This window comes from Protomyctophum parallelum (genome assembly GCF_964188405.1).
Source record: "Protomyctophum parallelum genome assembly, chromosome: 3".
NCBI lineage: Eukaryota > Metazoa > Chordata > Actinopteri > Myctophiformes > Myctophidae > Protomyctophum > Protomyctophum parallelum.
Genome location: NC_139698.1, coordinates 7,311,666 through 7,383,754, shown reverse-complemented (window position 1 = coordinate 7,383,754; position 72,089 = coordinate 7,311,666). Strand labels below are relative to the sequence as shown.

The window sequence follows — 72,089 nt, the reverse complement described above, 5'->3', positions numbered from 1 at the left end:
CGTCATCACGTCTAAAGTCCCAGCCTAAAAGTCTGTGAGTTTATTTGTAGTGCTTCTGTGTTTACGCCAGGGGGCGTCAACTCCCATAGTGAGCAGCCTTGCTCGCCATTATAGAACCTAGGTTACATACGTAACCCCTAGTTTTCATGGGCAGGAAAGAGCTCACTTGAGCACTGCAGTCAACTGTCTTTCCTCTATGGTGGCTGCTTCTGACCTGAAATGAATCAACACAGTCAATATGTGTTTCATCCAGTAGAGGGAGCCACACACATGACCAAGATTAGTCTCCCAACACTACTGGACAAGTAAATCAATGTCTGCCTGCTTCTCTGAACCCAACCGACCACCTGCATGTATTGAACTATTTATTGATTGATTGATTGAAGTATTTATTAGCAGTTTGCATAATAGGTACATTTCAAGCACAACTCAATACAAGAACTGTTAAATGTGGACGACACCATAAAGCATTATATACTTCCACCATTTTCAATTCATCAGAACATTTGTGATTGATTGATTGAAATATTTATTAACAGTTTGTAGAATTTACAGTACATTTTAAGCACAAACTCAATACAAAGACTGTTAACTGTGAGTGGACGACCCAATTAAGCATTACACTTGTTTACAACAGGGTCCACATTGTTCAATTCATCAAAACATTTAGAGACATACAAACATTTAGAGACATACAAATAGACATTTCTATGTAGCTAAAGAACAGAACAGGAATTCATCATAAAATTTAAAATTTAGATATGTACAAATAAGATGTACGTATATGAGATGAGATTTATTTGCTCAGTGGTGTTAATAATGTCTTGCTATTCACTCTGTGATCGCCCAGGATTATTTAATCCGTTAAATCATAGCACCCAGCGATTTATAGCAGCGGAGCACTTTTACCGAAGGACCGGAAGCTATCCCGGATGTAGCTGAAGTAGCTTGATGTAGCCAAAACACTCCCGAGGCGATCGACAACAACGGAAGGTACAGTATGATAGATGTAAGTTTTCTCCATTAATCACCATGCATTGCATTATGGGTGTTTCACAGTTTCTCTAGTATGATGGTGTAATTATTATCTCTGCTCTGAGAGCTTGATGTGTAAAGACAACACACGCCAATGCAGACTTGCTTACTTCCTCTTCAACAGTGAGGTGGACCAGATGGCTGCTCAAAGTGAACTTTACTCAGGTATATAGTTTGTCGGCATCCGACCTTCCTGGCCCGTTATTAAATAGCTCTACATTCTGGTATAGTGTTTGCTCAGTAACAGGAGTCTCCCTGTCTCTCCAGCTCTTTATCAAACAGCAAATGTATTTTCAGTTCAGGATACCAATTTTATCTAATCAGGATAGAGAACTCAGTCAAGTCAAATAAAATAAGTGAAATTGGAAGTGATGACACAAAGAAATGAGCAAACAAAATCAGAAGTGGAACACTATAAAATCTAAGCTGATCAATTGGTATACTCTCTCCTGATTGGTTGCATTTTCACCCGCCTGAAAATGTATTTAGGCCTACTGTTTATTGAAGAGCTGGAGAGACAGGGAGACCCCCGTTACTGAACAAACACATATCAATGATTACTGTCAGAATATGGTAGTTTAACCTTTAACAAAAAACATTTTGTTTTAACCAAAATATATCACTTACCCTACCTTTAAGTACAAGGTCACCGCTAAACCCCTTAGCCCTAAACATCTTTGACATTTTTTTTTACTATTTTGCAAAACAAAAAACAATAGTTAAAATGGCCAGTCTACAAGCTCACAACGTGTCAATGTAGATTGACTAGTTGAACTAGGTTTCTAGGCTGTAAAGGCTAGGCTCCAATAATGTACACTGTAGTAATAGTTTAATTACAAGGTTTATAGTCTCTAAAATGAAGCTGTGATTGTTGTATTATTCACAGTAGTCATTATGGGGCAGGTCTAAGTACACAATTTACACAATTAGAGGTGAACCTCGCACCGTTTGATAACATTTCTGTAATGATATGACACAAATAGAATACCTGTAGCAGATAAACCTTTTTTTTTTATAAAAGAAAAAAAAAAATTAACAAAGCTTTGTCTTTACAAACAACACTTAACTTAAACAAGAAAATTAAGTGATGTCAACCAAATAAGAACTTGAAGGAAAGTATTAATACCGTTTTCATATACCGATAATGATCAAGAAACGCTTTATTTTATTTAGTCATGTTGATTGTCAGATTATGTGATTCCTGCTTTAGTATTATTGTTACCCTGGATTAAATTGAATGGTCTTACATTTTTTTAGCGTGTGATATCACGTCAGCTCAGAATGCTTATTTGAAACATGCATATATTAATTGTTAATGTAACAGCTTCTCCCCAGTATGAAACCTCATTATCTTCACATGTGCATTTTCACCAAAGCATTTGCCACAAACTGCAGCAATTTTTTTTATTTTTTTTAAACAAACTGTACAAGCAGCAGGCTTTTCCCCTGTATGAATACTCATGTTTTTAGATCATCATTTTAGCAAAGCCTATGCCACAATCTGATCGACTAAAGGGCTTTCCCCCGTATGAGTCCGCATGTGTATTTTTACATCATCACTTTGTCTAAAGCCTTTACCACAAACTGTGCAAGCAAAGGGCTTTTCTCCTGTATGAGTCCTCATGTGTGATTTTAGATCACCACTGTGACTCCAGCCTTTACCACAAACTGTGCAAGCAAATGGCCTTTTCCCTGTATGAGTCCTCATGTGTATTTTTAGAGTACAATTACGACTAAAGCCTTTACCACAAACTGTGCAAGCAAAGGGCTTTTCTCCTGTATGAGTCCTCATGTGTATTTTTACACCACCACTATGACTAAAGCCTTTACCACAAACTTTGCAACTAAAGGGCTTTTCCCCTGTATGAGTCTTCATGTGTGACTTCAGTTGAGTCATTGTACGACAGCCTTTACCACAAACTGTGCAAGCAAAGGGCTTTTCTCCCGTATGAGTCCTCATGTGTATTTTTACAGCACCACTTTGACTAAAGCCTTTACCACAAACTGTGCAAGCAAAGGGTTTTTCTCCTGTATGAGTCATCATGTGTGTTTTCAGGTGAGGCATTGTATGACAGCCTTTACCACAAAGTTTGCAACTAAAGGGCTTTTCTCCTGTATGAGTCCTCATGTGTGTTTTTAGAACACCACTGCCAGTACAGCCTTTACCACAAACTGTGCAAGCAAATTCCCCTGTATGAGTCCTCATGTGTAATTTTAGATCACCACTGTGACTCCAGGTTTTACCACAAACGTTGCAGCTATAGGGCTTTTCCCCTGTATGAGTCCTCATGTGTGTTTTTAGAGCATCACTGCGATCAAAGCCTTTACCACAAACTTTGCAAGCGAATGACTTTTCCCCTGTATGAACAACTGTGTGCCTCTTCAGATTAACCTTGCGACTAAACATTTCACCACACTCTGTACAACTAAAACCTTTCTTCCCCGTGTGGCTCTTCGTGGACTGAGTTTGTGTTGATGATGTCAGGTTCTGGGATACCTTGTGGCTTGAAGACGATGTTTGTCCTTCCACAGTTTGTCTCTTGTGTGAATCCAGTGTGCTTACAGCCGACTGACCTTCCCTGGTCTCCTCCCTGTCGTCACCGTCTTCAGTGACGTAAGATTCAGAACAGTGTGGAGAGAGGAGCTGCTCATGTCTGGCTGCCTGTGATGTTACACACTCCTCTACACTAGCTTGTGTTTTCATGTGTTCAGTTGAGGTGCTGGCTACAGGATCTAGCGTTCTGTTTTCAACATCACCTTCACTTTTCACTGCTAGTAATGTCATCGTTGATCCATCAGCCTCTTCTGGTTTTGGAAGTATCTCCATGTGTGGAGGTTGTGGTTCCTCCTGGACCAGACTGGAGCTCTTCTCCTGCAGGACGTCTAGGCAGAAAGAAGATAAAATGAGAGAAAAACATGTAAGGTTTGAACGTTACATACCATGTTTCATCTGTTTTATAGCTTTGGTAATTTTCCATTTCCAACCCATAAGTACTTTCTCATTCATAATATACTATGCCATTTGCTGCAAACAGATAAAAGAGAGAGAGAGAGGGGGGGGGGGGGGGTGTCAGAGGTCATAGGAGAGTATTAAACATACTGATTTCCAGGTGGTTTTCAGGTTCCTGTTTAACACTCCAAAACCTCTTCACCTTCAGGCTGGACTCTGCACACTGGACTGCAAAGAAGGAAGAGAATAAGGACATTAATAATAATAATAATAATAATAAGGACTTTAACACATTCCAGGACATGAATGCATGACAGCCAGAGCAAAATGCCCATCACTTATTGATTAATGATAGTTGGCACATGGGAATCTTACTAGTATCGCAGAATCGTGTACCGTGTACTTGGAGCTGTTGTAGGAGCTGCTCATGTCTGGTTGGTTGTGATGTTACACACTCCTCTACACTAGCTTGTGTTTTCATGTGTTCAGTTGAGGTGCTGGCTACAGGATATAGCGTTCTGTTTTCAACATCACTTCCACTTTTCACTGCCAACGTCATCATTGACCCATCAGCCTCTTCTGGTTTTGGAAGTATCTCCTCATGTTCCTCTTTAATGTGTGGAGGTTGTGGTTCCTCCTGGACCAGACTGGAGCTCCTCTCCTGCAGGACGTCTAGGCAGAAAGAAAGATACAATGAGAGAAAACCATTTAAGTTTGAAATTTACTTACCATGTTTCATCTGCTTTATAGCTTTGGTAATAATCCATTTCCAGAAAGTATTTTCTCATTCATAACATACTATGTTTGCTGCAAACAGAGAGAGAGAGAGAGAGAGAGAGAGAGAGAGAGAGAGAGAGGGAGTGGGGGGTCAGGGTCATAAGAAGAGCATGAGACGAGATAAAAGAGAGAGAGAGAGGGGGGGGGGGTGTCAGAGGTCATAGGAGAGTATTAAACATACTGATTTCCAGGTGGTTTTCAGGTTCCTGTTTAACACTCCAAAACCTCTTCACCTTCAGGCTGGACTCTGCACACTGGACTGCAAAGAAGGAAGAGAATAAGGACATTAATAATAATAATAATAATAATAAGGACTTTAACACATTCCAGGACATGAATGCATGACAGCCAGAGCAAAATGCCCATCACTTATTGATTAATGATAGTTGGCACATGGGAATCTTACTAGTATCGCAGAATCGTGTACCGTGTACTTGGAGCTGTTGTAGGAGCTGCTCATGTCTGGTTGGTTGTGATGTTACACACTCCTCTACACTAGCTTGTGTTTTCATGTGTTCAGTTGAGGTGCTGGCTACAGGATCTAGCGTTCTGTTTTCAACATCACCTCCACTTTTCACTGCCAACGTCATCATTGACCCATCAGCCTCTTCTGGTTTTGGAAGTATCTCCTCATGTTCCTCTTTAATGTGTGGAGGTTGTGGTTCCTCCTGGACCAGACTGGAGCTCCTCTCCTGCAGGACGTCTAGGCAGAAAGAAAGATACAATGAGAGAAAACCATTTAAGTTTGAAATTTACTTACCATGTTTCGTCTGCTTTATAGCTTTGGTAATAATCCATTTCCAGAAAGTATTTTCTCATTCATAACATACTATGTTTGCTGCAAACAGAGAGAGAGAGAGAGAGAGAGAGAGAGAGAGAGAGAGGGAGTGGGGGGTCAGGGTCATAAGAAGAGCATGAGACGTACTGATGTCCAGGTGGTTTTCAGGTTCCTGTTTAACACTCCAAAACCTCTTCACCTTCAGGCTGGACTCTGCACACTGGACTGCAAAGAAGGAATAGAATAAGGACATTAATAATAATGACTTTAATGATGACTTTTATGCGACATTAATAAGGACATTTATGCATGACAGCCAGAGCCAGTTGCCCAATTTGAGGCAATTGACTCAAATGAACAAGCCATCAGGGCATCACGTATTGATGAATTATGTTTGGCACATGGGAATTTTAATAATAGCATTGCATCAATCGTGTATCGTGTACTTGGAGTTATTGTAGAAAATAATTATGCATTGCCCATTATTTTCTTTTTTTTTAACCGTTATTTAACCAGTAAAAACACATTGAGACTAGGGGTGGGTCCCGAAACTCGGGACCAAGTATGTACCGAACCGAACGTGCCTGGGTACCGGGTACCCATTACAATAATTACATTTCGGTTCTCTCTATCGGTTCTCACAGACACGCGGTCACACGCTATTTATTTATTTTCTACCCTTTTAATAGAAGCGCAGGGAACAGAGCTGATCTACAAGCCTACACCGCGTTGCATCAGCGACGCGTTGTGGGCTTGTGGCTTGCAGAGGCGGGGCTATTTCTCTGCATGGAGTTGTCGAGGAGTGTAGAGACAGATAGGGGATTCACACTGAGACGGACTGAATCTGTTTCATTGGAACCGTTTCCGAATACGGTTGCCTGGTCCCCGATGGCCATGATTCACATTGCCCGAGATTCAACAGCGCACCCGGGTACACTTGCATAACACACTTTAATCCTCCAGACGGCGGTTTGCTTGATGGCTGGCGCGCACGGACACTGACCATCAACTCTGCGACATTGTCTCAAATAAATCCAGACACACTGAATTGCATTGCCTCTTTGGCTTTTTGCCGTTATACTACTTCACTGTCAGCCTGCCTGCTATTCACTGTGTCAGTCAGTTCTGTGCTCCAGTGTATTAGTTTGCTATGGATTCTACTTCAGCATTATTATTATTTTGTTTTACTTTGGAAACTGTGCCAAGCAAAGCCCAAGAGCCACGTGTAGTCCGCAGAATAAGATCAGCGTGCACTGCAGTGCTGCGCGTATAAACAGATTCAACAGGAGACGGGCGGCGTTGAGAAATGCGCTGGTGTTACGCGTCGTGCAGCGGCTGTGTTTCTTTTTGTTGAGCCTATCGGCTGGAGATGCCCCCCCCCATTAGTGATGCTAATTTGTGTGTGTGTGTGTGTGTGTGTGTGTGTGTGTGTGTGTGTGTGTGTGTGTGTGTGTGTGTGTTGCTGTCAGATCTCAGACATGCTTTTATTTGTCATTGTCAGTAGTTAGTAGTAAGAGAAGTAGCCTACAACACTATTGCCCTGGGTAAATACAGAATAGATATATTATATTTAAAATAATCACTATATTATCCACAAATGGCTCAATAAAGGAGAGGATGTTACACTATTCATTGTACATTATATATATACTCAAATTGACATTGAGCCTTTTTGTTAAATAAACATTTGACCTCTTATTTAAGTTATTTTATACCATTTTGGAACCGAAATAGGGAACCGTTAAGAACCGGAATCGATAAGCAGAACCGGAATCGGTACCGGTCTCGAAAAAATCCTAACGATACCCATCCCTAATTGAGACTGAAGTCTCTTTTACAAGTGTGAACTTGTAACAAAAAATACAAGACAAAAACAGGAAAAACATGCAATGCTCATAAATACAGTAACCACTACCGAAGAAGCTCAAAGGGAGAACAGGAACGTTCTTTTTAGAAACAAAAAAGCAAAAGTACCAACATTTGCTATACGTCAAAGCAGGAGCAATGTTTGGGAAGTGTGCCCATGGCAATCCTTTTAAAGCTCACTAGGGGGATAACAGAAGCCAGTTTGAGTCTGGTCTGTAGACCAGGGTCTGGTCCAAGACCAGGGTCCAGCATCAGATTTTGTTGCATGCACTGTTGTTCTACCTCCATTGAAGTAAACACACATCCATGCTGGATTCCTCATGCAAGGAAGTAGTAGTAGAGTGGCAGCTATCCGTCCAGGTATGGGATGGTAGCTCGGCAGTAACCATTGAATCGAGTACAAGCTGCTATCGCTTTAGGCATAGTTTTACCGGGATTGTGTTTAGGATTAAGGTTAGTTTTAGGCATAGTTTTACAGAGTTTAGGAATAAAGTTAGGTTCATGCATAGTTTTACTGATATTAAGTTTAAGAATAAGGTTAAGTTTATGCATAGACAGTTTTACTGAGGTTACGCTTAGTAGTACCTGGTGGCTACCGTTCTGAGGTCGTCTGATTTTGACCCGGGTGAGCGTATTTTGGGGCGAGCTTTCTTGAATTCAAATAAAACACTACATACAGTACTATCCTGTACAACTTTACTACAGGTTGTAAATAAAGCACTACATACCTATCCTGTACAACTTTACTACAGGTTGTAAATAAAACACTACATACCTATCCTGTACAACTTTACTACAGGTTGTAAATAAAACACTACATACCTATCCTGTACAACTTTACTACAGGTTGTAAATAAAACACTACATACCTATCCTGTACAACTTTACTACAGGTTGTAAATAAAACACTACATACCTATCCTGTACAACTTTACTACAGGTTGTAAATAAAGCACTACATACCTATCCTGTACAACTTTACTACAGGTTGCATCATTGCGTCAAACAGTCCACGTCCCTGGTCCGTCTCTCGCTGTTCCTCTGACAACATTGATGTTTTGGAGGCCATCTCTCTAGATACTGTAGACCTCTCCCTGTGGTGTTCTGTGGAAATCACCAGTAGAAACAACGTGTGGTTATCATTCAGCAACCTTACATTATATAATATCAAAATGTAGACGTCTACCATGCTCTGTTCAGTTGAAAGGTGCACTCACTAGGTAAGTGCTGAAATCATTGTCCCCCCCATCCTGATGTAAACACCAAGTGAAGGTGAGAGACAATCAAATAAATTGAAAAATGTCCAAGAAATTGTCAAAGGTAAAACATTTGGAATCCCACCGCAGCTCTAGGAAACCCTGCTGTGATTGGCCAGTAGTCGCTTCTTTGACAGTTCTCGTTTTTTGCAACTATTCCTCAATAAAACTATGCCAAAAACCTAACCCTAAGCTCAGTAAAACTATACCTAAACCTAACCTTAACCCTAAGCTCAGTAAAACTACGCCTAAACCTAACCTTAACCCTAACCTCAGTAAAACTATACCTAAACCTAACCTTAACCCTAACCTCAGTAAAACTATGCCTAAACCTAACCTTAACCCTAACCTCAGTAAAACTATACTTAAACCTAACCTTAACCCTAACCTCAGTAAAACTATACCTAAACCTAACCTTAACCCTAACCTCAGTAAAACTATGCCTGCCAGGGAGCCAATCAGACACACGGTAAGGATCCCCTTCTCGTGTACCAGTCGGACATGTCCCACGGACTGGTGGTTTGGAACCTCTGTTACCCTTATAGCACCCATTACAGGGTAATGTATTGCACTGCTATATAAATAAAATATACGTAGGCCTACTTACTTGCAGTGTGTAGTGTGTGTGTTTGTGTAACACATCCCTGTAGTCACTACAGGGATGTGTGTTGTGTGTAGTTTAATGTTGTGTGTAACACACATACCTGCAGTGTGTAGTGTGATGTTGTGTGTAACACACATACCTGCAGTGTGTAGTGTGATGTTGTGTGTAACACACATACCTGCAGTGTGTAGTGTGATGTTGTGTGTAACACACATACCTGCAGTGTGTAGTGTGATGTTGTGTGTAACACACATACCTGCAGTGTGTAGTGTGATGTTGTGTAGAGTCTCTATCTCTCTCTGGAAGAGGTAGAACATGGACGCCGCAGCAGCAGTGAGGCGCTCCAACACAAACACTCTGACATCAAGTTTCACACGACAAACATCAACACTTTGTTGTTTTTCTAAAACACTCAATATCTCCTCTCCCACCGACGTCATGTGTTCATTTATCTTCAGCCGTACAGACTCCATTTGACACATTTTTAGCTCTTTTAGGAGACGGTTTTCACCACGCGCTGTGTGAACTGAACACGTATCTTTGTTGTGAACGACACGCTATACGGAAGTTCCGGGTACCGGATCAACCTGTTATCAACCGCAGGCCCATTAATGGCTCCAGGCACTGTTGCTTTTTTCGGCCCCCTGGTGGAGTAGATGTGTAACTGTCAGTGAATGATAGACAGATGGATACTGATTTTATATTTCACTTCATCTCCTCCACATTTTTGAGTGCTCGGATCTCTCTTTCTTGTTTTAAAAAACACAACAAAACAAAAAGGTTTCTGCTATTTTGGAAAACTTGAATGGTGGTGTTGTATTCAGAATGATAAAAAAGGAAGGAAGTGATGTATCGCACACATGTAGTGCGAAGAGTAAACTTAAATTATACTCTATTACACTGTGTGTGCAATTAATATGATGTTATTTATTTTTTTTATTTTTTTTAAGATATTTTTTTGCGGCTTACGCCTTTATTGATTTTTTAAGGGATAGAAAGTAGGCTGACAGGAAACGGGAGAGAGATGGGGGGATGACATGCGGTAAAGGCCGTGTCGGGTCCGGGAGTCGAACCCGCGGCACACCGCGACTGGATCACCAGTCCGGTGCCCAGACCGTTACGCTACGGCCTGGGCCAATATGATGTTATTTTGAGTGGATTTCGCAACAGACGTCAGAGTGAGAAAAGCCATTTAGGCCTATTGGTATTCAGAGAAGGAACCTTTAAAAAGAGGCATTTCACTGCACAATGTAAATAAAAAACCTGTATACTTTTAATTGTAAAGTGACAAACAAAAATGACAAACATCTGTCTTTCAACTTTACATGAAATATGCAGGGGCTGAGCAGTATGGACAGTTTTTGTGTGTGCACTGTGTGGTGACTTATAAACGACCAACCAGTTAAAACCACACACCTTCCTGAATCCTGTATTGAAAGGTAAATCATAACATTAGCCAGCTGCTGTTGGTCTACTACACCGTTGATGCGTAGAAAATAAAGCACAAAGGGCCAACTTCGCCGCCGGGGAATGCTCGAGACACTGCAGTGACGCACGCAAACTGGACAACCCGAGTAGGGTTGGTGAGTGCCGGTCACTCAGAACACCAGGGGCACAGTGCATTAGATTTTAGAACGACAAACGCACTGAGTGCACTGAATAATGCATGTGTTCAGTGCGAATTTTCGTATGCACCCATTGTGACTGGTTAGCTTAAAGATCTGCTATTTTTGATCAGCTGAACCGTATAAAATAGTGCTTAAGTGATCAAAACGAGGAAAATACACTCATATCACAATATATTATGATATCCATAATCCCAGATATATCTATAGTCTCATATCACACAATATGGACGATACATTGCCAATCCCATAAAACATATTAATTTAGTTTTCAGTTCTATGCAAAATTGCAGAGGTTTAATTATGAAACCACATCAAAATATATTTTCTATTGTTAGATAGAGAAAAATATATATAATCATAAAATAATAATAACCACACCAATGCAACTAATTTGCAAGTCAAAGAGTTGCAATTGGGAAGAACAAGATGATTTGCTGCCTGTCCATCTATCTTTAAGCAGAGACAGTTTTCATGGGCAGGAAAGAGCTCACTTGAGCACTGCAGTCAACTGTCTTTCCTCTATGGTGGCTACGCTTCTGACCTGAAATGAATCAACACAGTCAATATGTGTTTCATCCAGTAGAGGGAGCCACACACAACATGACCAAGATTAGTCTCCCAACACTACTGGACAAGTAAGTCCTCATAATGTCTGTCTGCTTATCTGAACCCAACTGACGACCTGCATGTATTGAACTATTTATTGATTGATTGATTGAAGTATTTATTAGCAGTTTGAAAAACAGGTACATTTCAAGCACAACTCAAAACAAAAACTGTTAAATGTTGACGACACCATAAAGCATTATATACTTCCACCATTTTCAATTCATCAGAACATTTAGAGATGTACAAATAAGATGTACGTATATGAGACGAGATTTATTTGCTCAGTGGTGTTAATAATGTCTTACTATTCACTCTGTGATCGCCCAGGATTATTTAATCCGTTAAATCATAGCGCCCAGCGATTTATAGCAGCGGAGCACTTTTACTGAAGGACCGGAAGCTATCCCGGATGTAGCTGAAGTAGCTTGATGTAGCCAAAACACTCCCGAGGCGATCGACAACAACGGGAGGTACAGTATGATTAATAGATGTAAGTTTTCTCCATGAATCACCATGCATTGCATTATGGGTGTTTCACAGTTTCTCTAGAATGATGGTGTAATTATTATCTCTGCTCTGAGAGCTTGATGTGTAAAGACACAACACACGCCAATGCAGACTTGCTTACTTCCTCTTCAACAGTGAGGTGGACCAGATGGCTGCAGCTCAAAGTGAACTTTACTCAGGTATATAGTTTGTCGGCATCCGACCTTCCTGGCCCGTTATTAAATAGCTCTACATTCTGGTATAGTGTTTGCTCAGTAACAGGAGTCTCCCTGTCTCTCCAGCTCTTTATCAAACAGAAAATGTATTTTCAGTTCAGGATACCAATTTTATCTAATCAGGATAGAGAACTCAGTCAAGTCAAATAAAATAAGTGAAATTGGAAGTGATGACACAAAGAAATGAGCAAACAAAATCAGAAGTGGAACACTATAAAATCTAAGCTGATCAATTGGTATACTCTCTCCTGATTGGTTGCATTTTCACCCGCCTGAAAATGTATTTAGGCCTACTGTTTATTGAAGAGCTGGAGAGACAGGGAGACCCCCGTTACTGAACAAACACATATCAATGATTACTGTCAGAATATGGTAGTTTAACCTTTAACAAAAAACCTTTTGTTTTAACCAAAATATATCACTTACCCTACCTTTAAGTACAAGGTCACCGCTAAACCCCTTAGCCCTAAACATCTTTGCCATTTTTTTTTACTATTTTGCAAAACAAAAAACAAAATAGTTAAAATGACCAGTCTACAAGCTCACAACGTGTCAATGTAGATTGGCTAGTTGAACTAGGTTTCTAGGCTGTAAAGGCTAGGCTCCAATAATGTACACTGTAGTAATAGTTTAATTACAAGGTTTATAGTCTCTAAAATGAAGCTGTGATTGTTGTATTATTCACAGTAGTAGTCATTATGGGGCAGGTCTAAGTACACAATTTACACAATTAGAGGTGAACCTCGCACCGTTTGATAACATTTCTGTAATGATATGACACAAATAGAATACCTGTAGCAGATAAACCTTTTTTTTGTTATAAAAGAAAAAAAATATTAACAAAGCTTTGTCTTTACAAACAACACTTAACTTAAACAAGAAAATTAAGTGATGTCAACCAAATAAGAACTCAAAGGAAATTATTAATACCGTTTTCATATACCGATAATGATCAAGAAACGCTTTATTTTATTTAGTCATGTTGATTGTCAGATTATGTGATTCCTGCTTTAGTATTATTGTTACTTTTTTATTGTTTTCACCAAAGCATTTGCCACAAACTGCAGCAATTTTTTTGTATTTTTTTAAACAAACTGTACAAGCAGCAGGCTTTCCCCCTGTATGAATACTCATGTTTTTAGATCATCAGTTTAGCAAAGCCTATGCCACAATCTGATCGACTAAAGGGCTTTCCCCGTATGAGTCCTCATGTGTATTTTTACAGCACCACTTTGACTAAAGCCTTTACCACAAACTGTGCAAGCAAAGGGCTTTTCCCCTGTATGAGTCCTCATGTGTATTTTCAGAATAGACATTGTAGAACAGCCTTTACCACAAATTGTGCAAGCAAAGGGCTTTTCCCCTGTATGAGTCTTCACATGTGTTTTTAGAGCATCACTGCCAGTACAGCCTTTACCACAAACTGTGCAAGCAAATTCCCCAGTATGAGTCCTCATGTGTAATTTTAGATTACCACTGTGACTCCAGCCTTTACCACAAACTTTGCATGTAAAGGGCTTTTCCCCTGTATGAGTCCTCATGTGTACTTTTAGATTAGCCATTGTAGAACAGCCTTGACCACAAACTGTGCAAGCAAAGGGCCTTTCCCCTGTATGAGTCCTCATGTGTTTTTTTAGAGCACCATTTAGTCTAAAGCCTTTACCACAAAGTTTGCAACTAAAGGGCTTTTCTCCTGTATGAGTCCTCATGTGTCTAGTTAGATCACCACTTTGACTCCAGGCTTTACCACAAACGTTGCAACTAAAGGGCTTTTCCCCTGTATGAGTATTCATGTGGTACTTCAGATGAGTCATTGTAAGACAGCCTTTACCACAAACTTTGCATGTAAAGGGCGTTTCCCCTGTATGAGTCCTCATGTGTACTTTTAGATTACCCATTGTAGAACAGCCTTTACCACAAACTTTGCATGTAAAGGGCTTTTCCCCTGTATGAGTCCTCATGTGTACTTTTAGATTACCCATTGTAGAACAGCCTTGACCACAAACATTGCAAGCAAAGGACTTTCCCCCTGTATGAACAACTGTGTGCCTCTTCAGATTAAGCTTGCAACTAAACATTTCACCACACTCTGTACAACTAAAACCTTTCTTCCCCGTGTGGCTTGAAGACGATGTTTGTTCTTCCACAGTTTGTCTCTTGTGTGAATCCAGTGTGATTACAGTTGACTGACCTTCCCTGGTCTCCTCCCTGTCGTCACTGTCTTCAGTGAAGTCAGATTCAGAACAGTGTGGAGAGAGGAGCTGCTCATCAGTAGTTAGTTGTGATGTTCCACACTCCTCTACACTAGCTTGTGTTTTCATGTGTTCAGTTGAGGTGCTGGCTACAGGCTCTGTCTCTATATTTTCATCATCTTCACTTTTCACTGCTAGTAACACCTCCTCTGGTCTTTGAAGCAGCTCCTCATGTTCATCTTTAATGTGTGGAGGTTGATGTTCCTCCTGGACCAGACTGGGGCTCTTCTCCTTGTGTTCAGAGAAAACCTCTTCTTTACACACAGGCAGGGGCAGGAAGTCTAGGGAGAGAAAACCATTAAATGTTTGTTTACGGTTGGTAGTTGGACAAACTTCAGCTGTAAATATTATTTATTAAAAAATAAATGATTTATCATTCATAAAAAATGCCATTTATATGACGTAACATGTCGGGGTGTATACTTAGTTTAGACTAGTCATTGGTTAGACATGGGTTAAGGTTAGGTTTAGGTGTGCTGCCCCGTGGGAGGTTGGGGTGCATACTTAGTTTATACTAGTCATTGGTTAGACATGGGTTAGGTTTAGGTGTGCTGCCCCGTGGGAGATTAGGTTTAGGGTGAGGGTTTGAGATAGGTTGTTGCTGTAGGACTAATGACTGGTCTAACCAATGACTAGTCTAAACCAAAAACTGTCTAAACTAAATACTGCACCCGGGAGGTTAGGGCGAGGGTTTGAGATAGGTTGTAGGTGTAGGACTAATAACTGGTCTAACCAATGACTAGTCTAAAACAAGTACTGTCTAAACTAAGTAACATGTGTATTTGCTCAGACACTGACGTAAAGAGAGAGAGAGAGAGAGCATTAAACGTACTTATGTCCAGGTGGTTTTCAGGTTCCTGTTTAACACTCCAAAACCTCTTCACCTTCAGGCTGGACTCTGCACACTGGACTGCAAAGAAGGAATAGAATAAGGATTTTTAATAATAACGACTTTGATGTGACATGAATAACCTCTGTTGGCTATACAAGGGAACATTTTGGAATTCAGAAGAGCTCAGCAAGAACTGCAAGCTCCTCTTCTTCATAAACTTGAAACGAGTACGCAGCAAGTGCAACATACTGTACTGAACATGTGGTGGAAACGTTAACACAGCTGTAGGAAACATGAAGTAATCAACACTGTGGGAAAACAAATGGACTAGTGCCATGGACGTATTCCCGAAACCCCGACGTCTTTGCAATGGGTGCCATGCCCGACAAGACGTAATTTAAATTAATTTTTTTAAATAATATATATATAGTAAGTAAGTACAGTCACAAAGTGCTTTAACAACAATAAAATGAAAACAAGTCAATAGTCAATAAAACAAGTTAAGAACTAAATCATTAATAAAGTAAGACAAAATAGAAAATAGAAAAAAGTAGAGTAAAATAAAGCAATCAACATTTAACCAGGCCGGCTATGGAAAGGAAAGGCCTGTTTAAAAAGGTGAGTTTTTAACAGTCCTTTGAAAATGTCCACAGAGTCCACAGTTCTTAGGTGGAGTGGAAGCTCCACCTAATATATATATATATATCTTTTTTTAAACGTCCTCTCTTTTTTTATAATGGGAGAATTGGCACTCAGAGCCTAAACTGGTGACCACCAGGTGGCTCTGAAGGAGTTAAGGCTCATCTGACGGGTATCTTGACAGGCGTTTACAACATCACACAGACATGCTCAAGGATATTCATTCTGCCGTTTCTCCCCTTGCCTCCAAAGTTAAGGTGATTATCTGGCCACCTATTTGACAGGCAGTCTATTAATCTAGCACCATCAGATCGTGGTGGGGAATCAGCTACTGACGAGTCACTCATTGTGTTCACTCCAGACTTTTCATCTAGACCAGTTACACATACTGACGTTTTCAATGCACTTTCACAAATACACATAAGGAGTCAAAGAGTGCAGATCTTAACCCATTTACTGTGTCTTAGACAGTCCATGTATTATTGCTTCACCGCTTGCCCATATTTACAACCAAGTGCATACAATACTAGCAACTTCATAAACATCTCAAGAAACACAAGACGGAGCATGCTGAGTATAAGGCTGGTAGTGCAGCACACTTCAACAGCCAACTTTACTATACCACAAAACACTCCAGAAGAGAGAAAATGTCAAAAGACAATCCAAAGGGGGAGATAAAAATAATTTGGGCTCAACCAATTACCCAATTTATTGCCCTTGACGACCAACCATTGGCAGTTGTGGATAACGTGGGATTCCTACTTCTTAACATTTTAGAGGCCAGGTGTTAGAATCCAGGCCGTCATCATATCACAGAAACCTGCGTTGCCTAAGTTGCACGACTTTGTGAAAGAACACATACACAACTTGTGTGAAATGTCGGCAGCTAGTTTCACCTCCTATGTTTAAAGCAGTAGTGCGAGTCTAATGTTGCTCATCAGCCTAACTGTGCAGTGGGTGAGTTCGAGTCATGCTGCAAGACAAAGAATTAGGTGGGTCGCATACGGGCGGTGTAATAGCCGATAATCTTGCTGGAATTCTTCAAATATGGAAGATGACAAAATAATCTGTTCACGTTGTGGTCCGAGACAATGCCTCGGATGAACGTGAAGAAGGCCATGGAGTATAGAGCACCAAAGTCCTGACGTAACTCGCTCATCCCTTCGATTCCCCTGGTTCGCAGAAGTAATTTCTCTATGGAGAATAACATGGCTCATCTTAAAATCGTTTCATATAAGTGTGGTCCAAAAATAAACAAGCTGTCTCTGCGTTATTGTCATGGAGGTGTCTCTGTATCGTTTGCAACAGTCAGTCACTATATGATACAGTCTGTTTCTAGCGAAAATGGAACTAATTCAGTAGCAGTAACATTAGCGTTTTCCCTCAGTCAGCTGATTCTAAATATCCACATGAGTGAAACGGCCCGGGTGTTTATTTTTAAAACACACTTCTTATATGAGGCGATCTAAAATCCCCCTATGGGGATTATAATGCAAATAAAAAGTACACGAACCTGTGCGCCCTCTACCGATATTGACGTCAGACTTCGGTGCTCTATATTGAACTCCCAATCATTCCCTGCTAGGGGTGTCCAACCGATAGCCATTAGCTGTTAATAAATTTGGTAACAAATCAAATTAATCATTGGATCCAATGATCTCTGTATGTATGTATAATTGTATTTTACGGACGGCACCATTGGCCAATGGCCACTGCGCTGTCTGCGTTCGTCATGCTTTATGCTCATGAACTGGCTACTGGAGTTTACGAATGTGGCTCACTGTTGGACTCACCACAGAGAGCTGTTTGACAATTTGTGCCGCTTTTTGGTGAGGAGTGGAACATTATTTCACTCATCTTATCGACACAGACACTGCAGACGATTTGCAGTTATTTGACGCTGTAATTCTATCTACTGCTGCCGTGAACAATAATCACTTGCACCACCCAACCTGTGTCGCATCACGTAACACTGCTTGGCCGACAAGACTGTCAAGATTTCATAAAACCAACAAACTTTCTTCTTCTCTCCTCTCTACCCCTCCCTCTTCTCTCACTCTCTCACCTTCCAATACATACCTATCCTGCACAACTGTACTAAAGGTTGTAAATATAACAGTACATACCTAGCATCTCTCTAGATACTGTAGACCTGTCCCTGTGGTGCTCTGTGGAAGTCACCAGTAGAAACAACTTTTGGTTATCATTCAGCAACCTTACATTATACCATCATGTAATCAAATCAAACTTTAGACAACCATGCTCTGTTCAGTTGAAAGGTGCAGACACTTTATCCAAGGTGCTGTAATGCACACACACATTCACACACACCGATGCCGGAGGAAACCATGAAAGGCAACAACCTGCACATCGGGAGAAATTCACCCTTTGTCAAGTCCCGCCCGTGGTTGTGCCCCTCTTTGCACCCATTGGTTGCCGTTTCATGGTTGGACAAAATCCTCTCTCTCCATCCACTACCATTGAAATAACATGTTTTTCAGTTGCTTCATATTGATATTCTATGCACTCAATTCTTATTTTAAACTTGGTCTCAGTAACAAGGAACAACACAGATGCAACATGGTGACTGGGCATATCAGGTTTGTTTTCAGTTTTTTTTTTCTCCAAAAGAGATGTTTTAGCAAATTAAACATAAGCAAGGCGAAACAAGGCAGAAAGAGCCTGCTGGTTAGTCAGTCAGGGACCAATCGGAAGGCTGACAAAGGGTGAATTAGGGGTAAGGACACTTTAGGGGAGACCGGGTTCAAACTGATAACCTTGTGGTTCCCATCCGGCCAATCTGCCCCTGAGCCACTGCCGCCCGCCTCTAGTGCTAAAATTATTGTCCCCAATTCTGATGTAAACACCAGGTGAACGTTTTTAATTAAATCAAATGCATTGAAAATGTCCATTGTCCTAAAGAGTATCACAAATAACGTAAAAAATGTGTCGCATCCTGATAAGTGAGCTTGTAGATCAGCTATTTTATTTAAGTCACCTATGCGTTTGGGCTAGTAGTCTTAGTAGTGTGACAGCATGTATTATTATTCTTGTGTTCGATTAGTACTATATCTCTAATATCTCTATATGTCAGTAGGCTGCTTATTATGAGTTTCCTTGGACATGTTACTGTTTGGCAATTGTCCTCCGCAGAAGATGTCCGTCATGGGCCACCGTCCTGTGGGTGTAACGTAGGCCTGATCACCCGACGCTCCCCACTGGCCAGGCGGACACGTGACTTCGCTGTCTTCCTGGAGTGAGGGCTTTATAAACAGTCTGTGGCAACAGCTCTACGACTAGAAACGGCATGGCAGCTCTCCCTGCAGCCGATGCCATGTTTCCTTATGTTTAGCCACTTTTCATTAGTTTGTGTTTCTGTTCAGTTCTGCTTTGTTTGTGCCTGTGAGAGAGGACATCCGTGTGGTAGGTTTAAGTTGTAGTTCTGTTCTTGTATGTTTGTCAGGCTTTTGAGTAGGAATGCACGATTAATCGGTAGCATAATCGGAATCGGCCAGATCGATCGGTCTCAAAATAATACAGATTATTTAATCGATTTTCACCAGCAAATTGTTTTTTAAATGGAAAATGTGAAATAGCTATTGCTCTTATATGCTTCTTTTGAAACATATCACAATCACTCAAAAGCCGCAGCACTGACGTTTGCGACGGTATGTAGAGCTGCGTCCTATCGTGGGCTTACGGACTGAAGAGGGACCCTCCGTAAAGTACAACCAAATGTCAGAAACTTTACGGGGGGTTCCGAGAGGGGCTATATCACCGTATGCAAAGGAGTGGAGTTCCCGTTCGCGGGACTGGATCGACAGACTGCATTGCGCCATCGCCGCCATGCGCCAAACACGCGTGGCGGTGTTTGACAATCTAATAAAGTATTAAATCAAACTGGTGGTGGTGTCTATCTATGTCTCTTGTTTCCCCGGGCCCTCCTATTCTTCCCGATTGTAGCCTAAAATAAATTAAAGAATGATGATTGCTGGGAAATGTTGTCTCTCCCGTTGTGCCTCCAGTGCAAAAACTGACTTGTTACTGGAGGACAACAACATTACCCTGCAACAATCAATGCGTCATTGCGTCATGAGACAATTTACCTGGCACGGAAAACGAACAGCAGACTGTCTCTTACAGTGAGTGAAATCATCAGTGAGTGAATGATATGATCCATATTCCGCAACCATGCCACCTAAGCCTTACAAACATAAATGTGGCCGTCAAAAAAGAACCGACAAAAAAGAACGGGACGAGAAGAACGCAAAGCTACCTAAATTAGACGCATTTGTTATAAAAGTAACAGGGAAACAACCTGGTGCCGACGTTCCTCCTCCTCCTGACCCCCCATCCCCAACAACAACAAGCCCTTCAACACCACCTGATCACCCGACAACATGCCCACGGACACTGCCTTCAGCCGCGGTGTGTCAACTACCATGCAGCAGCAGGTAACCTTGGACAGATAATGAGATTACAGTTTACTATAAACTTATATTTATACATATAGGGCGGCGGCGGCCCGGCACCCATGGCGCTTATTAATGTAAATAACATAGGCCTACTTGGTTTTTAGAGATCATTTATCGGCCTTTGTTTGCACTTTGCAGGCATAACCAGTCAGATTCAGAACAGCCAAGCAGTTCAGTCACAGTGACAGTCAACACACCAAGCTCGACCCAAGAGCCAAGTTCTGCTGACCTGCCTGACCATGACAATGAGAAGGAAATGGAGGTGGCACCGGCGGAGTCGGACACTAATTCCAATGCAGAATCGGAACAGGAGCAGCAAGATGAGTTGGACTTGGACAACGAAAACGAGCCACTTCAGCAGTGGCCCACAGACCGGGGCTTTTTTGATGAAAATGTTTCAGGTGATATAAAACGGTATGTCATAGTTAAAGGATCTTGTAAACCCAGAGGCCCTTTCCCAATTAATGAAAAAAGCAACCGTTCTTTTTCCTTTCTCAACAACAACACAAGCTGGTTTAAAACTGCCCCGTAGGTGGCTTTGCTACTCTCCTAAACTGGATTGTGCGTACTGCGAGCCATGCTGGCTATTTGGAGACCGCAGTTCAATACATTACCACAACGCATGGGTGAAGGGAGTCAAAGATTGGAAGAATATATCTAGCAGGATAAAAACCCATCAGTCCTCTCAAATGCACACTGTAGCTTGTATCATATATGAACAGTGGAAAAGGCATGGCGGCACAATTGATGCGCAAATGGAGAGGGATGTGCGTAATGCAGCTCTCTTTTGGATACAAGTGCTGGAACGTATCGTTAATGTGACACTAACACTAGCCATTTGCAACCTTTCATTCCGGGGGCACAGGGAAAGTTTGGGACAGCCGGGCAGTGGGAATATTCTTGAAATTATCCAGCTGCTGGCAAGCTATGACCCTGTGCTGAAAGAGCTGATCAACCGGCCTGAGGGCTCAGTTAAATACCTTAGCAAGGATATCCAGAACGAGCTAATATATATTGTCCCAGCGAGTTCAGCAAGACATTACGGCAGAAATAAACCAAGCACCGTTCTTTTCTGTGATTATGGATACTACACAAGATCTATCCAAGCGAGACCAGCTAAGCCAAGTATATAGATACGTCACCATAGTATGAAATCCGATGGACGAAGCTGTTGATGTGAAAATAACAGAGGCTTTTTTGGGATTTGAGGAGACACCAGATACTTCTGCAAGAGAGCTGGAAATTAAAAGAATAGACAGCATTACAAAACATGGCCTGGAAATGTCCAAATGTCGTGGGCAAGGCTATGACGGAGCGGCCAATATGAGTGGGGTTTATTCTGGTGTCCAGGCTAGAATTAGGGAAAAAGAACATTGTGCATTGTGCAGCACACAACCTAAACCTCGTACTCAATGATGCAGTTAAAGACATTCCAGAGCTCAAACAGTTTTATGATACCATAGAAAATGTGTATACATTTTTTGGCCACAGCATTAAACGGTGGGCTATGCTGACTGGCATAATTTCCACAGATGATTCATCTCACCCAGACATCACGTTGAAGCGATTATGCCCTACCTGTTGGTCTTCTAGACATACCTCCCTTACTGCTATACTGCTATTACTGCTATACACAGATATGTGGACGTGATGAAAGCGCTGACAAAAATAACTCTAATTAGTGAAAAGGCTGAGCGTAATGAAGCAGCGGGATTGAAGAAAGCAATGGAAATTTTTAATTTCATTTGTCTAGTGGTGCTCCAGACGAATATATTGGAGAGTGTTAATGCTGTCTCTAAATTACTCCAAACCACAGACATGGACATGCAGAAAGCCTCGAACTTGCTGGAGAATGCGATAAAAGTCTTGTCTGAGTACAGGCATGCTTTTGATGAGGCAAAGACAACTGCACAGACGCTTGCAGACAAATGGGGAGCTCATACTACCTTCGAATTAGACCCTACAAGAGTAAGAAGAAAGAAACGTCATTTTGACGAGCTGTGTGAAGATGAGCGACTATCCGATGCAGAAAGCTATTTCAGAGTAAATATTTTCAATGACAATCTGGACATAATAATCAACCAGCTGTCCCACAGATTCCGTAGTATGCGCGAGACCTCTCTCATGTTTGAGGCTCTGCACCCCATGACCCTCCAGCATGCAGGAGACGATGAGCTATATGAGAAGGCAAAACATCTATCTGACCACTACAACAGGGACCTAGCAAATGACTTTGCCACTCAACTCCTGTCATTCAGGGTCTGTTTTAAACAAGAGATCGCTAAGGAGTCGTCAGTGTTCCAGCTTGCAAAAATGCTGTTTGTGGATCATCAGTCCATAACTTCCTCGTTCACTGAGGTGTGTACTGCCATGCTGTTATTCCTGACGTTACCTGTGACCGTGGCGACAGCCGAGCGATCCTTTTCTAAATTAAAACGTATTAAGACCTACCTGCGGAGCACCATGGGGCAGGCGAGACTGAGTGGGCTTGCAATCCTGTCCATTGAAAACACCAGAGCCCGGGAGTTGGACATTAAAGACATTGTCGATGATTTTGCACAATGCAAGGCTCGTCGTATGCCATTTCAAATAGGTGAGTAAACTGCCCTTTTCTTACTCTAGTCTAAAATAGTATTTATTATCTGTCTGCTTTATATACCGCCGCGGCCTCACGGCCCGCACCGCGTCAGTGCGGAGAACACTCTCCGTGGTGCTGAAACGTTTTCTCCTGTTGTATTCCACTATTCCAGGAATTTCCAGAATTGTGTGTGAGAGATGGGATCATAGGAGAGAGAGATGGGAGAGAGACCTGCATGACCCAGCTTGGCTTCACTGTCCTTCACAGTAGAAGAGAAGACAAACGCGATTTGATCATTCTTTATTTTTTTATGATTATGACCCTCCATGCTCCGTGACTTTAAGTTGATGGACACATATAGGCTAATAGGCCGCCTAATTACTATATATGAATGTCTATTCTGTTTCAACATTCAATGGACCTTTCTGGCAAACACATAGGCCTAGAATAGATATATCATAGAGTCATGATAGACCTATGGGCTATATATTTGTACAGTTTTGGAGTGGACCATTAAACGATTTTCAGTGTGTACATACTTATTGAAGCGTTCTTAACGCGCGTGTTGCGCACACGTGGGAGGAGGGAGGGATGTCTCGACTCCCGGGTGCCGGGTGGTGTGTGTGTGTGTGTGTGGGGGGGGGAGCTGTCAATCTCGCCTCAGGGCCCGTGGGGCATTCCAGCCGCCACTGACCAGGAGACCAACATTCCTGATAAGATCACAGAAGACCTAAACGGTAGTCTCACAGTTCTGCATGACTGAAACATCTCCTGAGATCGATTCAGTGTGGGACCTTATTTTTCTGTGTTTTTACAAGTGTACTCTGTGTGCTCACCACGTGGCCCACGTGGCGAGCACTTTATATTTGAAATCTGATTGTTTATACACGTTCTCTCAAAGTGTTCACTATACTCAATGTATATACACCACATGAATGTCAACAGAATGAGGATGAATACTTAAATAGATTAGCTTTTATTAACTCTTTTATTTCTGATAATCACTCTACTAGTGTTTATGTCTGTGGTGATCTGAATGCAGACATATCTGACAGACATTCATTGTTTGCTAAACATATGATCCATTTCTGTGAGGAAAATAACCTTATATTATCCAGTCGGGTGCTCTTACCGGCAGATAGCTTTTCTTATATAAGTGAAGCCTGGCACTCAACATCTTGGCTTGACCACTGTAGAAGCACCGCTGATGCTCACTCTATTATACAATCTATGCAGATTGACTATGAGGCATCTATGGCAGACCATGTGCCTGTGATATTAGTGCTTGATGTGGACAGTCTCCCTGAGTTGTCCCAACATGTAGATAGCATCAGTAAGGGGAAGATAGATTGGTCTAAACTCACTAATGATGATCTCTTGGCTTATTATGAGAGAACTGATGTTGCGCTGAGCGATGTAGTTTTGCCCTATGATGCAATTTTATGTGCTAATGTCAATTGTAATATAAATTCTCACAACGAGGACCTTTGTACCCTATATGAATCTATTGTGGGGGCTATGTATGAGGCTAGTAGACCCTTTCTTTCTTTTCATAATAAGAATAAAAATATTAAGCCTGGCTGGAATAAGCATGTGGCTGCACATCATGCAGAGGCAAAGAGGGCCTATAAGGCTTGGGTACTAGCAGGTCGGCCCAGACAGGGACCTCTCCTGGACCATAAAAAGCAAACTAATGCCAGGTATAAATATGCAATACGCTTCGTTAGCAAGCAGGAAGCGACGATGAGAGCGGACTCTATGGCTGAAAAGCTCCTTGACCATAATGCTACAGGGTTCTGGAAGGAGGTGAGAGCTCTGAACAGAAATAACACTCCTTTGCCATGCAGCATGGAGGGTGTCTCTGGTGTGGACAATATCGCAGAGGTGTGGAGGCAGCACTACTCTGATATATTCAACTGCGTTAAGAGTGACCCCTATGAAGTGGGAATTATGCATGACAGTGACGCTGTTGGTGTCACAGCCAATGAGGTTCTCCAAGCTATAACGCAGCTATCTGACAACAAAGCTAGCGGCTCAGATCAAATCACTGCAGAGCATCTTAAACATGCCAGCCCTAAGGTTGCGGTTCTACTAGCCATATGTCTCACTGGTCTCATGACACATGGATTACTGCCACACTCTATGTTGTCTGTCACTCTGGTACCAGTTATCAAGGACAAGGCAGGAAAAGTGGGGAGCTTGGATAATTATAGGCCTATTGCTCTTGCCAGTGTATTGTCCAAGGTCCTTGAAAGGATCCTATTAGTTCGTTTAGGCTCCTTTTTTAATACTACTGACAATCAGTTTGGGTTTAAGGCTAAACATGGTACTGACCTCTGCATTTATGCCTTAAAGGAAGTGGTCGATAACTACAAAAGCCATAATTCTTCTGTTATAGTTGGTTTTATTGATGCTTCCCGTGCCTTTGACAGGGTCTGTCATCGGAAGCTGTTCCTAAAACTGAGGGAAAGGGGGGTGCCTGACAGCATCATAAGAATCCTGGCATACTGGTATGCTAACCAGAGCATGCAGGTTAGATGGGGAAGTGGGGTCTCGGCTCCGTTTACTGTAGGTAATGGGGTCCGGCAGGGGGGGTTACTCTCCCCAGCCCTATTTAATCTTTATATGAATGACCTCTCTGTTCAGCTGAATAACTGTAACACAGGGTGTATGATTGGAAACTCTCTGGTAAACAATCTGATGTACGCTGATGACTTGGCAATACTCTCTCCCAGTAGTGCTGGCTTTCAACAGCTGCTAAATGTATGCTCCGAATATGGGGTAGCATATGATATTAAATATAATGCCAAAAAGAGCGTAGTAATGTTCTGCAGGACGAAAGGGGATAAAGACCTCTCCTTTCCCTCCTTTTATTTATCTGATCAGGTGTTATCCATTTGCAGTAAAGCCAAGTATCTGGGACATGTGATAACTGACCAACTGTCTGATGATGAGGATCTGTATAGGCAGCGCCGTATACTGTATGCTCAGGCAAACATGCTGGGGAGGAAATTCCGCTCATGTTCACCTGAGGTTAAAGTTAATCTTTTTAGAGCATACTGTACTCCCCTCTATACCGCCCCCTTGTGGGTGAAATTTAAGAAAGCAAGTTTGTATAAACTGCAGGTTGCCTATAATGACTGCATGCGTATATTATTGAACAAACCAAGGTGGAGCAGTGCAAGTGAGTTATTCTGTAGTGTGGGAGTTTACACCTTTCATGCATTACTGAGACACTTGATGTATAAATTTATGTGTCGGCTCAATGAGTCTAGAAACTGCATAATTATGCTGCTATGTAACCCCAGCCTCAGTAGCACCAGGTACCGGTCTGCTTTCTGGAAGCACTGGTATGAATGTTTATTGTAAAAATGATGTTTTTATGGGTTAGGGGTGTTTCTTCTCTGTATGTACTGTTTTATGTTGTCTGTTGTTATTGGACCCTGAGTCTGAACAAATAAAGTTGATTGATTGTAAATGTAGCGATCGTGTAAAACAGGCTGCAGTTGCACCTGAACCATAGCCTGGCCGGGGTCCACCTATGGCATAGGCAGCTCCCGGCAGGATCCGCCGGGAGAATGTAGACGCAGCTGTGCGACTTGAGACTAATTAATTAGAGCGACAGAGAGAGAGAGGAATGTGTGTGTGTGTGTGTGTGTGTGTACGTCAATATAACAAAGGCGAAGACGATCAGAAATCAGCAAAAAGTAACACACATACCTGCAGTGTGTAGTTCGATCGGTTTAATGTTGTGTAACACACATACCTGCAGTGTGTAGTGTGATGTTGTGTGTAACACACATACCTGCAGTGTGTAGTGTGATGTTGTGTGTAACACACATACCTGCAGTGTGTAGTGTGATGTTGTGTAGAGTCTCTATCTCTCTCTGGAAGAGGTAGAACATGGACGCCGCAGCAGCAGTGAGGCGCTCCAACACAAACACTCTGACATCAAGTTTCACACGACAAACATCAACACTTTGTTGTTTTTCTAAAACACTCAATATCTCCTCTCCCACCGACGTCATGTGTTCATTTATCTTCAGCCGTACAGACTCCATTTGACACATTTTGAGCTCTTTTAGGAGACGGTTTTCACCACGCGCTGTGTTCACGCCACCATGAAAAAACTCACACTGGCGAAATAACTAGCCTTTCTTTGTTGCCAAAAAAGACACACTCTACTTCCGGAAGTTCTGGGTTCCGGATCAACGTGTTTCACGCATGCGCAATAATGGACCCAGGCACTGTTGCTTTAATGCCTTTTGCCCCCTGGTGGAGGAGATGTTTAACTGTCACTGAAAAATGATAGACAGCTGGATACAGTTACTATTATATTATTATGTTTTAACATATTTTTTTTTTTTTCACTGCACAAGGTGCCCTTTTTTTCACTTGAGCACCTGCCCCTCTAAATGTCTGTGCACGCCCACACCCAACCCACACCATTTGGACCCAGCTGCCCCTCTAAATGTCTGTGCACGCCCACACCCAACACACACCATTTGGACCCAGCTGCCCCTCTAAATGTCTGTGCACGCCCACACCCAACACACACCATTTGGACCCAGCTGCCTACGAGCGACGTCCTTCCCCCACTCCCCCTATGATCCTATGTAGATCAAACTACAAGGACCGTCGGTCTATCCGTCATCCTGACATGTAAAGGATTATAGCACGTATATAGCAAGCTGTGACACTTACATGGAATGGTACAATTGTTTTTGCTTACTTTGCAACTGTCTGTTGTCAAATTGGCTATAGGCTATAGCCTATACCTTGCAGATGGGAGTATGTTTTTATTCAGTGTTCATTGTTATGTTTAGGATGTTGTATTTCAGTTCTTTAAAACCCATTCTGACCGGGCACCCATTTTGGTGTCAGCATCATGTCGTGCTTTAGCTATTTAAAAATAGCAGATCTACAAGCTCATATCGCGCCACCGAGTGGCGCGATACGAGCTTGTAGGTCTGCTATTTTTGAAAAATCGAAGAGCGACTGACATTTTTAGAATCTGATCTCAGGTCAGAATGGGTTCATCAGACCAGTATGTGTGTCCGGCGGAAAACCTCGTATGAATCTGATCTCAGGTCAGAATGGGTTAAAGGATTCTCTGACTGCTGGTTTTGATTGATTGATTGAAATATTTATTAACAGTTTGTAGAATTTACAGTACATTTTAAGCACAAACTCAATACAAAGACTGTCAACTGTGAGTGGACGACCCAATTAAGCATTACACTTGTTTACAACAGGGTCCACATTGTTCAATTCATCAAAACATTTAAAGACATACAAACATTTAGAGACATACAAATAGACATTTCTATGTAGCTAAATTCATCATATGGGAAGCAAAAAAAAGAAAAGATACAATATACAGTGAGGGAAAATGGGGTGGGGGGGGTGGGGGGGATTCAGATTTTACAGAGGCCAGTTTCGAATTGCAGCCATCCGTAGGTGCCCTTTGAGAGCGGTTTTGAAGGAGTCAAGGGATTCACATGTCTTAATGACTGTTGGTAGGGCGTTCCACATTTTGGTGGCATAGGAGCGAAAAGAATTTAGTCCCTTGTTTGTGCCGAATCTGGGTTGTACATGGTTTGTTGCACTCCCTCTGGTGTTGTGGGTGTGGACTTCGTTTACATTAAGGAAGTATTTAGACAGGTACATGGGTATCTTGGTGGTGTATCGAATCTTGTGGACCAGACCCATTGCAAGATGCTGTACTCTGTCGACGACCCTAAGCCATCCCAGTCTGTCAAAGTGGGCAGGGGTGAGGTGGGTTCGGGGGGTGAGGCCAAGTAGGAGCCTGACCAGTTTGTTTTGGGAGGTCTGGAGCCTTGTTTTAAGGGCCTTTGAGGTGCTGTGGTACCAAGAGGTGGATGCATAGTCAAAGAAACCTTGTACGAGGGCTCCTGTTAAGGTCTTCAAGGTGTTTTTGCTGACCAGTGAGGAGATCCTGTAAAGGAATCTTGTTCTTTGATTGACTTTTTTGATTACGTTGGTGGCCATCTTATCACCGGAAAGATTGGCCTCCAGGATGGAACCTAGGTAGGTAATTTGATCTTTTCGTGTGATAATATTGTCACCCACTCTAACCAAGAAGCCATGCCTTGCTGAGATTACTATTTGATGGGTATTTCCATAGTGTACCAAGTTCACATAAATACCGTAGCGTGCACGTGTCCCTGATGCTCGTGCAGTCCCCCAGGGAGGGATTAACCCCCACGCGGGTCTTTTACCACATGGCATGGCAACAATGTGGAGGAACAGGAATACAAAATAAGAATAAATAAAGCTATATTCAGTATTTAAGTCCGACGTCATTTTGTAGTGCTACGTTACGTCCGGGTCCAAGTGGCACCAGCTCCCGTCCGCATCCCATTGTAAATTGAATATCTAAACGCGTGAATCTTTTTACAGTGACGTTATTTTTCAGAAAGGAAGCCATTGAGGGTTAAAATGGGTCTTAATGCTTCCAACTCGAGTGGAATTATTAATGTTTTGTACAAGTGTCCATGACAACAAAAATATATGATGTGGAGACAATAAAGACTATTATTATCATTATTATTGAAGGTGGCAACAGTCCATTTGCTCGGTAAAATATTTCTTGGGTATATTTAGAATGTGTGCAGGCTTGAGTATGTTGAATCTAGTTTGCATTATGAGGATTTATTTGACACAATCAAATAAAATGGCGATAGTATTCCATGTGGGACAGACGGCCTGTCACAGCCAGATTTTGGAGAGCAGCACAGCTTTGTTGTTGCGAGGAAAGCGGTAAAATTAGACTTTCGTGGTTGTTTTCGTCTCAGATTTAGTCCGACGGAGCGTCACAGTATAACTCCATGGGGACACAAAAGCAACACAAAAGTAGGACCCGGAAATATCTCAGGAGGCGGCGCCCACGTCACAGCTAAAATATTGAATAGACAATAACATTTACATAATCAGGCATTGTCGAAGGCCACAGAGGGACTTAAAGGACAACTGTAGTTTTTTTTCAATCAAGGTTCATGTTTTAGGTTGTTATTAGAGAAAGTATAAGATGAGTGTTGTTTTTTTCTTTTCCATTTGCTGCTTTCTTTCGTTTTTGTGATTTTAGCTATTTTTGACATGGGGGCGGGGGCATTCAAACGGGGCCAAATATGTCTTTTTTTTACAAAATGTTATAGCGATTTATTTTTTTATTATTTACCATAGTCTCCCAGGAAATTACATCTGGCTACAAAAGATCACTGAATGTGAAGGGGGTGACAAACTGACCTGTTGAGCCATACAACACTGGCAGCCCCCCTATAGTAACCCCCTTCACATTCAGTAGATCCTGTGATCTTTTGTATCCAGATGTAATTTCCTGGGGTGTAGTAGGACTATAGTAAATAATAATAAAAAAAAAATCACTATCAAATTTGGTAAAAAAAAATACATATTTAGCCCTATGTTCGAATGCCCCCGCCCCCCTGTCAAAAATAGCTAAAATCGCTAAAACGAAAGAAAGCAGCAAATGAAAAATAATTAACAATTCAACATTCATCTTTTACTTTCTCCAATAACAACCTAGAACATGAACCTTGGTTGAAAAAAACTAAAGTTGTCCTTTAAGTTAAAAACCTCTAATGAGGTAGCAGAGCGAATGTGGAGGGGTAGGCTGTTCCAGAGTCTAGGGTCCTGATTGAGGAGGAGGCCTTTACTAAGCTGTGCAACAGCCCTGCCTCTTTGACATATACCTTTGAAGGAGTAGCCTACCACTACAGATGTAGGAGTAGCCTATACAGATATAGGAGTAGCCTACCACTACAGATGTAGGAGTAGCCTACCACTACAGATGTAGGAGTAGCCTACCACTACAGATGTAGGAGTAGCCTACCACTACAGATGTAGGAGTAGCCTACCACTACAGATGTAGGAGTAGCCTACCACTACAGATGTAGGAGTAGCCTAGGTCTAATTAAGTACTGTCACCTCATAGACACATGAAAAACTGGAAAAATACAAAAAATTAGCTTAGTCCAGGATCATTGTAAATTCAGGGGTTGAAAGTCGGGTTTTTGACCCCAGGGGCTCACTGGGGACAGGGAGGAACTCCTTATATGGTCAGCACACTCTAGTAGGGAGGATTATAAAAAATAAAATAAAATAAAAGATATTTGAATTAAGTGAAATCACTGAATATACCTTTAAGTAGCATCTGACGTGTCAAACTAGGGGGTTTTGATGATTCTGAATCCATTGCAACTGTAGCATTGCGCGGAAGCGGGGATTGAACCCGGGGCTCCGACTCGCCAGCGGCCAGACCAACGCGTAACCTACCGTGCCAACAGGGCTGAGCCCGATTGGCAGGGCTGTTGCGGGCTAGGTAGTAGCCTAGGTCTTGGATCAGGTCCAAGACCAACAGATTCAGTAACAGCTTCTATCCCACAGCGGTAGTTGCACTCAATGCTGCTAAAAAATGATCTGTTGCTGCGACACTTTTTAGTTTCTATTATCTATTATCTATTACCTTCTATTATTACTATCTATTATCTTAAGTACAATAAGGGTCTGTTGTGCGATAATAGCTGAAAATTACATGTTTGTGCATTAGTGCTGCTGGGGTTGTGCAATAACAAGAAGTTATGTGTGTTTTTGTTTTATCTTGTACAGTATGTTTTTGTGATATGATGCACTGATTGGTTGGCACTTTTAATTTCGTTGTACACGTTGCAATGACAAATAAAGATCTATCTATCTATCTATCTCTACCACTACAGATTGTCAGGCACACGTGGAAAGGACTCAGGAGCAGGGTTGGGAAGTAACGGATTACATGTAATCCGTTACTGTAATCAGAGTAAAAAAAAAACGTAACTGTAACGTCTTAGAGTACATTTTAAAATGTGTAATCTGGATTACAGTAACGGGGGTGTTGTAACGGGGGTTACATGAGGATTACATTCTCCCCTTCCCCTCATTAATTTGACAAACAAGTTATAAATTATTATAACACCAAACGGAATGGATTGGAGTTGAGCGCAGCGCGCACCTCTCTGACTCTGTGTAAAATCCTCACAGTGGAGGCTGCTGCTGCGTCAGGGCGGTGTTGCCAATTTGCGAGAGAAATAAGCAACCAGGTCTATGGAAACAAGCCCAAAAGAAGCGACTATAAAAGGCCACACGAGCACTTCAAAGCTATATATATCGCCCATTAAACAATGTGCATATTTATATATGTTGGCTATTTGAAAATAGACGATCTACAAGCTCACAACCGTTCTACCATTATTTACAAGCAACTTCAGAAAAATGAGCCCAATGTGGCTTATAATAATCAGACCAGGCAACACTGCAGATATACTAGATAGGAGAGCATATATCGTCACCTTATTAAACAAATTGCCTAAGTCATTTTTTCAAGGTTTTCAGGAAACACAAAAAACTGTGCCAAATGTAGAATATATTATATTTCTTAATTATTTAAATTCCAAAAAATATGAAGAAATATGACTATTGACATACAAATAATGGTGTATGTCAATCATGTAACATGTAAGGATGGAATGACTTAGGCCAATATCTGAACATGCCATTTTAACTTAGGCAATTATAAACCTTATTTAGGCCAAATTACTTCTGCCCTTTTATGTCCAATATATTTGCATCTAAGTTCATATAAATGTATTTGAAATTAAATAATAACGTTCATTTTCAGGATTCTAATTCAGAAATAGCTAAACAATTATTCAGGATTCCAATAAAAAAGAATTGCAATAATTGCAGATCTACGAGCTCAAAACACATCACAGTTTGAGCTGTAGATCAGCTATTGTTTTACTATATGCATTGTGGCCCCAAACCTGCCTTATCCAAAAACTAGAGTTATTATTTTAATATGCAATAAAATTAAGATCTCACAACAGATACAACAGAATAATGTGATAATATGCCACATGCAGTTGAATGCAAGTTGCAAATTGCACACTGCCCACAGGTGAAGTGGTTTGCCATTGATTGCAGTTGGTAATAGGCTAGCACTGTAAAGATGATCATAATCTAATATGATGTATGTAGTTCTTTAGAGATATAGGGCTCCATTTTTGTCACCGCTAAACCCCTTATCCCTAAACTTCTTTGCCTTTTTTTAAACTATTTTGCATAAAAAATTTTAATAGTTAAAATTAATGGCCAGTCTACAAGCTCACAACGTGTCAATGTAGATTGGCTAGTTGAACTATTCAAAAATGTTTTTCAAAATAGTAAAAAAGGCAAAGGGGTTTAGGGATAAGGGGTTTAGGGATAAGGGGTTTAGGATAAGGGGTTTAGCGGTGACGGAAATGGAGCCCCTAGTCTCTTAACTTTGATCTCAAAGTGCACATCAATCACAACCTCAGCCTCAACATTATTATTATAATCAGTCTCCTGACCAGGGGTCATCAACATGTCTGTACACAGCCACATGTGTCTGCAGCCTATTATTATGTATTATTTACAGTGGAAAATGGTGCAGCAAAAACACTTCTATTCAGAAGGATGTATTTGCTACAAAAGCAAATGAGGGCAGTACTGAGCAAATACATTTGCTGAAAAACGATTTCACCGTTGAGAGAAAGTGTTTCCTTCTTTTTTCTTAAGTTTAGGCAGATACAGGCTCTGAGAAAAACAGCAAAGACCCAGAACCTCCATCTGCTCACTGAGCTTACAGACCCAGAACCTCCATCTGCTCACTGAGCTTGATCTTGGTGGTGTAACAATACATAACTATAATAACTCTCCACAATCCTAATCCGTGGAGACCAGTGATCCGCAGCCTGGGCGTCCACAATATCCACTTAGAAGCTTGTTCACCTCTGATCAAAGTTAGTAGCCCTAGCATGGAACTAGGTGTGACGGTGCATTTCTTTAAATCCTGGCATGCTCTTTTTATCGTTATCTAATCACCCATCATGTACGTACATGCACATGATGGTTTTGACTCTTATCTTTCTGTTTCCATTGTCCATTCTCATGCATGACATCACAACTATGCAAGGTCTAAGACTGTCTCTAGGATGTCTCATCAAGATGTCACAAACTATCGAAGCTACCGTACCAAACCAAATAGTTTGGGTTTGATAAGGTAGAACTGGTAGAACTTGATCTCCTCCTGACCTCAAGTAACACTGTCCTCTGAAAAGCAAGCAACCTCTAATAACCGTATGACACGCACCCACTCACCTCTGCACCTAAATGGCCCTTTTCTCATGTTATGTAACGTGTGATGGAAGCACTAACTGTACTGATAAGACCCAATTATTGAAACCACAAATATGGAATCTTTAAAGGAGCATTCAGTGATTTGGGTGATTGGGAAACCCCCCCGGTCCGCCCGGTAACAAGATGTGCACATGCACGCACTACAGTGGGGGGACACGTGACAGGCCAACATAGCAAAAAAATGACTTAGGCCATTAGTTTAATAAGGTGACGATATGATATATTGGATTGGGGATAAATAATGGGTTGCGCAGTCTTCTCTTTTAGGTCAAATACAATGAGGCTTTTTATTTAAAGAGTAGCCTACGGGGTATAAATATAATTGTATAGGGCTGAGTTCTATGTAGACTATATAAATGAGTCTTTACTCTCTAGTCAATGTTTTAAACTCATGCCATGTCTATCTAAATGAGTGTCAGCCAGGAATGACTCTACAGTAATGTAACTGTTCAGAGAGGTCAAATTCTTAATTAAATGACCTTAACCATATTTCAGTTGTCCTTATCTTAATTTCTCAATGGCTCAACATTCTTGTCTATCAATGGTAAAACTTGTATTATCTAATTAAATTGAGTTTTACTTAAAAGTAATCCAAAAGTAACTGAAAGTAACTTGTAGTTACTTTTTAAAGGGAGTAATCGGGATTACGTTACTGACTACATTTTTTAGCAAGTAGCTTGTAACTGTAGGGGATTCCTTTTTAAAAGTAACCCTCCCAGTCAGGATGCAGACACAAAAGTCACTGAAACGGGTTTTAATCCACAAACTTCAAAACAGGCAAGGAGCAGGCAAAAAAATCAAATCAGTAGAAGGCAAAGGTCAAAATCCAAAGGCAGTCAGCGTGGTCTAGAAAAAGCAAACAGAAGTCAGTAAGGCTTGAATATGGCTTGGGTGTGTGGAAGGTCACACAGGATTGCAGGGGATAGAATGCAGGTGGTTCAGAAACACTCCCACTCCCACTCAGACTGTGACACAAGATGACAGGTGTAGGAAATGCACTGGGTTGGAAAGAAGAATCAGCCGAGCCACGGCAGAAACGCTGTGAGTAGGAAGCTATGCTATGTATGTATAACTATGTATGTATGTAATATTATAAAATCTATAATGTCCTATGTACTGTTATTAACCATGTAGCCTATCCTTATTACTTTTCCCGATTGTTTTGAATGCATTTTATTGTATGCATCCATTACAAAAGGTTGGAACTCGCCCTGGCAGAATGGCAGGATGGTTTATGTCATAGAGTGCATATGACTCGAGGCCATACAGTCACTCAAACGGTTAGAAGCATACTGTAAAGTGTAAAGTGTATACCAGGGGTTCTCTTCTCAACGGATCTATATTTATTAACCCACAATCTAATGTTATTCCATTTAATTCACTTGCACAATATGGGACAGTAGTGTTTTCATATAGGCCTACATTTACCTTGCCGATCACTTCGCCTGTGAAATTTTATTGAATAATATTTAGACTGCTGGACAGCTGACAGTATAGGCTCTCTTCACTCTTAACCCATTCTGAACAGGCACGAATTTTGGTGTCAGCATCATGCTATGCTTTAGCTATTGAAAAATAGCAGATCTACAAGCTCGTATCGCGCCACCGAGTGGCGCGATACGAGCTTGTAGGTCTGCTATTTTTGAATAATCGAAGAACGACTGACATTTTTAGAATCTGATCTCAGGTCAGAATGGGTTAATCAGACCAGTGTGTGTGTCCAGTGGAAACCTCGTATGAATCTGATCTCAGGTCAGAATGGGTTAAGCCTGTATATATAGCGCTCCTCCTCAACCATGACACGCTTTGTACAGTTGACATTTCTTTTATAGTTGTCTGATTGCTAGTATTGTTGGCATATGTATACTCTTTTTGTTAAAGATAGCCTTTTTGCATTTGTCTTTGGATTACCCTCACATATCCATGGGAGAATTGATGTACAAATATGACTGTTTAACAGAAATTGTATTGAATATAGAATCAGCGTTTCAGTGGAATAACTTTAAAAGTCCAAAACGTTGAAAACATGGCTGTTACGGTCTAATAGATGGTTGCTGTAGGGTGAAACAAATACAGTACATTTAACTTACTTTGATTACTTTTAAGTAGCCTACTTTTATGTTACTTTTTACTCACAATAATTACATTTGTAAATAAGCATGTTTCATACATCATTTTTTATCTTGTGTTTATTGAGCACCATGTTTGCATTACAGAAAGTGTAGACATAGACAGACAGACAGTGAAAAATAAGAAACAATATTCAATTCTTCCTTTCCATTCTCCTCTTTCTCCCTCTGACAGTCTATTTCATACAATTAATTTATATTAGTGCTTCCCCCGCCCCCCCCCTTTTTCCCATTTTCTTTTCCTACCTTTAAAATATATTTCAAAAGATATGTTTAAAGACGGAGTGCCACGATTATTTCCCACCCTAAAACATGATCATCAGGTAGGCTATTATTATAATATAAGGAGGAAGCACTTTTTCCAAAAAGTGTACAGTATTTGTTAAAATCATGCTTTTATGTGGACACGCCCACCAGTTCATTAAGTATGCCTGGTTTGGAGGCCTGGTGGGTGGTGATGGGTGGGGAATGGGGATCCACCTGAACTTAAGCCGCACCCACAGCTGTATTTGTATTATAAAGGAAGAGGGGTTAGGGGCTCATAATGTTTATTTCATTGGCCCGTTTGACTGTCAAGGGTTTTGATGTATATTTCATACCATACAGAGGAGAATTGTGCACGGCAGACAGACGAGATTCGATGTTCCATGATGTTTATTTCAACGAAGTACAGCACAGCAGTGAAGCATAGCATAATTAAGCTCACGCCAGCCAGCAAAGTGGCTCACGTCTCCCCATGTAGGCTTGCGCCACTGACTGACAACTGATTGTATTCTGAGTCACTACTTTAAGCACTCTACATTGGCGTGGGGGTCGACATTTGTTGCATAATATGTAAAACCAAAGTCTTTGATCCACCTGTCTGTCTCAAACTCCTTTGTTATACAAATAGCCACCGGAGTTCGGCTCCAGGATATATCACCCTGGGAAGCCGACACCCTAGATGCTAATCACCAAAAATAGGTCTACTGCAGAAGGACAGAGCATGTCAATCACACAAGGAAGAAGATCATTGTATAATTATGGAATCCCATATTCTTCATATCCCCCCTTGACCATCACAGATGGTCACCTAAAAATATGGAACCATAATTATCTTAGACCCCCCTTGACCCTCAGCTGAACAATACATTCAAGAAACCAAAAATAACAGCATTACAGTACAGAACTTCCCAAAAATGGTTTTCAAACAGACACCCATACATATATGAATAATGGAAAAATGATTAGTACAGTTAACTGACATTTAAACAAGACATGCCGCTTTCAGCTCCTATTGTTACAAGAGCACTTTTTTATATGCAATAACCTACATGTTTTATTATAAACTCTGCTATTCCAATGCCAATACACAGTAAATACACAATATCAGCCAACACCCGCGGTGATATCCAAAAAGAAAGCATTGACGCGCCAGAGTTTAACTATAATAACACATATCTCTTCATATCTATAGGAAAATACCTCATTGACTCATAATTAGGCTATATGACTCAACTTATCTAATTATACGACAAACACATACCAACATGAGGCCTATTATTATTTCATGTTGAAAACAAACGCGACGTACAATTTGTTAAACAGAGAGAAGGAAAGTCCATCTTTTCTCTGTACGAACAAAGGAAACTTCTTCTGTATGCTGCTCTTTCTAGCCTACCTCGAAATGTTCGTTCAGCTGCACGGATCAAGGTGAGAAAAAGTTCAATGCTGTTTTCGCTGTCCTCGTCCTTATCATCTTCTAGGTGATAAAAGTGAATTCAGATCAGAATTCAGAATGAACGGTTTCGGACAATGGGCAGCTCTCGATAACAGAGCGGCCTACGCCATGCGGTGCGTATTTGTACTGCAACACAACTTCGTTTGGCCTGTGCGCGCTGGCTGAGGAATGAACACTCGAAGGTGAGACAAAGGAAAGAAGAAGATGGCAACATTACAGAGTAGTATAGTTCTATTATATCAGATGGATATCGTTCCATTTGATTTCAAATGTATATGTCTACGTTTGTCTATAGTTCAACATATACTGGGCCTGTATGTTGATTTTATGTGTCGGGTTTTTAATTAGAGAAGTTGACTTAATGGGGATGAATATGCCTAAGGGAGATTTGAAACTGAATAGAGATATTTACCGGAGTAAAGTTAGTTTGATGTTTCTTTGTCAGGCGAAAGGCAGTGCTCCTGTCGTACGCATAAGTGTCAACCGTCCTAATTATGCATAAAGTTCTTATTTATGTTCGAATAAATTTGTGAATGGGTAAAGTCAACAAGGTATTTATGCTATGACATGTGGGGAGACTCTAAAGGTATATAGGACACTATGATTTTAACGTAAGTAAGTAACCTTTAAGCATGCATGAGATCTGGAAACGTACAGCTCTTTTAACAGTGACGGTGAATCACAGAGATGTGGTCAGGTGTGCATGAAGGGAAGAGTGTAGCGTTACGGTCGCCGCAGTAGATTGGTTATTTGTGAGCCTTGGTATTCTAGAGTGTTTAGATATAAATTATGAGTGCTTTCTGCATGTGCTAAAAGAGGAGTTAACTAAAAATAACGAAAGTTACGAATCATTTTATGGATGATTATGGTCAACTTTATCCTTGACATTAGCTGAAGCTAAGAGCTTCAGATGCCAAGTTTGAAAACTGTAACACACTTTGATTCGATGATTATGGGTGCTTTGATAAGCAAAAGGGGTTGGATTCAGCGACTGTATTGTGTTTCAGTGTCAGATTTTTGTAATATGGTTTACCAGTTATGTCAATTTTCATATATGTACGAATGACCGATTTTGTATACATACTGTACTGTTTAATTTGATTCTTTGTGTGTCATGTTTTCTGATGTTCAAGCCAGTCAGTGCAAAAGGGAGGACTACGGTAAATTGTGTTCAATATTCGTTTTATGAGGCAAGGTTGCCTCAAAGGGAGGATATGATGTATATTGGAATCACAATTCACATTAAATATAGCCTAGTATTAGTAATGTTAAACTAGACAGACTAAATTGTTTCACCAGGTTTAAACTAAAGTGGATCTTTGTTCTCTCATGAGTGAGTTAACAAACATGTCTCGACAGACACAGGGGTTCCTGTATGCTAAGTGGATCTAGCTGGCTGATAGCAGCTGGCTGCAGGCAAACACCTATACTGGACATGAGTGACCACTATACCATTTGGGACAGTGGGGGTGGGGAACCTGAGACCACCTTTTGCCATGCATGTCTCTTTGATCTCATTGTTCTAACCTGTATTTAAACCCTACTGAAAATGTAACTTGTGTGTGTTCCTCTGGAAGCCGACAGGCTGAAGGAGCAGGTCCATGGGGCTGGGGCTCCAGCTCCATGGCTGTGCGATGCTGTCTTTGTTTGTACTCTACAATAAAATGGACTTGGAAACTTTCATTTGCCTGTCGGTCGTCGACTCATTCTCCGCATCTTTGCCTGAGTATTTAGTCAAGTTTATGTATGTTTATGGGCTATATATAGTAATATACTTTAGCTCATTTACTTCAGTTTCATTCTCCTAAGAAACCCTAAATACAAGTTAATACACCATTGCACATAGAAACGACTCCAGGGTGTCTAATTAAGTACTGTCGCCTCATAGACACATGAAAAACTGGAAAAATACAAAAATTTAGCTTAGTCCAGGATCATTGTAAATTCAGGGGTTGAAAGTCGGTTTTTTGACCCCAGGGGCTCACTGGGGACAGGGAGGAACTCCTTATATGGTCAGCACACTCTAGTAGGGAGGATTATAAAAAATAAAATTAATAAAAAAGATATTTGAATTAAGTGAAATCACTGAATATACCTTTAAGTAGCATCTGACGTGTCAAACTAGGGGGTTTTGATGATTCTGAATCCATTGCAACTGTAGCATTGCGCGGAAGCGGGGATTGAACCCGGGGCTCCGACTCGCCAGCGGCCAGACCAACGCGTAACCTACCGTGCCAACAGGGCTGAGCCCGATTGGCAGGGCTGTTGCGGGCTGGGTCCAGGCCGGGGGCTATACACAATCATTAGTGTTGCATGAAAAAACACTCATTGGGCTTAAAACAGCCATAGCCATCATCACATTTGGGCAAGTGGCTAATTGTGGCTATTGCCTCATCTATTGCTGATTGATCTAGAATACCACGACAATAGAGGCAATAGCCTGGAGAGACGATTGCTCTATATGACCGTACAGTTTCATATCATTCTGTGAATGATCTCTGGTCTTCCTCCCACAGTCTCAGTGAAACAGAGATGTTACGGAAGGATTTCCTGGTTCTGGTGGCTGTCAGCGTCCTGCTGATATGGTGAGTGACCACACTGTGCGCTCCTGCAATGAACAACCTGTCCTTCACAGTCACTAAAACTATGACAAAACTGAAAAAGAAAAAATATATATATATATGAGTGAGAGAGAGAGAGAGAGAGAGGGAGAGATTAGAGAGAGAGATGTATATTTAGTCAACTACAATCACATGATATTTAGTCGACTAAAACTAGACTCAAACTAAAACATTCCAAATGACAAAAAATGTATTAAAGACTAAATCAAACATGGCTTCCTTAATTTGGTAATATCAAATATACAAACAGAGCTCCTGTACTACCTTTAAACACATCTTCAATATGAGGTTGTTTTATGCTGTTTAAATACTCTTGCTGCTATTTGTCCCAAAGTGACTGCAAAAAAAATATCTATTTGTTTCAAAAATGATTTATACCCTGTATAACATGTATATATAGCGGGGGCACGGTGGCACAGTCGGTAGTGCTGTCGCCTCACAGCTAGAAGGTCCTGGGTTCGATTCCCGCTGGGGCCGTGATCTCTCCTCCGTGTAATCAGCACCCATACCCAAGGCGGGGTTGGCGAAAGGGCCTTTCTGTGTGGAGTTTGCATGTTCTCCCCATGTCCCCTAGGGTAGATACCCTCACAAAAACATGCAGTAATCCTGGTCTCTAAACTGCCTCCCCCTGGCCAGCCGGGGCGCCTGATGGAGGGGAAAGGAACTGGTCGGAATAGTGTGTTCCTTCCACGTGCTACGTACGGCTGGCAAACTCCCCCCTGTCAGGTGAAAAGAAGCAGCTTGGACTCCTCATGCATAGAAGGAAGCATGAGGTCAGTCCGCTGCCCTCCCAGGTTGGCAGAGGAAGTGTAGCGCCCAGGATTACATTAGATAATTGACACTGGGTGAAAAAATGGGTTGCAGAAACGTGGGATAAGAAAAAGATATATATATAAAAAAAAGTGGTGTGCAAAGTTTGCGGAACTTTGAGTATGTTTAGCGCCTCAAAAACGTGATTTGTTGTGGATAAAATAATGCGAATAATAATCATTGCGATTTCAAATGGGCTTCGCACTACTGTGCAGTGCCCAGGCCCCAATAAAACACTATTGTCCACGAAGGGATATTTGTGTTCAGTCTGTTCAAAAACAACAATAAAAAAACAACACATAACCATAAAGCACAAAACAACATATCACCAAGAACACACCTGAGGATCGACAGTCACAGTTGTGCCATAATAAGTCTGGCAGACATTATTATAAGTCAATGAATTAACTGTAAATGCTCTCCCTCCAGGACTATGTATGCAGCCTTCGGCCTGTCTCACCTATCTCACCATCCCTACCAGCCAGTCCTCCTGACGCCCAAACAGACCAACGTGGTTTTCCTGAAGACCCACAAGACGGGCAGCAGCACCATGCAGAACCTGCTGTACCGCTTTGCCGAGCGCCACAACCTGACCGTGGCGTTCCCCAAAAAGGAGTGTGCCAACACATTCTGCTATCCACGCTCCTTCAACACCAAATTCGTCCACCCAGGCACCCTGCCAGCCAACATCATCGCCAACCACATGCGCTTCAACCATGCTGAGGTGCTGAACTTTTAAACTTTTAAACTGTGCTTTCAATGAAAAATTAAGCATGCAAGCAAGCGTGCACGCAGGCATACCTTTGACATTTGGAACCATTTTCATTATGTTTGAGTTTGTATCAGTCCAAGATACAAACATTGTTGTCCATTGTTGACTTTGTCCGGCCAACAAATCGCTTTCAAGCATAATAGTCTGGCAGCTTTAAGTAGAATGCTTTAAGTAGCATGTGACGTGTCAAACTAGGGGGTTCTCATGATTGTCAATCCATTCCAAGCATTTGTGCATGAGCGTTTTGCACAGAATACACAGATATGATGAGGTCAGCACATTTAGGCACATTTGGGCAAGTGGCTATAAGGGACTGTTTGTTGTGCAAAACGAATGCTTGGAATGGATTCAGAATCATGAAAAACACCCTATATGACACGTACGTCAATGACATTTTGATGGTATGGTCACATACTGTATAATCCAGCAGGTGGATTCATGAATGAATGTATGTACAGTATATAGACAATACTTTTAGGCCAATAAAAAAATACCAGGGTGGGGTTATGCATTCCCCATTTTCATTTTCCCAACTTGCATCATTCCCAAGTAGACCGGCGGTGCCTGACGGTAGTTTTATACAATGTCAGGATTGCTTCTCTCGTCTAATCTTGTTATCTTGTTATGATAGTGATATCTTTTGTGTTAGGTGCACAGCACAGTGGCAGGCAAACTTTGTGTTGTCTAAACAACATGGTTCAGTGTTGATTATTGTGACAGCAAATGTAGATTTTAGTTTTAGTCATAGTCTTTTGAATAGTTTCCATGTAGTTGTATTCACACTTTTAGTCACGTGGAATGTTTTAGTGTTAGTCTAGTTTTAGTCGACTAATCTACACGTTTACACGCTGCAACGCGATGTGAGCTTGTAGATCTGCAATTGTCAGCATGCAACCAAGTACACTAGTCCCTTCCTAATATCTTAGCCTAGTTTTTATTTCTTGGCGAAATTGTCAATATATTTAGTCTTAGTTTGAGTCATTATAGCTTAGTTTTCATTTAGTTTCCATTTAGTTTTCATCAGTGAAAAAAGGTAGTCGACGAACATTTGTCTTCATAATATGAGTGGACGAAATCAACACTGCTGTGGTTTTACTGTATATATGATAATAAAAGGTATTGTATGTTTTACTGTATATATGATAAAAAAACGTGTTGTATGTTTTACTGTATATATGATAATAAAACGTATTGTATGTTTTACTGTATAAATGATAATAAAACGTGTTGTATGTTGCAGGTGCGCAGGCTCATGCCGAACAACGCCGTATACATCACCATCCTCCGAGAGCCAGCGTCCATGTTTGAGTCCATGTTCTCGTATTACAAAGAGGCGTGTGAGAGCTTCAAGAAGTCTCCCTCCTTGGAGGCCTTCATGGAGGAACCCCAGCTGTACTACCAGCCCGACGAACCCAACACGGGCGTGGTCGCCCGCAACTGCCTGACCTTCGACCTGGGCGGCGACAAGGACCGGCCGTCGACGGACGCGGCGTACGTCCGCGACTTCGTGGCGGCGGTGGATCGCTCCTTCTCCCTGGTGATGATCGCGGAGCACTTCGACGAATCGCTGGTTCTGCTCCGCCGCCTGCTGTCCTGGGACCTGGACGACGTTCTGTACGTCAAGCAGAACATGCGCGCGGCGCCGGCCGGCACCACCAGGCGCACGGGCCTCGATGCGCCGGGCCTCGCCGCCAAGATGCGCGCCTGGAACTCCCTGGACGTACGGCTCTACGACCACTTCAACGCCTCGCTGTGGCGGAGGCTGGCGGCCCTCGGCCCGGCCTCGGTGGCGGAGGAGCTGCGGCTCCTGCGGCGGGCCCAGGAGAGGCTGATGCGGAGCTGCTTCGGAGAGCAGCGGACGCTGCAGCTCCGCTCGGCCAGGCAGATGGAGGACGCCGAGCTGCGGCCCTACCTGCCCCACAGCGGCGTGGACATCGTGGGCTACGACCTGCCGGACGACGTCAAACAGAAGGTCCCCGAGCTCTGCCTCAGGCTGATCATGCCGGCGTTGCCATATTTAGATCTTCTCCGGGACCGTGAAACCAGTGGTGGAAAAAGTAACATGTAAAATAAAAGTACATTCACTTAAGTACTGTACTTGAGTACAATTCTGAGGTATTTGTACTTTTAAGTATTTCCAATTTCCAGTACTTTTGCTTCTACTCCGCTAGGCCTACATCTCAGAGGCAAATATTGTACTTTTACTCCACTTTCTTATGGGTTAGGTTGAAAACTTAGATAATTAGCTGATCCTTGAGCTTGTAGCTCAGCTCTTTTCCAACTAGGCATTTTAAACATTTAACACAGTGGAACATGAACTGTTCACATTTTAGTTAGTATTTTAAATTTTGTCTTATTTTGTACAGTTATACTTTTGAAACACAAAAGAAAGCTTCCAATCATAACATGAAATACTGCAATGTGGTCCTTCTCCAATCAAAACTGCAGTTACTAAATACATTAGCCCATTAAAGCCAGATTTTAAACACATTAGACAAAATAATATCACCGACCATTGGCGTCTTTGGACTTGGAACATGCCGAGTAGATCTTGCTTCTTGTCTCTGGTGTATAGTTTGTTTGAACGCTTCCTCCAGCCATCCAGCTCAGCCAAACGAGCAGCCATCTTGCTGGTGCACTCTGGGAGATGTAGTTACTAGAGTGTGATGTCATGAGTTTCGACCAAACAACAATTATTTGAAAACTTTAGGGCCTGTCAAAGTAATTTTGTTTTCTCAGTCACTGCTATAACTACAGTATCCTATCTATGCTATCTATCTATCCTATCCATCTATCCATCTATCTATATATAAATGAAGAAGACTATAGCTACTATAATTATTAACAAACAATGCAATAAGGAGCCCCAATAACACATTTGAAAGAACAATTAAATTTGAAGTGATGACATTACCTGTCTAAGCAAACATTCATCTGGAAATTTGCTATAGGCCTATCTGCCGTTGGAATTACTACAAACCATGCTTTATGCAGGCCTACTTTCAGCAATCAAACTCAAGACAATTAACTCAGTTTAGTCTTGTTTATTGAAGTTGAAGTTGATATTGAAGTTGATTATAGGCCTACATACTCCATGCATGTATAATCAATTTAAAGGGGGGGGGATAATAACCCAGCAGAAAAGGCTCAGCTCAAAACATCTCAAAAATACTTGAAATGCATGTTTCCAGACGCTTGGCATCTTACTTTGCTTTAACCAGTTTGTCAACATCAGGGGCCAGTTTCTGAGCAGTTTCATATAATGTTAATGTGATGTGTGTCAACTGTTGCTCACGGATATGTGTCATGCCAAACATACTGAGGAAACTTCTTTTCAATTCTATATCATATGAAAACTATTCTGAAACTCACTTTCCATGTGAGAGTTTGTCCATGTATCTGCATGTTGTAATTTCCATTAGCGACATTTACAGACAGCAAAGTGGTGAAATTGTGGTGGAATACGAGCAGTCTCGTATTCCACGAAAGCACGCAGTAAACAATAGGTGGAACTGAACCACACTCATAACAGGCTCTGTCACATATCCCACTCCCAGCGATGCTGCACTAACTCTAACACTCATAAACAGGCTCTGTCACAAATCCCACTCCCAGCCATGCTAATACATGACTGTAGACTGTTAATACAGCAAACATTATTCAAACACATGCAAAACATGCATGTTGTACCTTTTTATACATGTGAGTGATGTATGCACTTATAGGTAAAGTACGTTGCACTTATATAGTATCATTTTGAATTTCTTAGTGATGTTTGCACTGATTGCCGTTTGTAGTTGTTGCATGTTTTGCATGTGTTTGAATAATGTTTGCTGTATTAACACAGATGCACACACATACAGTAAATTGATCAAATATGTGACTACTAAACTATTATAGTAGCTTCTCACTCCACCTTAAGACAAATTATATTATAGGGATTTGGAAACTTTTTTTGCAGAGTGAAGTTTTCATCATTCTTTTTTTTTTTAAACAGTGAATGAGAAACACCGTAAGCAAACTGTATGCCTTTTTGTGTGTGTGTGTGTGTGTGTGTGTGTGTGTGTGTGTGTGTGTGTGTTTCTCCATATTGCTGTTTAAACGATCGCCTGCACTTAATAGTTTGCTGAACTTGACTATGACTATGTTGTATCTCTTTAGCTTCGGGGCTGCACTCCTTTCTCATTCACTCCTTCTGGCGTCTTGCGCTGGGCGTGCGGTGCGGCTTCACCACGCCACCCAGGAATGGCATTATATTCATCTGGTGTCTTGGACGCCACGGGAATGTAAACATGGGCTCTTGTTATAGTATTGGCCTGTATGTAGTATTATACTGAATCTCCCTATCACAGACGGTACATTTTATCCCCCAGTGAATGCATTGTAATTTAAATGTTTTAATGAATGAATTTCAAATTAAATTTGATTTATTTAGAAAAGCAATCATATGTTGTATTGATTGAAAACTTTATTTCAGACACAATGGGTCCATTATACAAACAACAGGGAAAAACATGACAGTAGCAAAACAACAACACAGAGATAGCCTATTATGTATCAGGCTATTTTCACTCCAGGCAGTCCTTGTCAATTAAAAACATATAAACATTGCCTCCAGTGTTTCCAGAAACATGAGGAGAAGACAGTATCACTCTGTGTGATCCCTGTTAAGGCCATAATTAATACATCATTTGATTCCCTCAGTCTACACCATAGACTGTAAAATATATGGACAAAGCGTTCCCCGGGTCTAACATGAACGTAAAATGAAGCCTGTAATAATATGCTAATTCCTGATGTAAGTCGCCATCTTTGGTACCAGCTGGCCATTGGCTGGCTCCGTTTTGTATACCAGCTGGTCATTGGCTGCCCAGACAACGAGGCGGGACTTCCCCCCTTCTTCTCCGTTGGTTTTTATTTTGACTCGAGTGGGAGGGGAATCCCGATCATAGACTGTATTGGTAGCCACGCCCCTCAGAACATACGCGATGGGTTTTTTTCTTTATGGTCATTTTTTTAATTAATGGGACCATAATTTTCCAAAAAGAATAATATGACATTAGAAATGAGACTTTAAACTAGTGACTGGAAGAAGAAAGTATTCATGACCATGTTTATTAAGGTAATACAGTCTAGGTGAAGTTGGGCCAAAATACATGGGCCTCTATGGAGCTATGGGGCTTTTTGGGTCCGGTCCAGCGCCACAACAGGCCATTATATGAACTACCGATTTCAAATGAGGCTTCACGAAATATCTGGCTGACTGCCCCCCTGGTCTACACATGAATCTAAACATAAAATTCCTCAGTACAGCATGAAGGGTATGGGTACATTACTGGTCACAGACATTTCACTTGCACTGGTCCATTTTGGGAGTCTCAGGAATATTCGAAAATCATTATATGCCACGTGAAGTTTTTTTTCATTTTTGCTTTGCTGTATCGGCACCACAAGTGAGCTGTATAAAGTGGAGTGCAGTAGGTTTTAAAAGGTGCTATTTTGACATTGTCTGTACACATATGAAACTTTGGTGCCAGCATGTTGGCTTGACCATAAAGTTTACAGCACTGCAGGCGCTGCACATCATCATCATCTTCTCTGATTATGTGCCCCAAGTATTTAAACTTTGTTACCACCTCTAAGGCTTCACCTGCCAGATAGAAGGAGGGAAAGGTGAGCTTTTGGTCGCCCTTTGATCTACTGATCATAACAACACTCTTTTTAGAGTTGAACTTAATATCATACACAAAGCCATATTTTGAACAGACCCTAAGTAGCTGCTGTAAGCCAGCACTGTAAGGTGAGAGTACAACCCAATCGTCTGCGTGAATCATGTGATTAATAAGGTGATTCCCCCACCATGCAGCCAGTTTTACACTCTTTTAACTGTTTTGATGATATATTTGCAACACTGGGTCTTGCAGGCCTAGACAAAACCATTGTAACTTCAAGCAGCATGCAGGCAACCTTTAACACAGTACTGCAGTCACGTCACAGCAGCAGAATGACCTAATTTGTCACAGTATTACAGTAACTTTAACACACAGGGCAGCGGTGGACGAACGGTTTGCGGAGCGGTTTTGATGTCGGAAGGTCGCTAGTACGTATCCCCGGACCGGCACGTTAAAATTACCACCGCTGAAGTGCCCTTGAGCAAGGCATTGAACCATTGAAATGTTCTATATGAGCAGGGCCTGGCTGCAAGTTCTTGAGCTTAGTCCAGTTACCCTGGGTAAACATAGTACCTTTCCTTTCCTTAGTCCAGTTACCCTGGGTAAACATAGTACCTTTCCTTTCCTTTCCTTTACTGCAGTCGAGTCACAGCAGCAGTATGACACAATTCTCGGGGTGAGATATCCACGCTTTCGTGGCGAGTTATCCACGGCTTTGGGGCGAGTTAACTTCTCTTTTTGAAATTCCGGGGCGAGCGTGCTTCCCTTTGCGGCGCGGGCGAGTTGGAAAAGGGGCAACCGTTACAGTTTTTAATTGTGTAACAGCTTTTACAGTGCTGTAAGAAATTACTAGAGTAATCAAGAAACGTATTCCCATTGACAATGAATGGAGAATTGTACGTCGTAGTGTCTGAGCAAATGGACATAGTGTCTATTTTACTTTCATGATGATGCACGTTGATAAGAGCACCCCTCACATAACACTCAACTCAACTCAACTGTATTTATATAGCTCATTTTACATGACCAGGTCAACCAATGTGCTGTACAGGTTTCAGAGACAAAAACAATACAATATAAACAGGCATTTAAAACATGAAAACAAACGGGCGTTTAGAAGAAATGAAAGCAAAGATATACAATATTATAAGCAGACATTACAAAGCAGACTATTGCACTAGTGAAGGGGGCTATGCTTCAATTGTCGTTAAAAGCCAGGGAGAAGAAGTGGGTTTTAAGCAAAGATGTAAAAGCTGTGATGGACTGGGCAGCTCTGATGTGAAATGGCAAAGTGTTCCAGAGCCTGGGGGGGGGGGTGGGGTGGGGGGGGGGGGGGGGGGGGGGGGGGGGGGGGGGGGGGGGGGGGGGGTGGGGGGGGGGGGGGGGGGGGGGGGGGGCAGCCACCATGAAGGCTCCATCACCCTTGGGTCTTTTGTTGGTCACTATTACATCTAGTTTGAGCAGGTCGGCCGACCCAAAGCCCTGGTCATTAGTTCAAGAAACTAGGGGCCTATTTCACGAAACCCGGGTTAAGCCAGGATTTATCACACATCCTTGCTATATATATATATATATATATATATATATATATATATATCTCCTATAACCGGTTTCATCAAAACTGGTTAATCTTGCCAGATTAATTTAGCCAGTTAATGGTTGAGGCATTTGGTTTTGTGATATCTGATGGAACCACAATTCACGTTAATATAGCATAAGAAATGACTGTTTTAAGCCATTTTTGGGCGGGAACCCCTTTTGGTGTTTTAGACATTATGTTATAATTTCGCCATTGAAAAATAGCAGACCTACAAGCTCATAGCGCGCCACAGAGTGGCGCGATACGAGCTTGCAGGTCTGCTATTTTTGAAAAACCGTGAAAATGTGCCTCAAATTTGGAATATTGTTTTTCAGAACGAACGTTTTTAACTCAAATCTTTGCTTTTGGAGAGGTCCCTGGAACAACATATTTTCAGATGGGGGTCTCGGAGGCCAATTACAGGTCATTTTTGGGGTCCTTGACATGAAATATTGAGTGATATAGGCCTAGAAACATAGGTTATTTCAGAAAACTGTGGGATTTAGAAGACATTTTTTCAGGCCTAAATGGGTTAAACTAAACATGTAAACCTGAGTCTCTTGTCTTCCCTATTTGAGAGACGACAGAAGAAGAAGAAGAAGAAATGCGTTCTGGTAAATCAAGTTTACCAAGGGTAACTGGACTAAGCATCAGATACTTGTTTACAGCCAGGCCCACATGGAGCATTTCATGGTAGTGGTTCAATGCCTTGTCCAAGGGCACTTCAACGGTGGTAATTTTAACGTGTCGGACCGCTGATTCGAACTGGCGACCTTCCGATATCTAGCCCTCTCCGCAATCCACTCGGCCACCGCTGCCACTAACATGTTTGGTCTTTGGACAGACGCATAGGCACAGATTCACAGCTTGCATTCTATGGTAAATAGCTATAGGCTTACTATTGATCTGGCTTGTTGATAGTGAGAAGTTAATCCACAAGAGCCCTGTAAGAAAGATACATCAGTTTCATGAAAGCAATGCCACACTATAGTTACCATGGAAACTATATAATGCTGTGGACATTTTTATTTTAATTAATTATTATTATTTTGTTTTTCTGTTCACCTAAACATCATCATTGGTTTTCATTGTTTAGTCTTGAAATGTACTGGAATAACAAGCTTTGGTGATTACTTAGCCCGTATGTGTGTTCAGTTCATGTGCACGTGCACGTGCACGTGCACATGGTTGGTTGAGTGTATGCGTGCAGCCAGGGCATCACACTCATTCAGAACATCCTCACTCTCACAGATCCGTGATTTCATACCCCAACCTTTGTCTGACTGTTTTCTTTTGTATAGTACATTGTGTGTCTTATGTTAATGGGGGGAATAAGTTAATAATATAAATAACGGCCCAGGCCGTAGCGTAACGGTCTGGGCACCGGACTGGTAATCCAGTCGCAGTGTGCCACGGGTTCGACTCCCGGACCCGACACGGCCTTTACTGCATGTCATCCCCCCATCTCTCTCCCGTTTCCTGTCAGCCTACTGTCTGTCCCTTCAAAAATCAATAAAAGGCGTAAGCCGCAAAAAATATCTTAAAAAAAAAAAAATAATAATAATAATAATAATAATAATATAAATAACATCAGATCATGGTACATTTCTCATGTGAAATTGCTGTAAAGGCCCCCAAAAATGTCCCCCAGGGGCCCCCAAAAATTTGGCGCGTGCACACGGTGTGGCCTGCCAGGGCATATAACTCCCAGCCTGATTTGGAGTTCCACTCCGGGCCTGCCTCTGACCCCCCCCCCCCCCCCCACCTCAAACCCCCACCCTCCCTGACACCTTGTGTCTTCGTCTGGACCGTGTTCGTCTCCACTGAACCCGGCCATGATAACGCAGGACAATGAGGCAACGTGACATGACCTTGGGGAGATATGCAGGAACACACTTACACAAACACATGGGAAATTAACTTTCCACCCACTGTTCTCATGGACACACATGTCTTTACACACAACCGCTTTCTACCCCCCCCACCACCCCCCCTGCAGCTAGGTATCTTTTTTCCTCCCCCGCGCAGCTCATCCCTTCGATGGCTTGCGTAGGAAGAGAGCTTTTTCATGCCTGGCCCAAGCCCCCGCCACCCCCACCCAGAAACGTGCCTGCACAGCCGAGTATTATCATCTTACTTTAAATGTGATGGGATGACTTCTTACCCCCCCCCCCCCCCCCCCCCCTCTATGTTTTATTTTTCTATGATGCAAGAAAGATGTATTTGGCTCTGCAATGCGGCGACATGGACATAAAGATGTATTTGGCGCTGCACTGCGGCGACATGGACATAAGGGCTACGCTTGCATGCGGGCCCTAAAAAAGAACCTTGTATATAGGAGGGGCTAGCGCCCCTAACGCTGTATATAGGAGGGGCTAGCGCCCCTCAAAAAAGGCAAAGAGGTTTAGGGATCAGGGGTTTAGCACAGACGAGAATATAGAGCCCCATGTGTTTCTATGTGCTCCGGTAAAGCTTCAGATTGTGGAAGAGGTTAAGGACTATATATCTGTGGACATATTATATATAATCTAAATATAACACACCAGGACGACCGTTGAGCCGATTCTACTCTATGGCTCCGAGACACTTTCAAAGAAACATGAGAATCGGTTGGATGGCATTTACTGTACACCTGCCTTCTAATGAGAGCGCACAATCTGTCTTGGAAGAGCCACCCATCGACTAATCTAATAACACGGCAACCTTCCCCGTGTTTCTTCACTAGTCCGATCCAGAAGAACACAGTTTGCCGGCCACTGCTACAGAGCTGACAATGAGGTTATATCTTCCCTTCTTCCCTGGAGTCCTGCCTCAAAGCAGACCAGAGGTAGAAAGCTGTCGTTCCCTGATGTCATCGATAGGGACATTCTTTCAGTATAGGCAGGAACTGCGGGTGGCAATGAAGGACCGGGAAGTCTGGCGTAGCATTGTGGAATCCATGATCTCGACCGCGGTCTAAAAATGATGATGATGATGATAACACACCTTTAGAGAGAGGCCATGTGGCATCAAAAACGGCCCTGGTGGTATTTTTTACTTAAGGGGATAGTTCAAAATGTTTGATCTTAAGCTGTATGAAATACTTGCCATTAATATAGTGGTTGCAACTATGTTAATTGATTGCCCGAGTCCCGTGGTGGGAGTTCTGCTCTGGTTTTGGTGAATATTAAGCAGTTCCGGTCATTTTGTGTGGGGGGGCACAGGGGGCCACGCATTAAACATACATCTGGGCCATGGCTCAGCGGTCCAGGCACCTTGGTCGGTAGTCCGAGTCTGGCAGAGTGCCGCGGGTTCGGCTCCCGATCCCGACGGCCTTTACTGCATGTCACCCCCCCCCCCCCATCTCTCTCCCCCATTTCCTGTCAGCCTATACTGACTGTCCCTCTATAAAAAATATAAAAGAAAAGAACTTACATCTAATACTGGAGAAGTGGAGACCATCTTATCGAGTAGTGTGTCAGCTGGATGGCTCCATCTTATCTGCTTATATGGAGCAGTATGGGTTAGCACGTTTTTAAAAGTACACCCCGGCCGGGCACATTTATCATTAGATGATACATCCTGTGAGATACAGACCTTTGCTCTGCATGCAGGCCACAGGTTCATTTATCATTAGATGATAAATCCTGTGAGATACAGACCTTTGCTCTGCATGCAGGCCACAGGTTCATTTATCATTAGATGATACATCCTGTGAGATACAGACCTTTGCTCTGCATGCAGGCCACAGGTTCATTTCCCAGCAGCATTATTTAGATAACACAGGTTTTCCAGTCAGCCATAATTATTCCACACAAACACGTTGACATTGAAGGCGTTTGGGTGAAGTGTACGGTATATAAAGGAGCCTCAACCAAGGACTCTCTACCAGCTGGTCTGGAGGATTCTGGAGGATTCTCTGAACCAGGACTCTGTTAGTCTACCAGCTGTCTGGAGGACTCTCTGAACCAGGACTCTGTTAGTCTACCAGCTGTCTGGAGGACTCTCTGAACCAGGACTCTGTTAGTCTACCAGCTGTCTGGAGGACTCTGGAGGATTCTCTGAACCAGGACTAGTCTACCAGCTGTCTGGAGGACTCTGGAGGATTCTCTGAACCAGGATGGTGAGTCTTTCTCTGACCTCTTGAGAGAACAACCGTTTGTATGTTTGACTAGTAGTGCAGGAACACAGGCACACCTTACGCTTTATGCCTAAACTGATTTACATATTTACTTACTTACTAATTTACTTTACTTTACTTATTACTTTCTATACCAGTGGTGCTCAACCTTTTTCATGTCAAGGACCCTCAGAATTATCTGTATTTGGCCGCGGACCCCCATCTGAAAGAATATATATATTCAAAGATTTGACCCCCCATCTGAAAGAATATATATATTCAAAGATTTGACCCCCCATCTGAAAGAATATATATATTCAAAGATTTGACCCCCCATCTGAAAGAATATATATATTCAAAGATTTGCGGCACATTTTAAAGATTTTTCAAAAATAGCAGATCTACAAGCCCATAGAGCTTGTAGATCTGCTATTTTTCAATAGCTAAAGTGTGGAAACATTGACATTATACAATATATTTTAAAATGTGAAAATATCTTCGTACTGGGACCAATATATGAAGAAAAGAAATTGTGTACTGTTAGACTGCATGATTCTTGGTTTACCATAATATGATCCCATAGATTACTAGTTCTATGCATTTCATGTATTTACCTTTGTGTTCTTTTCTTACTGTAAATCGCTCTGGATTAGGAGTGTCTGCATAGATGCCTGAATTTAATGCCTATAATATAAATGCTCAACCTTTTTCATGTCAAGGACCCTCAGAATTATCTGTATTTGGCCGTGGACCCCCCATCTGAAAGAATATATATATTCAAAGATTTGACCCCCCATCTGAAAGAATATATATATTCAAAGATTTGACCCCCCATCTGAAAGAATATATATATTCAAAGATTTGGACACCCCATCTGAAAGAATATATATATTCAAAGATTTGACCCCCCATCTGAAAGAATATATATATTCAAAGATTTGCGGCACATTTTCAAGATTTTTCAAAAATAGCTAAAGTGTGGAAACATTGACAATATTATACAATATATTTTAAAATGTGAAAATATCTTCGTACTGGGACCAATATATGAAGAAAAGAAATTGTGTACTGTTAGACTGCATGATTCTTGGTTTACCATAATATGATCCCATAGATTACTAGTTCTATGCATTTCATGTATTTACCTTTGTGTTCTTTTCTTACTGTAAATCACTCTGGATTAGGAGTGTCTGCATAGATGCCTGAATTTAATGCCTATAATATAAATGACAACACATTTAGTTTTTCATCCCATTTGAAATCCTAGCCCTTTCCTGTGGTGTTGGTGGTGTTGGTGGTGTGTCTCCTGACCCCGGTGGCTGGGAGTTCCCTCCCGAGGGACTGCGCTGACATCCACAGCCTAAACAACAGAGCGGAAAGTGGGGTCTACACCGTCTATCCTGTTGATGATTACTCTGCTGTGCAGGTCTACTGTGACATGGACACCGATGGAGGGAAATGGACCGTAAGAATGATGTCAATGTCAACATTGACATCAACAAGACCATTGTATCTTTATGTCACTGTTTACATGATGTAAAAAAACAATTGTAGGCTACTGGATGCATTGAAAGGGTGTTAAATGTCATATCCATGGGTGGCACTAAGGTAAAGATAGTGTAGTAGCCTACTATACTTTTTCGGTTTGTCATATAGTCATTCTAGTCTACACTACAGCAATGCTTACTATCATAATATAAAATATTACTCACGTACGGCAGCTTTCACTATAGCTTTCTTCATAGTCTCTGAAAAGCCTTTTCGGAAACATTTTGTAGGAAACGGTAAATAGTTTAGTTCCGATTCCCATATTTAGGTTTTTATGTCTGGAAGAGTGCCAGTTAAACTGCTTCAATGTACACACCTTAAGGGCTGTATTTTGCGTGTCTTAAGTACCAGGTCTTATTACTTAACTTAAGACCTGGAGGCGTGGTCAATGCCATTTGGCTATTCTGAGTGGCCAAAGAGCATTGACCATGCCTCCAGGTCTTAAGTTAAGTAATAAGACCTGGTACTTAAGACACGCAAAATACAACCTTTTATATAAACATGTGAGATATGCATGTTGATATGCGTTGTTGTTAAGCGCTCAATAACATCAAGTCAACGGTATTTTATAGTGGACAAGCAGAGTGTTAATCAATCTCTCTCTCTCTCTCTCTCTCTCTCTCTCTCTCTCTCTCTCTCTCTCTCTCTCTCTAGGTTTTCCAGAGACGGATGGATGGCTCCGTGGATTTCAACAAACCCTGGGACGAATACAAGACAGGCTTTGGCCCGGCTGATGGAGAATACTGGCTAGGTCAGAAGACAACAATAGTATCTTAACCCATTCTGACCTGAGATCAGATTCTAAAAATGTCTTCTACATCCTGACAGTTTTCTGAAAAAGCTATGTTTCTATGTCAGTCGTTCTTTGATTTTTCAAAAATAGCAGACCTACAAGCTCGTAACACGCCACTCGGTGGCGCACTATGAGCTTGTAGATCTGCTATTTTTCAACAGCTAAAGCATAACTCAATGCTAACACCAAAAGGGGTTCCCGCCCCCAAAATTGAATAATGTGACCAGATTTGACAGAGAGCCTGCCATTGTGCAGCCTCCTGCTTTTTCCCAGAGGAGAAAAACTGGAATTTATTAATATTTCATCCAAAATGAGTTAAAAGCACACATACTAGAGCATGTCTGAAATGACTATCAGAGCTGAAATCAACATGTATGATATAAATGCTTAAACATGTAGCTATAGGTGTAATGTTAGAGACCACAGAAGTGAACCTTTCAACTCGCTGTTTTCTCTGCAAGACATTACTCTATAAGCCATATCTCCAAAACATGGTGGGTCAAACTGAACAACCAATATGTCAATTTGAAGCTATGATTCCCTGCTTTCATATGACTAAATTCAAAAGAATCCAGTGGCAGTATATCCCTCAGTCAAATCTGGTCACATAATGAGCAGGACCAAATTATATGAAGACAGGTTGAACATGGGTGAATAAAACACTGGTCTGTATGTCTTTAGGTCTGGAGAACATCTTCTATCTGACCAACTACAAGAGAAGTGAGCTCAGAGTGGACATGGAGGACTTCAGGGAGAACTCTGCACACGCTCAGTACAGCAACTTCCAGATCGACGCTGAGGACAACGGATACATGCTGCACCTTCATGGCTTCACGGACGGAGGAGCAGGTATGTTTAGGAAACACCTTTGTTGTCATCACTGGGTGTCATGAAACCCATTTAGACCTGAGGCCGATTTTACAAAAGAATGTCTTCTAAATCATGACAGTTTTCTAAGAAAAAAAACTCGTTTCTGCGTCAGTCGTTGTCAAACATTCATGTCAAGGACCCCCATGAATATATGTCATTGAATTGGCCGCCAACCCCCATCTGAAAATATGTTGCTCCCCCAGAAGCAAAGATTTTAGTTAAAATTGTTCACTCTGAAATAATATATATTTAAAGATTTGTGCCACACTTTAATTCCCCCCCCCCAAAAAGTAGCAGATCTACAAGCTCGTAGTGCGGCACTCGGTGCTTGTAGATCTGCTATTTATAAATTATTATGATTAAAATTATTTTTTAATTATTTTTATAATAATAATAAGGGTAATAATAAAAATAATAAAAAATAATAGTAGGTTACTATGAAAATGCAAAATATGCAAACAAAATGCATAATAAAAATCACACCCGTGTGAACTGAGTGGTGCAACTCCCCTCTCTCTGTCATTGCCTCTCAGAAATCGCCGTGGTCGAAACTTGTATCGAAATATCAATACTTTTCCAAATATCGTATCGAAGTTTAAAATCCAGTATTGTGACTCTACACTAATAGCAGCATACGACAGCAGATACTACATTACATTCTCTTTTTAACTCTCTCCACACAGGAGACGCACTGAGCCATCACAATGGAATGAAATTCTCCACTCGAGACCGAGCCCAGGATACCTTGTTATGGAGAAATTGTGCTCGATTTTTTCGGGGAGGGTTCTGGTACGGCAGTTGTTTACATTCGAAACCCAATGGAGTTTATAGGCTTATAGGGTGGATAGGCAGTTATGATGATGATTATACTTTTCCTTACCGTGTTCGTGTTGCTGGTGGTCGTGGTGTTGTATGGCTTCATTATGACTTCACTGGCCTGAAGTCCTTCAGTATGAAGGTCAGACCTCAACCCAGAAGAGACTAGCAGGACGGACAGACAGACAAATAGATTCACTATCTGACACTTCAGACACAGGACGGACAGACAGACAGACAAATAGATTCACTATCTGACACTTCAGACACAGGACGGACAGACAGACAGACAAATAGATTCACTATCTGACACTTCAGACACAGGACGGACAGACAGACAGACAAATAGATTCACTATCTGACACTTCAGACACAGGATGGACAGACAGACAGACAGACAGACAGACAGACAGACAGACAGACAGACAGACAGACAGACAGACAGACAGACAGACAGACAGACAGACAGACAGACGGACAGACAGCTCATGATATAATCACACACATGGGTTTAATATGAGACAGAAACCAAACATAAACCGGTGTCTCCCAGGGCTCTGTACTTGGTCAGCTCCTTTTTCCCCCTCTAGTCTACTCTACACCAAATCTCTCTGTCTAAAATAGCCGATCTACAAGCTACGACTTGTATAGCAATTACACCACGAGTCCTGAAGCTTCCTGTCTGATAACTCCTGCTTCTGAACATCTGTGTGATCTGAAGTTATAGTTTCATCTCCTCTGGTTACGACTCTCGCCTGGACACTGGATTACGTTCTTATTATTTACACAACACAATTGTTATAGACTGTTATTAATGGACACTGGATTACGTTCTTATTATTTACACAACACAATTGTTATAGACTGTTATTAATGGACACTGGATTACGTTCTTATTATTTACACAACACAATTGTTATAGACTGTTATTAATTGTAAAATGTGATCATATAGCGTGAGTGGAACTAATTAACTCAATGTCATTCCCTTCTCTGTAATGACTAATAAAACAAGTAAGCGTCATAATGTTCATTTATTTCATTAATTTATGAATACTATTTCCAGGCTATCACTTCATTATTCCAGTATAGTTTTAAGAAAGCTTTTCCCTAAACATGTTTTACTGCTTATGCTGTTGCTTACACTTCTTTTATTGTATTCTATTTGTATTTCTTTTGCTTTTAATCCTTGTAGCATGTTGAGATCCGTAAGAATGTAAAGCGCTTTATAAATAAAATGCATTATTATTATTAGTTCTCCATGTGTCAGAGGGAAATACGCTCAGTCAAATCCCTAGCTTGTACGTGAACATACTTTGCATTTCATTAGTTTTAGTTAACTTTACTATACTTTTATTACAATTTTGAATACTATATTGTGTTTAAAGGGTGCATTTATATACTTGTATCTTTACATTGTGGTATTTTTCTGGACCACTGGTCGAGAACCACTGTTTTAAATGATTTCCAAGCACACAGGGTGTAGGCACTCTATTGAATTGGTTAGTGCTACTACGCCCTCTCCTGGCATAACCATGCAGTTACTTTGTTTTACAAAACATAATAGCAGAGGGTCATACAAAACAGCCAAGACATGAACCTCACAAACATTGGCCAAAGGGTGGCGCTACAGCGCTCAATTGAACAGTTATGAGAAGAACTCATGCCCCGTTTAGATTCAGCCTAAAAACATCAGTACATGTCGTGTGACAGACTTGACACTGTGACCTATGACCTCTGCCTCCATTTTGAATTTCAGGTAAAACTGCTAAACTTCATAAAGATACTCATGTTTTCACATAACATCACACGATGTTGTATGGTTATCAGTAGACATAAGAGGCTGGGCCTCCATTACTGAGCCATGATGTTGTATGGTTATCAGTAGACATTAGAGGCTGCATGGGCCTCCATTACTGAGCCATGATGTTGTATGGTTATCAGTAGACATAAGAGGCTGCATGGGCCTCCATTACTGAGCCATGATGTTGTATGGTTATCAGTAGACATTAGAGGCTGCATGGGCCTCCATTACTGAGCCATGATGTTGTATGGTTATCAGTAGACATAAGAGGCTGCATGGGCCTCCATTACTGAGCCATGATGTTGTATGGTTATCAGTAGACATAAGAGGCTGCATGGGCCTCCATTACTGAGCCATGATGTTGTATGGTTATCAGTAGACATAAGAGGCTGGGCCTCCATTACTGAGCCATGATGTTGTATGGTTATCAGTAGACATAAGAGGCTGCATGGGCCTCCATTACTGAGCCATAATGTTGTATGGTTATCAGTAGACATAAGAGGCTGGGCCTCCATTACTGAGCCATGATGTTGTATGGTTATCAGTAGACATTAGAGGCTGGGCCTCCATTACTGAGCCATGATGTTGTATGGTTATCAGTAGACATAAGAGGCTGCATGGGCCTCCATTACTGAGCCATGATGTTGTATGGTTATCAGTAGACATAAGAGGCTGCATGGGCCTCCATTACTGAGCCATGATGTTGTATGGTTATCAGTAGACATAAGAGGCTGCATGGGCCTCCATTACTGAGCCATGATGTTGTATGGTTATCAGTAGACATAAGAGGCTGCATGGGCCTCCATTACTGAGCCATGATGTTGTATGGTTATCAGTAGACATAAGAGGCTGCATGGGCCTCCATTACTGAGCCACGATGTTGTATGGTTATCAGTAGACAGAAGAGGCTGCATGGGCCTCCATTACTGAGCCATGATGTTGTATGGTTATCAGTAGACATAAGAGGCTGCATGGGCCTCCATTACTGAGCCATGATGTTGTATGGTTATCAGTAGATATACGAGGCTGGGCCTCCATTACTGAGCCATTTAAACTAAATGATAGTTCATTTATTGTGGTATTATTTTTCTTCTGTTTCTTCTTTTAGGCATAACAGCGCTATTTATGAAGCACAAAAGACAGCAAACGTTTGCCTTGAAAACCGATGAATCTGCCATTATAATCAACACAATAAAGAGAATAGATACATTATAATATCCACAATGTTTCCAATTAATGCTCCTTATTGGTTAATTGAACAGCTGAGACAACATATAGGATAAGTCCATGCTAATTGTCCATACAGTATAAATCATGGATAGGGCAGATACTGTAGGCCTTTTCGGGGAGGGGTCAGAATAAATTATGTACTTCTTAGATGTGTTATATTCGTCTCAACTGCTCAATTGTATGGGATTCTTTTCTCTCAAATCCAGTGCATTTTGCTTTTATGGCTTATTGCACATTTTTGCATATTGCATAGTGATTGGCCGCTGTTATTTTGAACACAAGTGTTACTCCGTTTTAGATTTATTGATTTTTGAATAGTTTAACTAGCCGACTGAGAGTGACACACACAAATTACATTTGAAATATTGGTCTACAAGATTGGCCAGAATATTTATAATGTATTTGAATATCATTATTAATAATATATTAAAGAAATAAGTAGTAGGCTACATTACAGTACACTTTCCACCACTGTTTAGAAGATTTAGAAGATGGGAAAGAGTTGGCATGAGGAGTTAGTCATATAGTCACAAACAGATAAGTAAGGTAAAGGTAAGCATGTATTTCCACACAGCCAGGAATTGTCCTTTTTAAAAGGTAGGTAAAGTGTATAGAGAGAAACCGAGAGAGAGGGCGGCTGGCAGTCGTGTAAAATGTCAAGTTTGGGGTCACTCTGATGCAGAGATAAATCAGCACATAACCCAGCTGTGGCTAATTGGGATTGGCGATCCTTTCAGAGTCATTACAAACGGCTGCATCTTGGATCCGCCCCATTTCATTCAATACCACTACACACCACGCCACCATACAGGCTCTAATGTCTAGCCTCCATGGATGTACAGTACAACAGTTCCCCCCAATGGCAGAAACATGCAACTGCACCAAATGGCAGCATGGAGGAGGACAACTAGAAAATGACTTGTTGTAAAAATGGCGGTAGTTTTTATAACTTGATACATTGGTTTTGTGTTGTACCTGTCAAATATTTGTTTTTAAAAATTAAATTCTTATAATCGAATATCCATTTTTCCCCCCGTATATATATATATATATATATATATATATATATATATATATATAGAGAGAGAGAGAGAGAGAGAGAGAGAGAGAGAGAGAGAGAGAGAGAGAGAGAGAGAGAGAGAGAGAGATGTGTGGTTGCACTCGGGTGTTGCACTCTGAAAATAGCAGATCTACAAGCTCACAAAGCAACCAAGTATAAAATCAAGCATTACGACAAAATACATTTTCAGCTGTATATTTAGTCAACTACAATCACATGATATTTAGTCGACTAAAACGAGACTAAATCAAACATGGCTTCCTTAATTTGGTAACATCAAATATACAAACAGAGCTACTACCTTTAAACACATCTTCAATCTGAGGTTTCTTTATGCTGTTTAAATACTCTTGCTGCCATTTGTCCCAAAGTGACTGCAAAAAATATATCTATTTGTTTAAAAAACAAATTATACCCTGTATAACATGTAAGGGCAAGGTGGCACAGTCGGTAGTGCTGTCGCCTCACAGCTAGAAGGTCCTGGGTTCGATTCCCACTGGGAATCATCAGCACCCATACCCAAAGCGGGGTTGGCGAAAGGGCCCTTCTTTCTGGAGTTTGCATGTTCTCCCCGTGTCCCCTAGGGTAGGTATACCCTCACAAAAAACATGCAGTAATCCTGGTCTCTAAACTACCTACGTAGTTGGTAGTTCTTAGACAACCACAACTACGTTGTGGTTGTCGTTGGTGCTGGTTGTGGACCACAACCATAAACGATCAATCATCAATAATAAGCTGCGTCGCATCGCCATCGCATGTATAAAAATATTATAGATCCTTTAAAATATCATACGATTTTAGTCGACTAAATCTACAGTTAATTTAGTCGAACAAAATGTATTTTTGGCGGGCCGCCTTGGCCGTCGCAATGACTTTTTCGTCTTAGTTTTAGTCCGCGAGATCAACACTGCTCTAGAGAATATTTAATTTAAATATCAAAAAACTATTGTTTTGGCATCTGCCACTTGAATTAAGGTGACTTGATTGATTGACATCAAAAGGGCCTGTCAGCTCAAAGTGTTGCCCTGTACCTATTCTATTTCTCCAGCTCCATTTCCCATTCCAAGTGCATTTGTCTTATATGCAATGCCAGCTCCACTGTTACAAAGCCCCCTCAGGTATAACTATTTTCAGCAATGGTATAATATAACCTTTTCGTGGGTAGAGCTTGTTCAGGTGGTCATTTTGAGTCAAAAAGGTGTGGGCAGCGCTGCTATAGAGAGTCTGTTCAGGTGGTCATTTTGAGTCAAAAAGGTGTGGGCAGGGCAGCTATAGAGAGTCTGTTCAGGTGGTCATTTTGAGTCAAAAAGGTGTGGGCAGGGCTGCTATAGAGAGTCTGTTCAGGTGGTCATTTTGAGTCAAAAAGGTGTGGGCAGGGCAGCTATAGAGAGTCTGTTCAGGTGGTCATTTTGAGTCAAAAAGGTGTGGGCAGCGCTGCGCTGCTATAGAGAGTCTAAGTCGGTCAAACCGAAGTGATGTATTCCAAATATTATGAAAGTATTCTGAGGCACCCAGTGGCGTGCACAGACATTTAGAGGGGCAGGTGCTCAAGTGAAAAAAAAGGGCACCTTGTGCAGCGCATTTTCGGGCGGGAACCCATTTTGGTGCTTTAGCTATTGAAAAATAGCAGATCTACAAGCTCATAGCGCGCCACCGAGTGGCGCGCTACGAGCTTGTAGGTCTGCTATTTATTTTTTTGCAGAAGAACCACTGACATAGAAACATAGCTTTAGATTGTGGGGGCCTAAATAATATAGTAGAAGCGTTTTTTATCAAGATTGGATCAATGTCACCGCATGGTCCACACACTACAAATGAGGGAAAAAAATAAAACGTTTTTTTTGGAGCACATTGCCAAAAGGGCAGGGGGTTCTCTAGCACCCCCTAGTGTCTATCTGTGCACGCCACTGCACATGGATGAGCTCACATTGCGTCACTTTGTGCCGTGCTGTGGGCTTATAGGTCTACTGTTGAATAGCCTACATACACATGGATACAGTGCAAGGTTAAAATGACTGTGATGATGTGTTAAAGGGACATTCATTTTAATGCTGGGGACCCCCTGGGGGGGGGGGGGGGGGGGGTCCCTGGCCCCAGAACCACGGCAGTGAAGGTCACAGAGGAACATTCAAAGAAAATAGGCCAAACGATTTGGGCCAACATAGCAGATCTACAAGCTCAAAATGCGTCATAACTCGACACGCTTTGAGCTTGCAAATATATATATACACACACACACACACGGAGACTATTATGGGAGGTGAGTCAGAACACTGTAAAGTTATAGATATATACTTTATTAATTCTCTGGTAAAATAAAAATTACAAAATAATTTCAACCTCGAAACGGCACTTCCCTTGTTCATAGTAATCGTTATTTTAAACCATAATTATTGGCAACACATGGATCATAATCATCATGACGAATGAGAAGAATACTATATACTTTAATGATAATAATGATATTAATAATATAATAGATAAGAGCTCTAAGTGTGTTGAATCGTATAACAGTAGAAAAAAGACTCGGTAGGTTTAACAGCATACTGTACAGCAATATTCCAAGGGGTTGAGAAACGTGTTGCTCCTCCCCCGGCCACAGGGTGGCAGTGTAAGACAGTTTTCTTTTTCAAAACGGTTCTCCTTTTGAACCTGTCTGGAGAGCTGATAGTATCTGGTCTGCTATAGTCAGTTGTTCTCCATGGCATCAGGAGAGTTTAGTCCATGACGTACAAGAGAGCTGATAGTATCTTGTCTGCTATAGTCAGTTGTTCTCCATGGCGTCAGGAGAGTTTAGTCCATGACGTACAAATACAACCAAGCTGTTGTATGTCGGGGCGTCAAGTGGGTCGTCTCGTCTGTTGTCATTCGGTCGTTTGTCTGTTATTAGTCAGTTGCAGTGGCGTGCACAGACATTTAGAGGGGCAGGTGCTCAAGTGAAAAAAAGGGCACCTTGTGCAGCGCATTTTGGGGCGGGAACCCATTTTGGTGCTTTAGCTATTGAAAAATAGCAGATCTACAAGCTCATAGCGCGCCACCGAGTGGCGCGCTAGGAGCTTGTAGGTCTGCTATTTTTCTTTAATCGAAGAACCACTGACATAGAAACATAGCTTTAGATTGTGGGGGCCTAAATAATATAGTAGAAGCGTTTTTTAATCAAGATTTGATCAATGTCACCATGGTCCACACACTACAAATTAAGAAAAAAAAAAAAAACTATATATATATATTTTTAAGAGCAAAATTGCCAAAAGGGCAGAGGGTGCTCTAGCACCCCCTAGTGTCTATCGGTGCACGCCACTGGTCAGTTGTCGTTCGTCTCGCGTTGGTCTTGTCTATGAGTTTGTGTATGTATAGTGTGTCTGTCGTTTGGTGTTCATCTGGTCAGTGTGTAGTTCTCCTGTCGTCTGTAGATTGTCTGTGGTTGGTCTGTTGTTGGTACAGTGAGATAAAGCTGTTCCTTCATGGCCATTCCTCCTTGGTTCTCAGGTGGTTCTGTGTGTGGGCGTCTCAGCACAAACAGTACAGTGTGTACAGTGAGGTCCAGTTCTTTCACCTACAGACAGTACACAACGCTGCCCCAGTCCAGTACTGTTGAGTTTCTTTAGATTAATGTCTTTATTTAATAATTGTCTCATAATCACAGTTATTCCCTCGGAAATATGGATCAGGATACCTGCAGCAACAGTCCCACATATCACTCACTCAGTGTTTTTAAGAGAGAGCACTTTGGTTGTCAAGGTGTGCGTGTGCGTGCGCGCGCGCGCGTGTGTTTGTGTGTGTGTGTGTGTGTGTGTGTGTGTGTGTGTGTGTGCGTGCGTGCGTGCGTGTGCATACATTCATGGTTGTTCTGGGACCGTGGGCTGGAGTTATAGGCCCGATGTATACTTCCTCATAAGACGGTGTCGCATCGAGAACTTGGCTACCGTACAAGCGCACTTATACGCGTCGCCGATTCGCCGCATCGAGCGCTTAATTGCAACCGATGCCAATTATTGTCGCCACCGTACGACAGAGCATAAATTAGGCTTTCATATGGCAGTAATAATATATTCTTTTTCCCCTTTTTCTTCCTCCAAGTGGTATACAACAGTATAGTTATAGAAAATGAATCATTTCAGAATCAGTTATATTTAATCAGTCATATGTGGACATTTTAAAACTCTTCACGGTTGATCTGACCTCACAGCGGCACTGGAGAGCTAAACCTGCGTCCCGTGAGTGTTTTCTGAGTGTGAATAATAAAACAGTCTGTATGTTAGAGTAGGACAGCAGGTCCATGCAGTGGTTTTCAAACTGGGGCCAAACTGCACCAGAGACTCTTGGAAAAGGAGAGGAAAATGAAGAATAGATAAATGAGCTATGTTTCTGTTTGTTTGAGTGGTGCAAAGACTCCAAGGAACAGCCATGTCACTATGTCCGTCCCTATGTATGTCCCTATGTTTAGAGTACCAACAGGGGGCGCTGTTGCACCACTCACTTCAGACTGGTCTGATTTGATTACATTTCAATTCAAATTCAATTAAAACCCAATCCATGCCAACCTCGATATATCTCGTGGAAACATGGAAAGCTATTAAACCATTCTGGGCGGGAACCCCTTTTGGTGTTAGCATTATGCTATGCTTTAGCTATTGAAAAATAGCAGATCTACAAGCTCGTAGCGCGCCACTCGGTGGCGCGCTACGAGCTTGTAGATCTGCTATTTTTTGAAAAATCAAAGAGCGACTGACATAGAAGGCATTTTTAGAATCTGATCTCAGGTCAGAATGGAAAACTGTCAGGATGTAGAAGACATTTTTTAGATTCTGATCTCAGGTCAGAATGGGTACCGTTAAACCCATCTTGGCCAAACACGAGAACATGATATTGATTTAAAGAGCATTAATCCAGCTTTATAAAAAACACTTTTTTTAACCTTATTTTCACTTTCCGACACTGGAGGCCACTCCCACTGGAGCCCACTCCCACTGGAGGCCACTCCCACTGGAGCCCACTCCCACTGGAGCCCACTCCCACTGGAGCCCACTCCCACTGGAGCCCACTCCCACTGGAGCCCACTCCCACTGGAGCCCACTCCCACTGGAGCCCACTCCCACTGGAGCCCACTCCCACTGGAGCCCACTGGAGCCCACTCCCACTGGAGCCCACTCCCACTGGAGCCCACTGGAGCCCACTCCCACTGGAGGCCACTCCCACTGGAGCCCACTCCCACTGGAGCCCACTCCCACTGGAGCCCACTCCCACTGGAGCCCACTCCCACTGGAGCCCACTGGAGCCCACTCCCACTGGAGCCCACTCCCACTGGAGCCCACTGGAGCCCACTCCCACTGGAGGCCACTCCCACTGGAGCCCACTCCCACTGGAGCCCACTCCCACTGGAGCCCACTCCCACTGGAGCCCACTGGAGCCCACTCCCACTGGAGCCCACTCCCACTGGAGCCCACTCCCACTGGAGCCCACTCCCACTGGAGCCCACTCCCACTGGAGCCCACTCCCATGGTAGAAAGAGCCCACATCCCAATCCTTGGTGAGTGTGCTCACGGCACGCACACCGTCCGTCACTAGAGACTTTAGTGCTCGGAATGGGACAACGTATGACGTCGGCAGCTTAACGCATTCTGACCTGAGATCAGATTCATACGAGGTTTCCACTGGACACACACTGGTCTGATTAACCCATTCTGACCTGAGATCAGATTATAAAAAATGTCAGTCGTTCTTCGATTTTTCAAAAAATAGCAGACCTACAAGCTCGTATCGCGCCACTCGGTGGCGCGATATGAGCTTGTAGATCTGCTATTTTTCAATAGATAAAGCATGACATGACGCTGACACCAAAATGGGTGCCCGGTCAGAATGGGTTAATAATAAAACATTAATTCGAGGTTGATCTGCAAGTCTATCTACAGGCTCACAATAAGGCGATGCATTGTGAGCTTGTAGATCGGCTATTTTCAAAAGATTCGTATACACTGAAATGAGACATTGCATGAAGAGTGGGAGTCAGCCGGGCCCTCCCGCATGCATCGGTTCATCTGGGACCCAGGAGCTGGCGCCATAGGGGGAGATGATCTTCCTCGCAAGCAATGGACCACACTGAACCGCTTGAGAACTGGGGTTGGGCGCTTCAATGCATCATTGCAGAAGTGGGGACTGGCAGACAGTGCGGCATGTGAGTGCGGTGCCACTGAGCAGACCGCCGACCATGTCATCTTCACCTGCCCCTTACACAGACCGCCCTCAGAGGCCGGCCTCTTTGACCTGGGACCAGAGATGCGGGCGTGGCTCCACGACACCGAGTTGGACCTCTAACGTTACACGAAAGAAGAAGAGTGCTTTAGGCTTTGCACTTTTTACTCAAGTACATTTTCAATTCCGGACTTTCACTTGTAACAGAGTACTTGTAACAGAGTACTTGTAACAGAGTACTTGCAGTACTAGTGATTATATTCCCATGCTTTTGTTCTTGCTTATTGTAAATCGCTCTGGATTAAGAGCGTCTGCTAAATGCCTAAATTGTAAATTGTAAATTGTGATGCTTTCGCTCAAGTACAAAATGTTGAGTACTTTTCCCACCACTGATTTCAAAGGCCCCACAACGCTCCGATCTACAGACCTGTAAAAGGGTCCATTTTGGAACCCTGAAGGTCATTACACACTGGAGAATTGGCGACGCGATATATTCGTGCGAATAATTCGCATTTAAAAAAAAACAATTGAAGTCCATGCAAGCTTCCACATCAGTGGCGAATGTGCGAAAATGCGACCGTTTTCGCTTTTATTTGTTCGCTCTGGTGTCGTATTTTGCAGAGATTCGCAGGCGAACTGCAACATGCAATATTTCGCATTTTCAGATCGCTTATTCGCATCGCGTCGCTAATTCGCCAGTGTGTAATGACCTTGAGGGTCCCTGGACCCCACTTTGAGGACCAGCGGTCAAAATTAAAGGAACATTCAGTGATTTGGAAACCCCCCCCCCCGGTCCGCATGTGCACATGCACTCACGCTACAGCGCATGGGGAGACACGCAAGAGGCCAACAGCGCAGCGCGCACAACAAGACCCGCCTCCGCACGATCATGATTGGAGGAAGGCCCCTCTCTTTCCTGATTGGATGAAGGATGCGGGCCCTCTAGCCAAAAACGAAACCTAAGCTTTTTTTTTTTACCCCATAGGGATGAACTGGGGACAGGGAGTCACTCCAGTGGCGTGCACATATAGACACTAGGGGGTGCTAGAGCACCCACCCCCTGCCCCTTTTGGCAATGTGCTCTTAAAAAAATAAAAATAAAAATAAAGTTTTTTTTCTTTTCTTAATTTGTAGTGTGTGGACCATGCGGTGACATTGATCAAATCTTGATAGAAAACGCTTCTACTATATTATTTAGGCCCCCACAATCTAAAGCTATGTTTCTATGTCAGTGGTTCTTCGATAAATAAATAAAATAGCAGACCTACAAGCTCGTATCGCGCCACTCGGTGGCGCGCTATGAGCTTGTAGATCTGCTATTTTTCAATAGCTTAAGCACCAAAATGCGCTGCACAAGGTGCCCTTTTTTTCACTTGAGCACCTGCCCCTCTAAATGTCTGTGCACGCCACTGAGTAACTCCTTATATGGTCAGCACACGCTATAGGATTTAGGGAGGATTATCACAATAAAAATAAAAATAAAAGTGATATTTGAATTAAGTGAAATCACTGAAGATACCTTTAAATTGCAAGGTTTGTTTTCACACTTTTTAGTTTTTTTCCTCTCAGTGTGGTTGTTAAAGCACTTTGTAAAGTTTGTTTTACAAAAAAATGTCTCATATAAATAGATTGTATTATTTGCTACAGTTTGTGTTTGAGTGAGAATGAGCTTATTCGTTTTGTCGACGATCGGACGTTTTCACTGTTTTTTTCCTTTTAGTTTTGTTGCCATACCTTAGTATAGGTCCTGTACAATATGAAAGAGATTGATTAAATATGGATTAAACCCTGCATGCACTGATCCTGTATCGCCATCCTGAATTATGACTGTATACAACTAACTGTGTTGAAAGTTCGGCAGTATCAACAATCTATGATGATGTGCATTCACGCCAAGACACCGGAGACCTGCGTTTACTTAGGCGACGTCACTCTTACTCGCATCGCGTTCGCATTCGTAAGCTTGAGGAACGCTCGCGGTCGACAAGGTTCGGCGCAGTCACACAACGAGCGAGTGTCGTTACCAGGCTGTGATACCGGCTCAGCTTTATAGGCTATTTTAAAAAGGTCTTAAAAGTAACGTTAAATTCACACTAGCAGCCGCAGCCATTTCAACCGCTACGGACATGACATCTAACCTCTTTGAATTTCTCTTCCCTTTTCCTGAACATTTCTTTAACCCATTCTGAACGGGCACCCATTTTGGTGTCAGCATCATGTTATGCTTTAGCTATTTAAAAATAGCGCGCCACCGAGTGGCGCGCTACGAGCTTGTAGGTCTGCTATTTTTGAAAAATCAAAGAACGACTGACATTTTTAGAATCTGATCTCAGGTCAGAATGGGTTAATCAGACCAGTGTGTGTCCAGTGGAAACCTCGTATGAATCTGATCTCAGGTCAGAATGGGTTAAAAGATCCCCCCCCCCACCACCCCTTTGTCATGCCTGATGTGCCTGGTATGAAAATAGACCAATTAGCTCCTGGCAGCATTTCACACTCGGCAGACCCCCCCCCCCCCCCACTGTGTCCGTGACAAACGCTCGGGACAATTCACTGATGTTTCACTGGAGCGCCGACGGCGGCAGGCTCTCTGAGGCTTTGGAACGTCACATCCGCACGTCTCGTCGCGACATGGCCGGTTTGCACGCTTTGTTGTGGTCCAGCGAGAGCTCCACTGTACGAAGCCGCATCGACACCAGCAGCTTTGACGTCAGACCATGACACACACCCGATATTCCTCTCTGGCAGTTTGTTTGTAAACGCCTGTATAAGTCATAGGCAGGGGTGCTGCACATTACGTTTTTGGGCTATTTCTCAGGAGGAGAACCTGGAGATGTTGCTTGACGTCTCTGACGACCAAAACACAAAAATAATAAGGAGGAATTCCTCCTTTAGGCTAGTGGTTAAGATGTTGGCTTTCCCACGCGGGAGACCCGGGTTCGAATCCCGGGCGTGAACACATACATACAGTACCTCCGTTTCTATAGCCAAATTCCAATACCGAAAATGTCGGCCCCTCACAGTCGGTCACTCAGGCATGGCAGTGTTACAGTGAACTTGGTGACCATCTTGTGAACTTCACATAACTTACATGGAGGTCTTTAACCCATTCTGACCGGGCACCCATTTTGGTGTCAGCATCATGTTATGCTTTAGCTATTTAAAAATAGCAGATCTACAAGCTCATATCGCGCCACCGAGTGGCGCGATACGAGCTTGTAGGTCTGCTATTTTTTGAAAAATCGAAGAACGACTGACATTTTTAGAATCTGATCTCAGGTCAGAATGGGTTCATCAGACCAGTGTGTGTCCGGCGGAAACCTTGTATGAATCTGATCTCAGGTCAGAATGGGTTCATCAGACCAGTGTGTGTCCGGCGGAAACCTCGTATGAATCTGATCTCAGGTCAGAATGGGTTAATACGTGGCCTAAATACCACTAGGTTAGACTGCTAATAAAATAAATAGTGATTTACGTTTGGACACTGACGGATGTCTACACGATTGTCACCAATTTCACGGTAACACCGCCGCCATGCTGGAGTGACCGAGTGTGAGTGAACGAGTGTCCGAGATTTCGGGTATTGGAATTCAGCGTATCCGTCCCAAGTGTGCACACGCCTACTCCATGTCTATTTATTTCAGTGCACAGCGTGCTTTCTGGTTGGCTGCCGCTCGCCGTCTCGCCACACAGCGGCGGTGTCAAAGTTAAACTTTTCTCAACTTTGCGCCCTCGCCTTTTTAAAAGTCTACCGGTTCCCGGCTTCCTGCCGCTGCGGAACGACAACCATAGACGATGCGTGAAACCTCAACGCTTCCTCGGAACGCGGCAGCAAAAAAGTACCACTGCTGGTGTGAAATCAGCGTAAAAGGAGACGGTGTGTGTCAGTGTGTTGAGAAGGAGACGGTGTGTGTCAGTGCGTTGAGAAGGAGACGGTGTGTGTCAGTGTGGTGAGAAGGAGACGGTGTGTGTCAGTGTGTTGAGAAGGAGACGGTGTGTGTCAGTGTGTTGAGAAGGAGACGGTGTGTGTCAGTGTGGTGAGAAGGAGACGGTGTGTGTGTCAGTGTGTTGAGAAGGAGACGGTGTGTGTCAGTGTGGTGAGAAGGAGACGGTGTGTGTCAGTGTGTTGAGAAGGAGAC

General features: G+C 42.2%; 1 protein-coding gene across 1 annotated transcript; it reads left to right on the top strand.

Moving 5' to 3' along the window:
- Positions 1-22,529: 22,529 nt before the first annotated feature.
- On the top strand, positions 22,530-65,964 carry LOC310856512 (uncharacterized protein; the record flags this gene model as incomplete). Its single annotated transcript, XM_083761984.1, has 11 exons — positions 22,530-23,016; positions 24,794-24,942; positions 25,888-25,961; positions 40,602-40,670; positions 41,946-42,240; positions 43,529-44,345; positions 46,450-46,574; positions 54,906-55,103; positions 55,841-55,937; positions 56,661-56,828; positions 65,948-65,964. The coding sequence occupies 11 exons, from the start codon at positions 22,530-22,532 to the stop codon at positions 65,962-65,964; spliced, it is 2,496 nt and encodes an 831-aa protein (XP_083618110.1).
- Between the last annotated feature and the right edge of the window lie 6,125 nt (positions 65,965-72,089).